The sequence below is a fragment of the Chlorocebus sabaeus genome, chromosome 20 (genome assembly GCF_047675955.1).
Source record: "Chlorocebus sabaeus isolate Y175 chromosome 20, mChlSab1.0.hap1, whole genome shotgun sequence".
Classification (NCBI taxonomy): domain Eukaryota; kingdom Metazoa; phylum Chordata; class Mammalia; order Primates; family Cercopithecidae; genus Chlorocebus; species Chlorocebus sabaeus.
In genome coordinates, this window is record NC_132923.1 from 109,422,855 (window position 1) to 109,483,802 (window position 60,948).

Below are 60,948 nucleotides of genomic sequence, written 5' to 3' on the forward strand. Positions count from 1 at the left end.
TCTGCTCTCCCGCAGGCAAGAAAGAGTGCTCGGAGAGCTCGGACAGCGGCTCCGGGTTCTGGAAGGCCCTGACCTTCATGGCCATCGGAGGAGGTGGGTCTGGAGGGGGAGAATCTCGGGCAGGTGGGGCGGGCCTCTGCCGAGGTCGCTCCCTCACCCGCTCCTGTCCCTCCAGGACTCGCGGTCGCCGGGCTGCCTGCGCTGGGCTTCACCGGCGCCGGCATCGCGGCCAACTCGGTGGCTGCCTCGCTGATGAGCTGGTCTGCGATCATGAATGGGGGTGGCGTCCCCGCCGGGGGCCTAGTGGCCACGCTGCAGAGCGCCGGTGAGTGCGGGGCCTGGGCCCCTGGTAGAACGTTCTTTAATATTATTTTCATCATACATATGGGGAAACTGGGGCACTCAGGAATTAAGTAATTTACTCAAGCAATTAAGTAGGTTACCAGGAATTAAGTGATTATTTATTTATTTTGAGACGGAGTCTGGCTGTGTCACCAAGGCAGGCTGAAGTGCAGTGGTGTGATCTCGTTCACTACAACCTCCGCCTCCCGAGTTCAAGCGATTTTCCTACCACAGCCTCCTAAGTAGCTGGAATAACAGGCACACGCCACCACGCCAGGCTAAGTTTTGTATTTTTAGTAGAGGTGGAGTTTCACCATGTTGGCCAGGCTGGCCTCAAACTCCTGACCTCAGCTGATCTGCCCATCTCGGAGTCCCCAAGTGCTGGGATTACAGGTGTGAGTCACTGTGCCCGGCTAGGAATGAAGTGATTTACTCAAGTCTGCCTGCTAGTTTAGAGCAGAGCCTAGATTCTGACCCAGTCAGTAGGATGCCAGAAAGCCCGTTCTCAGTCTCAGAAGCTGGGTGCCTCGCTGATGCTTTGGCCAAATCACAACAAGCCTCAGTTCTCTCAGCGGTGCGTTGGGGTGATCATCCTCAGTTTAACGTATTTTGAATCTGCTCAATCTCAGAGACCACAGTAGCAAAGAAATGTGGTAGAGTAACTCAAATCAATCTCACACCAAACGTGGTCTTGACTTGCACTTTTTGAACACCATGGAGGGAACAGATACAGAGCTCACAGTGACTCTTCTATCTATCGATTGATCAGTCTGTTGATCTACTTATCATAGATAAAGGTCAAAACAAGGTCTCACACTGCCAGGCTGGAATGCAGTGCATGATCACAGTTCACAGCAGCCTGGAACTCCTGGGTTCAAGCTATCCTCCTGCCTCAGCCTCCCAAGTAGCTGGGACTACAGGCGCATACCGCCACCACGCCAGATTTTTTTTTTTTTTTTTTTTTAGAGACAGGGTCTCATTGTGTTACCCAGGGTGGTCTTGAATTCCTGGGCTCAAGCAATCCTCCCACTTTAGCCTCCCAAAGTGGGAGATTGCAAGCATGAGCCACTGTGCCGGCCCAGAGTGACTCATAAAAAATGGCCTCACTTCCCTCTCTGTCCTCTCTCCCCACCCTACCCCCACCACTCTCTCTCGCTCTGAGGCCTCCAAAATCCTGGAGAAAACCAGGATTTTGCCTTTCTGAACCTTGTATTTTCTCTTCTCTCAATTCTGAATGGCAAAAGCCCAAAGAACCAGCCCAAAATAAGAGAGCCCTGCTCAGAGGGGGCCACACCCCTGCAATGGGAGGGGAAGAGTATGGGCAAGCCCAGGGACACCTCTGGGCTATAAAACAGTTGTCCTCTCACATGCCACGTAGCTGTGACAAGATGAAATGATCCCCGGCTTGTGAACCCCCCACACCCACACAGGGCTCCATGAAGGTGGCTGTTGGCATGATTAATAACATGGCATTTCCATGGCAGACATCCAGTGAAGGAGCCATTATTTTTGCCTTTTTCATTACAGAAACACATCTCTGATGTGGGATGTCAAGGCAAGGTAAAAATGGGACTCACTTTGTGGTAGTGCCATCCCCTCTCAGGGCCTCTGTTTCTCCATCTAGAAATGAGGAGCTGGACTCAACCAATGGTTTCCAGACATCTGGATTCCCGGGCCTGGCGCTTGGGCCCCACTGACTCATCTGTGTTTGCTTTACAGGGGCTGGCGGCAGCAGCATCGCCATGGGTAAAATAGGTGCCCTGCTGGGCTACGCCACCCACAAGTATCTCGATAGTGAGGAGGATGAAGAGTAGCCAGCAGCTCCCAGAACCTCTTCTTCCTTCTTAGCCTAACTCTTCCAGTTAGGATCTAGAACTTTGCCTTTTTTTTTTTGTTTTTTTTTGAGATGGGTTCTCACTATGTTGTCCAGGCTAGAGTGCAGTGGCTATTCACAGATGCGATCACAGTGCCCTACAGCCTCCAGCTCCTAGCCTCAAGTGATCCTCCTGTCTCAACCTCCCAAGCAGGATTACAAGCATGTGCCGACCCCGCCCAGTATCCAGAACTTTCTCTATCACTGTCCCCAACAACCTAGATAAGAAAACAGAATAAACTTCTTCCAGAAAACACTTTGTCCTGCTGTCAATCATGTTTGCAGTGAGAAACCCAAACAATCTGGCTCTGGCCTGTGCCATCCACACACCCCCATTCCCATTTTCCCTTCAAGTCAACCACAGCTCCTGGAACACAACCAGTCGATTTTGTTTCTGGGCCTTAGCAAATGTTGGTCTCTCTACCCGGAATGTCTTCAGAAGCTCATGTGCCTGAAAAACTCCTTTCTATCCTTCCAGACTCAGTTCAGACATCCCCTTCTCCGGACTCCTGCCTAGCAGGGCCTCCTGTTTAAATGGACAGACTCGATTCCACAGGGTGCTTGGGGAGGCAGAACTCAGTTTCTTATCACTGAGAGGAGCTTCCAGGTACTTCTCTGATTAGGCAGAGATGGAGAAGCCAGGTCTCTATTCTCTCAAGAAGTGCTAGTGATCACCCTCAGATGGAGAATAAACTCAGCCCTTTGCTCTGAGGAAAGGGTGTAACAGCAGCTTTTCCAGGGCTCGGCAAGGCCCCCGTTTCCTCATAGGACTCTGGGGATAGGGAGAACAGTTTGCATATGGAGTTCATAGCCCTTCTGAATAGGAAGGAAAGGACAACCCAAACGCATAGGAAGCATTCCGTAAATGTCAGTTATGATTGATTAAGGACTTGCCTAAAACAAAGAGGAAACAGCCAAGTGACAACCAGGAATTAGATCATATGACTTTAGAGTCAGGGTTTACTCTCTGGGGCTCACAGACCATATTCTTCGTTTCTTCCAAAGTTGGCACCAAATTAGGGTCTCTGCCCTTAGAAGAAGCCCCCTCCACTTATTCCCTTGGACAGCATCAAGGCCAGAGAGATGGACAGCTCTGCCCTGGAATTTTAGATCTGAGGCCTCAGCAGGCCTCAGGCTGAATGACACTGGAAATGACCAGTTCTTTATAGGGAGATTCCACCTTCCCCAGGATCCCTTGGGACCGGCCTGTGCGGGATAACTCCTTGCCTTCATTCTGCAAGGGATGGCGGGGTCTAAGGACACCACAGTGGATGGGACCCAGTTCCCACCTACTTGGGGCTTATGGTGCACTGAGGACCCCACCTTTTCCTTCCCTGTCACCACCTCCCACCCCTATCTCCTTTCACCCACCCTCACCCTTGCCAGCTTTCAGGGACGACAATCATCCCATCCACAAAGCCTGTGGCAGAAGGGTGAACACACACCAGAATTCACTATCACAAGTCGAGAGATGCTCAATGCACTTTTAAGTAATTAAAATTTTTCTTGAGGCAGAGTCTCACTCTGTTGCACAGGCTGGAGTGCAGTGGCGTAATCTTGGCTCACTGCAGCCTCTGCCTCCCAGGTTCAAGCGATTCTCCTGCCTCAGCCTCCCAAGTATCTGGGATTACAGGCACCTGCCACCACCTCCAGCTAATTTTTGTAGTTTTAGTGGAGAAGGGGTTTCGCCACGTTGGCCAGGTTGGTTTTGAACTCCTGACCTCAGGTGATCCACCTGAGGATCACTCCCAAAGTGCTGGGAATACAGGCATGAGCCACAGCGCCTGGCCTCAATACACTTTTAGATGCCTCCCTGGCAGCAACCTTCAGAGAGATACATGGCTGAGTCCCGGCCCAGCTCCAGGACTGAGTCACCTCAGACAAGTTAAGTACAGTTCCCTTGTTTTTGTTATTGTTTGAGACGAAGAATCTTGCTCTATTGCCCAGGCTGGAGTGCAGTGGTGCGATCTTGGCTCACTACAACCTCCACCTCCTGGGTTCAAGCAATTCTTGTGCCTCAGTCTCTCAAGTAGCTAGGATTATAGGTGTGCGCCACCATGCGCTGCTAATTTTTGTATTTTTAGTAGAGACAAGGTTTCACCATGTTGGCCAGGCTGGTCTCGAACTCCTGACCTCAAGTGATCTGCCCACCTCGACCTCCAAAGTGCAGGGATTACAGGCATGAGCCACCGTGCCTGGCCTGCTTCCTTGATTTCGAAACTAGGGTGAGGGTGTTAGATATCGTGGTCTCCAGAGCTTCCTCCTCTAAAACATCTGCTGAGCCTGAAGCACATGCTTCTGAGTCCCCTCAGCCCTGTCAGATCCTGGCTTTCTGAGGATGAATTTTATTTTTGGAAGCAGCCAAAAGCCACTCTGTAGTGCCAACTTCGGTGACTAAAGTGGGTGATGGTGTGGGGCGATGCCCATGTTTGGTCACAAATGAGGGTAACTAGAAACTAGCAGGGTTTGTCTCTACCCCGTCTCTACTAAAAATAGAAAAATTAGCCGGGCGTGGTGGTGCATGCCTGTAGTCCCAGTTACTTGGGAGGCTGAGGCAGGAGAATCGCTTGAACTCAGGAGGTGGAGGTTGCAGTGAGCCAAGATCACCCCATTGTACTCCAGCCTGGGCAACAGAGCGAGACTCTGTCTCAAAAAAAAAAAAGAATCCACAAATAGATCCCATCTCTGACTGCCAACGTAGAGGCCCTCTGATCGCATCACTTTCCTATGGACCTGTTTCCCACTTTGTAAAATGGAGAAGGGAAGGAGTTGGACTCTTGTCCAGACCTAGAATGTCTTGCTCAAGTGCTCAAGTTAGGAGTGTCTTGCTCTTAAATAAAAAAAATTTTTTTTTTTTTGAGACGGAGTCGTCGCTCTGTCGCCCAGGCTTGAGTGCTGTGGCCGGATCTCAGCTCACTGCAAGCTCCGCCTCCCGGGTTTACGACATTCTCCTGCCTCAGCCTCCCGAGTAGCTGGGACTACAGACGCCCGCCACCTCGCCCGGCTAGTTTTTTGTATTTTTTTTAGTAGAGACGGGGTTTCACCGTGTTAGCCAGGATGGTCTCAATCTCCTGACCTCGTGATCCGCCCGTCTCGGCCTCCCAAAGTGCTGGGATTACAGGCTTGAGCCACCGCGCCCGGCTAAATAAAATATTTTAATCTAGGGATTTCCTTGTTCTTTAAGAGCCTTTCAGGACCCCCATACCCTTGAATCACCATTCTCCCGGTAGGGGCACTCACAATTTCATGGTGCTATGTGCTTATCTGACCACCAGGTGGCAGTACAGTCCTATCTTGGAATCCATCAGCCCTCATCAGCCTTGAGCAGCTCCACAATCACCAACAGCCCTCCCTGGGGCAGGCCCCACCAAGGTTAGCTAGAGACGGAAATGAATAGACCTTGCCCCTGCTCAGCAGCAGGAGCTCCTGAAGCTCACGAGTGGTCCATCAGAGAATCCTTCCAGAGCCCACCTCCTCCTCTCTTCTCCAAGTCCTCAGTCCTATAATTTGGGCATCTCCAAACTCCTGAGCACAGCACTCAGGATTCTCTGCAGTCAGGTCTCACCTCCAGGTTCACTGCCTGCGCTCCCAGACCCAAGTCACAAGGATGAAAGTTAACGAGAGGAGCACGCCACACGCACTTCTTGGCTGGGCAGCAGAGGGGGTTGCTGGGAATGAGGCATCACTAGATTCTGCCTGGAAAGGGGGGTCTGGGCCAGCTGAGGGCCTGGGGCAACAGTAGCTGGAGGCTGCCGAGGCAGGGGAGGCCTGTGGCTTCCTGTGAAGAACAGAGGAGCCACTTCCTTTAAGCAGATGGCTAGGGGAGGGGTGGAAGATGAGGGAGCATGAGCTTCCTGGCTTAGCAGGAGGAAAAGGGGTCCCAGGAAGGCCCCTTGAAGAGGCCCACAACAGACTTCTCTTTCCCTCCTTCTGGGTCTCCATGGAACAGACAGCTGAGACAAGGTAAGGTCACAACTGTGAAGTTCTGTGCCATGAAGCCACAGAAAGGATAGTCAGGTTAGGGGATAGGCTCATTTGTAGAGGCTAGTAAAGAAATGGAGCCTTGGTTATTCCAAAAAGCAAGTCCAAGCACCTACCCCCCAGTATCCAAGTCCCAGTCTCCGGTCTCAGAACCCAGCCCCAGAAGTCCAGCCCCAAGTACTTGGCCTCAAATATCCAGCTCCCATTTCCCCGCTCCAAGCACCAGTTCCCAGAGAAACGTCCAGTGCCAAGTCAGAAGCTGGCAGGGGCCCAGTGGTTCATTATCTGTGTGAACAAATGGCGTGGCCCCACGGGAGAAATTTTTTTTCTTTTTTTTTTGAGACAGGGTGTTGCTCTGTCACCCAGGCTGGAGTGCAGTGGTGCAATCATGGCTCACTGCAGCCTTGACCTCCTGGGCTCAAGTGATCCTCCCACCTTAGCCTCCCAATTGGGACCACAGGCATGGACCACCACATCCAGCTAGTTTTTTTGTTGTTGTTTTTATTTTGTTTTTTTGTTTGTTTGTTTGTTTGTTTTTTAGATGGAGTCTCACTGTCACCCAGGCTGGAGTGCAATGGTGCAATGGGGTGATCTTGGCTCACTGCAACCTCCACCTCCCAGGTTGAAGTGAGTCTCCCGCCTCAGCCTCCTGAGTAGCTGGGTATGCGCCACCATGCCTGGATAATTTTTGTATGTTTAGTAGCGACGGGGTTTTGCTATGTTGGCCAGGCCTGTCTTGAACTCCTGACTTTAGGTGATCCGCCTGCCTCAGCCTGACCACAAATTCTTGAGGAACCAGTAGAGCTTGCCTCCCAGCACCCACAGCTACCAGGGCACAGCGTGGTTTAGCTGCTCCAGGTTCTGATCTGCAGAAGGGGTGGGGGTCTTCACTCAGCCATGATCACTCATCCTTGGAATCCACCAAACTAAGCCCATTTCTCCTTCAATCTTTCACACTTGGGTCAAAGGCACCTCCAGGCATGCAGATGCCTAGGCCAGACACCTTCCCAAAGGCTTTTCCCCCTAACTTTTCAATGATGGCTCCTTCTGCACTCTTTGGTTTTCACTCAAATGTCACCTCCTCAGAGAAGCCCTCCCTGACCACCTACTTTAAAATTGCCTCCTTATTTCTCTCTACCACAGTAATTGCCAACTTGTCTGCCCCTCGGAATCACCTGAGAGCTTAAAATTGTACTGATACCTGTGTCTCACTCACGGTGTGGGAACAGCTTGCTCTAGCATGTCACCCTTTTAATTTTCTGTATAAAGCCAGTAAAGACATAGAGACTTGGTGACCACAAGAAGTAGGCCCAAGTACCCAACCCCAAGTACCCAAGTCCAAGTCCTCAGCCTCAGAGCACAACTCCAAACACCCAGGTCCAAAGGTTTACATATATTAACTCTTTTCATCGTTGCAATAATTCTCTCAGGTGTTCTTAGGATCTGCATTTTACAGATGAAGAGATCAAGGTACAGAGAGGTTAAATAAGTTCCCTAAGGCAAGCAGCTAGCAAGTGACAGGACAAGGATTTGAACCCAGAGTCTGCCTCTGTAGAACAGTGCCTGGCATCCAGAGGGGCTCAATAAATAATTGTTCAATGAATAAATGACTTAATCTTAACACCCTCTGCCTCACCCACCCCCATTTTCAATCCATCAACCCACCTGCCTGAGGATTGTATCTTCTAATTATTTATTGAGTCTGTTCATGTCCCACCCACGGTAGCCTCCCTCTCATCCAGCTTACTACCTTCCATGCTGGAGGGCACCTCCTAGGTGTCCCTGTGTCCACTCTTACTCCCATGTCCACTCCTGTCTATTCTCCACACAGAGGTAGGGAGATTTTAAAACACTAAGTATCCAGTGACTGCCCATAGCACTTAGAAGAAAATTCTATTTCCTTACTATGGCCTCCAACGTCTTAAATAATTCACTCCCCTAAACCTCCAGAGCTTCATCTCACTCCGTTTCCTTTCCCTTATTTTCCAGCCTGCTAGCCTCATTGCCTTTGCACAAGCTCTTCCCTCTGCCTGGAACACTTGTTGCTTCAGGAGTCGGCTCATGTAACTTCTCCAGGGACCTGAGCCCCAATCCAAATTAGACACCTGGTTATTGTAGCAGCCTGTATCTCGCCGTCCCAGAATTAATCATGACTGCAATAAAAACAATGGCATGAACATTCGTTACCATCAGGCTTCCACCCTAGATTATGAGCTCCCTGAGGACAAGCAGAAGGTTCATCTTTCTTTATAGCCAGAGCCCAGTACAGCGCCTGGCACACAGGAGGCACCCAATTACTTTGGCTGAGTGGATAGACATACATACAGACAGATGGATAAATGGCTGGAAGAGGAGTGATTGAATAAATACATTTCAAAATGCCCTGGCTGCGTTTCTTAGAGCAGTTATAATGCGCGCAATTCACATGGGAGTTATTTTCACCCTTCGAGGGCCACTGGTACCCCCGTCGCATTTCCCAGGCAAGGCCACTGGGCGGGGCATCCGGGGCTGGCTGGGTGACGTCACAGAGGGGCGCGTCCAGAGCCGGCCCTGACTTCCTGATTGGCAAGCGCGGTGGCTACACCCACTGCCGCAGCCGTCGGAGTCGAGATGGTGGCTGTGGCTGGCGCAGCTGGAGGCCCGGCCTCCGCGCAGACGGCGGTGGCGCGGTGGGGCGGCCACGCGGGCTTCAGCGCGTCAGGGTTGTCCGGGTCACGTTCATGAAACTGGCGAGGTGGAGACCGGGCGCCGAGCGGTTGGCGAGGCTCGCGCGGTTCCGGGGAGCAGTGGGACGGCGAAGGGCTAGTGCGCTGCGGCTGGACCGCTCCCCGCGGCGGGCCGGGCACAGGGTGTGACCGGGCCTCCGGGCGCTCGCTGCAGCGCGTCTATTTCGGGGCCTCTGACCTCAGCGAGGAAAGTCCCAGAAACACAGCCCCACCCTCCCCCGCACCCTCCTTGACACGCTCGCCTCTTCCCCACCACCCCAAACTCAGACCCAGAGGAACTGCGGGAAACTAGGCGCCTGCAGACGTGGTTTCTTGGCCCTAACTCTGTGTAACCCAGAACAGGAGTCCATGCCTCCTGGACGTTAGTCCGCTTATCTGTAAAATGAAGCGACACCTGCGTTAGATGATGCGCGGTAGGAAGTACCCTGCACTAGGGGTGCTAGTGCTAGGTGCTCCAGGGTTACGAGTTTCTTCCTAATCCTGCCACTGATGTGCTCTGTGTCTTACAGCAATTTCACTTAACCCCAGGGGGCGAGGCTTCCCCCATCCTAGGGTGAATCCATTGTCTTTCCAGCTCCAGGGTCCTGGGGGCCGGGCCTTCTTGAATCATGGAGTCAGTGGCCAGCTAAGAGCAGGCACCGCCTCCTGGTGTCCAGGCTCTTGCCTTTCTGAGCCCTCACCCTCTTCTTTCCCCATGCTCCCCACCTCCCAGCTCAGGGCCCTCTAACCTGTCTCTTCACTTCTCTAAAGTTCCTCTGACAAGTGAGTTTGCTTATCCTCCCTGATGGCTCGAATGAGGTTGTGCCTAAGATGGCTGGGCTCCCCAGAGGCTCTGTGAGGTTTCAGTCTGCTGAGACCTTAAAGGGCATCCCAGGACAACCTTCCTGCATGTTCCTACCAAGGTTGAGTCACTCCCCTGCACAAAACCATCAGTGGCTCCGTATGGCCCTCAGGCCACTTGGCAAGGCCCACAGGCCACAATACCAAGGTCTCTCTTCTCAGCCAAGCCCCCAGCCAGGCTCTAGCCAGACTCAACTTTCAGCTGTCTTTCCTCTCTCCCAGTGACACAAACCTCTGCTGGGATCATTTCTTCCCTGAGTCATCCCCTCACAAATTTTACCTGGCTAACTCCTCATCCCTGACCATCATGGAAGAGGGTGGATCCTGACCCCTAAGGTGGGTCTCAGTTCACTTGAGGACTGGTGAGTGACTGCTGACCTCACTCAGCGCAACCACTCCCCTTCTTGCCTCCTTCCCTCTGACCATGTTGAACTTTCAGCTCCTTGAAAATACATGTCTCTCTTGCCTCTGAGCCTTTGCACCTGTTGTTCTCTCAGACCTAAACACTCATCCCTTCCCTACTTAACTGGTATTTGTCCTTCAAATCTCAGTTTAGGGCCAGGCGTGGTGGCTCACGCCTGTAATCCCAGCACTTTGGGAAGCCAAATCGGGCGGATTACCTGAGGTCAGGAGTTCAAGACCAACCTGGCCAACATGGCAAAACCCCATCTGTACTAAAAATACAAAAATTAGCCGGGCATGGTGGCATGCACCTGTAGTTCCAGCCACTCAGGAGGCTGAGGCAGGAGAGTCGCTGGAACCCAGGAGGCAGAGGTTGCAGTGAGCCGAGATTGCACTACTGCACTCTAGCCTGAGTGACAGAGCAAGACTCCATATCAAAAAAAAAAAAAAAAAAAAAAATCAGTTTAGAAGTCAGTTTCTCTAGGGGTTGGAGGTTGGAGTTTCATGAGCAGCCCTTGCAATATGGAGCACACACTTTCCTGGCAGTATTTAATGTCTCCCCGTTAGAATGTAAGTTATGGGTTGGCAGTGGTGGCTCACACCTGTAATCCCAGCACTTTGGGAGGCCAAGGTGAGATGATTGCTGGGGCCAGGAGTTCAAGACCACCATGGACAACATAGCAAGACCTCATCTCTACTAAAAAAAATTTTTTTTTTTTTTGAGATGGAATTTCACTCTTGTTGCCCAGCCTGGAGTGCAATGGCCTGGTCTCGTCTCACTGCAACCTCCGCCTCCCGGGTTCAGGCAATTCTTCTGCCTCAGCCTCCCAAGTAGCTGGGATTACAGGCATGCACCATCATGCCTGGCTAATTTTGTATTTTTTTTTAAGTAGAGACGGGGTTTCTCCATGTTAGTCAGGCTGGTCTTGAACTCCTGACCTCAGGTGATCCACCCACCTCAGCCTCCCAAAGTGCTGGGACTACAGGCATGAGCCACCATGCCTGGCCTCTACTAAAAATGTTTTAAAATTAGCTGGGCATACTGGCATGCAACTGTAGTCCCAGCTAATCGGGAGGCTAAGGCAGGAGAATCACTTGTGCATAAGAGGTTGAGGCTGCAGTTAAGCCAAGATCAAGCCATTTGCACTCCAGCCTGGGCAACAGAGCAAGACCCTGTCTTTAAAAAAAGAAAAGAAAAAGACTTGAGTGTGGTGGCTCATGCCTGTAATCCCAGCACTTTGGGAGGCCAAGGTGGGTGGATCACCTGAGGTCAGGTGTTCAAGACCAGCCTGGCCAACGTGGCGAAACCCCATCACTACTAAGAAAAATACAAAATTTAGCCAGGCATGGTGGTGGGTGCCTGTAATCCTAGCTACTCGGGAGGCTGAGGGAGGGAGAATCTCTTGAACGTGGGAGGCGGAGGTTGCAGTGAGCTGAGATTGCACCACTGCACCCCAGCCTAGGCGACAGAGTGATACTCCGTCTCAAAAAAAAAAAGGGCCGAGTGCTGTGGCTCACACCTGTAATCCCAGCACTTTGGGAAGCTGAGGTGGGCTGATCACCTGAGGTCAGGAGTTCAAGACCAGCCTGACCAACATGGAGAAACTCCATCTCTACTAAAAATACAAAATTAGCCGGGCGTGGTGGCGTATCCCTGTAATCCCAGCTACTTGGGAGGTGGAGGCAGGAGAATCGCTTGAACCCAGGAGGCAGAGGTTGCAGTGAGCCAAGATCGTGCCTTTGCACTTCAGCCTGGGCAACAAGAGGAAAACTCTGTCTGAAAAAAAAAAAAAAAAAAAAAATGTAAGTTACAGGAGGGTAAAGATGCCTTGTCACTATATCTCCTAATGACAATGATGGCCACAGGCCCTGGCCCAAAATAGAATCTCAATAGGAGTTTATTGAATTAATGAGCGAGTGAATCTCTACCCAGTGCTTGTCCAGTCCCTGCTTACATACCTCCAGAAGCAGGGAGCTCACTACTCTTGAAGCAGCCCACTCCATTTGCAATTAGAAGACCTCTAATTCCTGCCCACCCCCAACCATTGCCCAAGAGATTCCCGGGAGCTGAGGCCCAGAGAGAGTGATTACCTTGCCTGAGGTACTTGGTGCAGAGCCAGGACCTACTCAACTGTCCTGAGGGCATGTGCAGGCTCACCTGGCCCTGAAAGAGCCCCTAGGTGTCAACACTGGCCAGATCCCCCACAGCCTGGATCTATTTGTAGGCCTGGGACTTGAGACGCCATCACAGCCCATTTCCCTTTTGCCCAGGAGCAGCCAACCAGCATCTGCTGAATACAGGGATAGCAGGTCCCCAGTCTGGGAGTGGGGAGGCTAAGAACGAAGCACTTTCAGGTAGCCCTGGACTTCTGTTGCCCCATTGAACCCCCATGCCAGTCCTATAAAGCAGGAGTTGCTCTTCCCATTTTACAGATGCACAAACTGAGGTGCTAGTTACCTAAGATAACACAGCAAGATAGTGGCAAAGCCAGGTCTAACTTCAAAGCCTGACCTCTTTCCTCTGCCCCTCAGTTTGGTGCCTCTTGTCTACTTGCCCTACTTCCAGGCCAATTCTTTCTTAAGCCTCATGAGGTCCTGAAGTGTCCTATGGCTTTTGTTCCCCAGGCTGGGTCCCGCCCACAGTGAGGACTCACCAACTGTGCTTTGGCAGCAGCTAAGAGCTGGCTGAATAACAGGAGTCATCCCTTCCATCTGTACTTGGTCACTCCCTAAAATTGCAGGGAGACCCAGACCAAATTAGGCAGTGGCTAAGGAGGGGTTTTGGAGAGGCCAAGCCCCTGAAACTAGGCCGGGCCACCTATTTGCTGTATCACCTTACGTCTGTTTCTTTCATGAAGCCTCAACTTACCGTCTATAAAGGGGGCGAATTATCCTTTCTCAGGGCCTCTGTGTGCAAGGATTCAGGAAAACTGCTCTCCTCTCTGCCAGGCCACCTCACCTTTGCACCTTCACCTTGAGGAACAGATCTCCATCCCACCCTCCGGCCAGGGTCTCTTTGTTGGCAGAACTCCAGCATAAACTGCACATAACCTGATTATTGATGGGGGCCACAGATCCGGGGTTGGGCAGGCATTGGGTTGGGGGCCCAGCTCCCCAGATTCAGCCCTTCCTGGCCTTGGTTCCTGCTGGGGAACAGGCTGTCATCTTGTCTGCTTCCTCTTCTTTCTGTGGCCTTTGCAGAGCCATTTCCCAGGGGGTTCTGCCTCTCCTGCCTCCTTCTGTCTCCTCCTCTGTCCTCCCACCCTTCTTCCTCACACAGTGTTTATCCGCGCCTACTTTGGGCCTGGCACTTGGCTCGTGGAGCTGAATAAGCTCAGGGCCTGTCCTTGCAAAGCTCACAGTTTGGTGGGGGAAAACGGACAAGGAAACCAAGTTACAATTTATTCACCCATCCCAAATCCTATTGCCCTCCCTGCCACTGCCCTCACCCCAGCAGTCTGTGCTCCACGCAGTAGCCTGAGTGATCCTGTTAAAACGGAGGTCAGAACATGTCACTCTTTTGCTCAACCCCCGCCCCCCCATGGCTCCTGGTGTCAGAGGAAAAGCCAGTGTCCTTGCTGTGACCTACAAGGCCCTGCATGATCTACCTCACTGCCTCCCACTCTCCGCTCTGATCACTCCCTTCCAGCTGCACTGGCCGCCTTGCTGTTTTTCAGCATGCCAGGCGTGGGCCTGCCTCAGGCCTCTGCATTTGCCCTTGGTCCTGCCAGCCATGTCTTCCCCCAGGTAGCCACATGGTCTCCCTTCCTTCACTCGGGTATCTCCCCCTCATCTAGGGGCTTCCCTGGCAGCCCATCTAAATATTACCCCTTAGTTGCCTTCTGCTCTTTTACCTGCTTTATTTGTTTTCTTAGCCACTACCAAATGATGTATAATTATTGATTTTCTTTTCCCTACAAGAGCATAAATCCCATGAGGTCTACTGAGGTTCCCCACCCCCAAAAACAAACAAAAAAGGACAGAAAGAGAGAGAAAGAAAAAGAATGCCAGAAAAATTCTGGAAAAAAAAAGAAAAGGCAACACTCACTGACTACTGTTAGTTAACAATATTTAAAGCCTCAAAAATTAAAACAACTTGGGGCTGGACGGGGTGGCTCACACCTGTAATCCCAGCACTTTCGGAGGCCAAGGCAAGTGGATCACTTGAGGGCAGGAGTTGAAGACCAGACTGGCCAAAATGGTGAAACCCCCATCTCTAAAATACAAAACTTAAGAGCCGGGCATGGTGGCTCACGTCTGTAATCCCAGCACTATGGGAGGCCGAGGCAGGCGGATCACCTGAGGTCGGGAATTCGAGACCAGCCTGGCCAACGTGGTGAAATCCTGTCTCTACTAAAAATACAAAAATTACCTGGGTGTGGTGGTGTGCACCTATAGTCCCAGCTACTTGGTAGACGGAGGCGGAGAACTGCTTGAACCCGGGAGTTGGAGGTTGCAGTGACCCGAGATCGTGCCACTGCACTCCAGCCTGGGCAACAGAGTGAGACTCCGTCTTAAAAAATATATATACAAAAATTAGCTAGATTAGCCTGGCCTGGTGGCAGGCAGCTATAGTCCCAGCTACTCAGGAGGCTGAGGCAGGAGAATCGCTTGAACCCAGGAGGCAGAGACTGCAGTCAGCCGAGATCATGCCACTGCACTCCAGCCTCCTAGACAATGGAACGAGATTCCATCTCAAAAAAATAAAATAAAATAAAAATAAATAAATAAATAAATAAACAAACAAGGCTGGGCATGGTGTCTCACACCTGTAATCCCTGCACTTTGGGAGGCCGAGGTGAGTGGATCACTTGAGGTCAGGAGTTAGAGACAAGCCTGGCCAACAGGGTGAAACCCGGTCTGTCTAAAAATATAAAAATTAGCCAGACGTGATGGCGGGTGCCTATAATCCCAGCTACTTGGGAGGCTGAGGCAGGAGGATTCCTTGAACCCGGGAGGCAGAGGTTGCAGTGAGCCAAGATCAAACCACTGCACTCCAGCCTGGGCAACAGAGCAAGACTCAGTCTCAAAACCAAACAAAACAGAACAGAAAATAATAATTAAAACCACTTGGTTTGTTTCAGGAAGCAACAAACAGACCAATGGACTATAATAGAAAGTCCAGAAATAGACCTAATTGCACGTGAGAATTTAGTGTTTGATAAAGGTGTCCTCTCAAAGTGGAAAATGGACTCTTTAATAAATAGTGTTGGGACACCTAGGTAGCCAACTAAGAAAAAAAAAATTAGATCCGTGCCTCACACTGAGCACCAGGATGAGCTCCCAAGGGATAAAATATTTAAATTTTAGAAAGATCAAAATAAAGCCATAAAGGCATTAGAGGAAAACATGAGAGAATTTATAATCTCGTAGTGGAGAAAGTTTAACCATGACTCAAAAATCAAAAAGCTGTAAAAAAAGATTGATAAAGTCAACTATATAAAAATCAAAAACTTCTGCAAGGAAAAACACTGTAAATCAACATATAAGACAAATGACAAACTGGGGGAAATATTTGCAACTCTGATCACAGACAAGGGAACATCTCACTTATTTAGAAAGAAGTCCAGGAAATTGATTAAAAGGACCAACAATCATAGAAATAGAGGCCTAGGCTGGGTGCGGTGGCTCATGCCTGTCATCCCAGCACTTTGGGAGGCCAAAGTGGGAAGAGTTCAAGTGGGAGGCCACTTGAACTCCTGAGGTCAGGAGTTCAAGACCAGCCTGACCAACATGGAGAAACCCCGTCTCTACTAAAAATACAAAAAAAATTAGGTGGGCGTGGTGGCACATGCCTGTAATCCCAGCTACTTGGGAGGCTGAGGCAGGAGAATCGGTTGAATCTGGGAGGCGGAGGTTTCGGTGAGCCAAGATCATGCCATTGTACTCCAGCATGGGCAACAAGAGTGAAACTCCATCTCAAAAAAAAGAAAAAAAGAAATAGAGGCCTAACATATGAACTGACAGTTCCCAGAAAAGTAAATATAAATGATTCTTCAACACATGAAAAGAAGCTGAAACTCAAAAGAAATGCAAACCAGAAAAACTAGACTGGGGTATTGCTACCGTTTGAATGTTATGCCCCGAAAAGCAGTGCTGGAAACTTAACCCCAATACAACAGTGTTGGGAGGTTGGGCCTAAGGGGAGGTGTTAGGTCAAGAGGGTTTCACCCTCATGAATGGATTGGTGGTGGTGTCATAGCAGGAGTGGGTTTGTTATTTTGGAAACAAGTTCATTATAAAAGGGCAAGTTCAGTTCCCTTTTCCTGTCTCTCACCCTGTCTTTGCCCTTCCACCATGGGATGACACAGCAAGAGGGCCCACGCCAGATGTGGGCCCCATGATCTTGGAATTCCCAGCCTCCAAAACTGTGAGCCAATGCATTTCTGTTTATGATTATCCATTCTGTGGGATTTTATTATAGCAGCCCAAAATGGACTAAGATACCATGTCTTATCAGTTTGGCCAAAAAACCCCCAAAAGCTGAATAACATATTCTGTGAGTATTTCTATGAGGAAATAGTACTATTCTCACACATGTTCTCACACATGACTGTCACGTGTGTGAATATAAATTGGTAAAAGGGCATTTTGGCAAAATCTATCAAAATGCATTCAGATAACCTACTTTTGGGAATTTGTGCTTCGGATAGACTTGCATGAGTAATAAATGATGTATGTATAAAGTGATTCTCTGCAGTAGTGTTTCCAAGAGCCAAAGACTGGAAACAACCCAACTATCAATTAGTAAGGGGCTAGACTAGGTAGAGCACAGTCCATCCATAAAATGGAATATTATATGCCTACAAAAAAGAATAAGGGAGATCTGTGTGTTCTAGTAGGGAAAGTTTTATAAAGGATACTAAGGGCCAGGTGCAGTAGCTCACGCCTGTAATCCCAGCACTTTGGGAGGGCGAGGCAGGTGGATCACCTGAGGTCTGGAGTTTGAGACCAGCCTGGCCAACATGGAGAAACCCCATCTCTACTAAAAATACAATTTAGCCAGGCATAGTGGCGCATGCCTGTAATCCCAGCTACTCAGGAGGTTGAGGCAGAAGAATTGCTTGAACCTAGGAGGTGGAGGTTATGGTGAGCCGAGATTGCACCATTGTACTCCAGCCTGGGCAACAAGAGCGAAGCTCCATCTCAAAATGAAATAAAATAAAGGATACTAAGTTTGGCCAGGCACAGTTGCTCACACCTGAAATCCCAGCACTTTGGGAGGCTGAGGCGGGTGGATCACTTGAGGCCAGGAGTTCGAGACCAGCCTGTCCAAAATGGTGAAACCCTTCTCTACTAAAAATACAAAAATTAGCCGGGTGTGGTGGCACATGCCTGTAGTCCCAGCTACTTGGAAGAGAGAATTGCTTGAACCCAGGAGGCAGAGTTTGCAGTGAGCCAAGATCGTGCCACTGCACTCCAGCCTGGTGACAGAGCGAGACTCCGTCTCAAATAAATAAATAAATAAATAAACAAACAAACCATATACTCTCCTGCTCAGAAACCTTCCAGTGGTTTCCTATCACATTGATAATAAAACCACATATCCTTCCTGTAGTGGACAAGGCCCACCAGTGTGAGCACATCCCTCCAGGACAGCTCTCAGTTCATCTCCCCTCGCTCACTGTCTTCCAGCCACACCTGCCCCCAGGCAGACTCTCGCCTCGGGGCCTTTGCACTCATGGTTCCCTCACTTTATTCAGGTCACTGCTAAATGTCACCTCTGCAGAGAGGCCTTCTTTCACCTGAAAAAAAAAATTCCTTTACGCAGGCCTGACCCCTGATTGCCAAGACGTTCTAGCCCCTTCCTTGCTTTGCTTCTCTTCAAAGCAAGTCTCACCCCTGACGTCATACATCTGTTGATTGTCTCCTCCACTTCTAAGTTCCAAGAGGGGAGGGGACTGGAGCTGCCTTGTTCACAGCTCTCTCCCCAGGCCCTAGCACAGGGCCTGGCACATTCGGTAAATATTTGTCGAATGATTGGATGAAATGTGACACCAGATGTAAAGTGCTTAGCATGGTCCTGGCTCACAGCAGGGGTTTGATAAATGTGACTTCCTTCTTCTTCCCTGGGACACCTTCACACTCCTCTCACCCCTGGCTCTCCAGGAATACCTCCCATGTGACCACATGGGCTCCTTGTCTCAGGGTGCCCTCCCTCTCTCCTTTCCACGTGGCCTTTTCATTTGGCTGTTGATGGAGGGATATGACACGTCTCCTCCGTTAGACAATGGTTCCCCTGTACAGAAACAGTGGGAACTGTGGTTCCTCCTCACTCAGCCTCCCTCCATTTCCAAAGCTCACCCTATGAAGCTGCCTACAGGGCCCACACGTATCATTTTCTGACTCTGATAAGGAATTCCCCTCTGGTTTGTTCTCCTTCTCTGTCAGTTCCTTCTGCAGTCTAACCGAAATCATTCTTGCTGCAGTAAAGAATGAGTTTCTTTTATTTCCCTAGGGCTTCCGAGAAGGCAGCTGAGCTAATTTTCTCCTGTTATCTTTTGGTAGTTGTTAAGGGTTTGGGGGTGAACCCTCCCCATGGAGTCTGCAGTCTCATTTCTCAGGCAGAGCAACTCTTGTCAGCTGCTTGGCAGGAAAGGTTTCTCTTTATTCATCTTAGAGGATTTCAGCACACCCTGCAGGGCGGCCAGCTCCCCAGGACTGTGGCCCATCAGGTGGTTGGGAGCCAGAGACAAGATGGTGGGCATGGTTGTGGGCATGACTGAACCCGGATGAGAGGTGAGGTTGGCACCTTAACCTTGACCACCTGACTACCACCTCTCCCTTCTTAATTTCTCCATCCATTTAGTCAGTCAGTTCAGAATAAGAATCAGAAACACCAACTACATGCTAGGCACCCAGCTCTTATCTTCTCTAAGTCTTGCTTTCTCTGTCTATAAAATGGGGGTAATAGTACTTACATGGTCATTGTGAAGATTAAATGAGCTCATGTATATAAAACCCTTAGCATATCCTTGGCTCATAAATATTCAATAAACATGTTATTTTTCAATTCAATCAGCAAATACTGAGAGATGTCATCTCTGGGCCAGGCCCTCAAGGATCCAGTGGGAAAGGCAGATCTGGAAATATATATTTATATATAAAGTGCAGGTCAAGTTCACACCTGTAATCCTAATACATTGAGAGGTCAAGGTGGGAGGACTGCTTGAAGCCAGGAGTTCAAGGTCAGCCTGGGCAGCATAGCAAGACCCTGTCTGTACAAAAAAATTAAAAATTAGCTGCATGTGGTGGTGCATACCTGTAGTCCTAGCTACTCAGGAGACTGAGGCAGGAAGATCATTTGAACTCAGAGATTTGAGGCTGCAGTGAGCTAGGACCATGCCATTGCACTCCAGCTTGGGCAACAGAATAAGACCTTGTCTCTTAAAAAAAGTCCAAACAACAGAGTATTTGGGGACAAGGTGGGGCTGGGAGCCCACCTGCCTGCTGCTTGGCTGGGTGATCTTAGGGAAGGCACACCCTCTTTAGTCCTGCCAGGGAGAACGCAGGAGTTGAGATGGGGACTCATGCCTAAAAATAAGGCAGGGCAGGACTAAGGACTTGGAGTTGAGCCAGCTAGCCTGCTTTCCAGTCTTGCCTCTGCTGAATTCTCCCGGTATGACCTTGGGCAAGCCTCCCGCCACTCTGAAACTCAGTTTCCTCCTCTGAATAGTGGGGATGGGGATAATCTCATCAGGTGGCAGCGTGGCCGTGAGGATGCAGAAGAGGGCAGATGGCAAAGTCAAAGGTGCTATGCCCTGTGTGGGAGCCAGCCCTGGCCCACCTGAGGATGAGGAGGAAGTTCTCCTGTGCAGCTCCAGGTACTCCTTGCTGCTATAGCTCCTCCTATGCCAGTGGCAGGAGTGCTCCAAGAGGCTGAGGGTCCTGTCCTTGCCGTGTTCCATGAAGTCTGGCCTGGGGCTCCCTGGCACACAGTGGTGTACCTAGGCTGAAGAGTTTCAGTTTCATGCAGAGCACATCTTGGGGTGGGATCACAGCATATTACATCTGCTCCCACCCCGAACCAGAGGAGCTGAATGCCTGGTGCGGGGCCTTGGCCTGCTCATTGAGTCACTATATTCTTGGACCTCTCTGGACTTCAGTTTCCCCATTTGTAGAATAGGGACAATGGGCTGTAATCCCAGCACTTTGGGAGACTGAGGCAGGCAGATCACTTGAGGTCAGGAGCTTGAAACCAGCCTGGCCAACATGGTGAAATTCCATGTCTACTAAAAATACAAAAATGAACCGAGCGTGGTGGCCGGTGCCTGTAATCCCAGCTGCTCAGGAGGCTGAGGCAGGAGAATCACTTGAATCCCGGAGGTGGAGGTTGCAGTGAGCTGAGATCGCACCCGCCATTCTACTCCAGCCTGGGAGACAGAGTGAGACTCTGTCTAAAAAATATATATATATAGATATATAGATAGATAGATAGATATAGATATAGATACAGATATAGACATATATATATGGAGAGAGAGAGAGAGAGAGAGAGAGAGAGAATGAAATTGACCCTATGGGAGAGTCTTTCAAAATTAACCTGTCTCAGGGGCTAGAGACTACTTTTCTCTAGCTTGTGGTCCACTCCATCCTGCCCTCCTCCTTCTCCTGGCCCTGGTGACGTTAAGCAAAGTGGTCTCTCCTTCAGACCCGGGGTTCCTGAAAATAGAACTGTATATCTTTCCTCAAACAGGGGCAGGGCTATGTCTCTTCCCTGAGAGCTCCAAAGTTAGTACCAATTCTAATAGTGACGGTGCACTTACATGTCAGGCACTTCACATGGATCATCCCAATTCATCACATCACATGGATTTTTACTAATATACCCATATTACAGATGAGGAGACTGAGGCTTAAAGAGTTTATGCAACTTGTTCAAGGTCATCCAGACAGTAGATGGAGGAGTCAGGATTTGTCCAGAGGCCCATTTCAGGATTATGGAGAGGAGGCAATGTTAGTCAATTCAGACAGACTCTGGACCACACCCCAGCTGTTTCACTCATGCACTAGGTGTGTAACCTTGGGAAAGCCTCTGGAATTCTCTGGCCTCAGTTGCCCTATCCATATAACAGAGTGATTCTACCACAGGGAGATAATGTGTGTAAATGTCTAGATAGGATCTGGCACACAGTAAGTGCTCAATAAATGGTGTTTCTTCTCCCTTTCTTCTTTTGCTCCTCTGGTAGGAACTCCAGGCCTGAGCATATGCCAAGCCAAACTGGCCTCCTGTCTCAGAGGGACAATTTTGTGTTCCCTCCTCACATACTGATAAAGCTTAGGGGACCACTGAGAGCCCCCACTCCCAGAGTGTCTTGAGTCCCAGGGAACTTGGGTCAGGTGGCGGGTGAGGGGACAGTCTCCAGGCTGATGAGGACACAGCCCAGTCAGGGGGGAGGTCCTGGCCCCACACCCGACACTGGCTAAGGAACCACAGCATTGTGCCACCTCATTGCACAGCTGGGGCGTGGCTGGGGTGTGTGGACACAGGAGGCACAGAGTTGGTGCTCTGGAAGGGAGCGTGTCAGGGGTTCTAGCCTATGTCAGGTTAGCCTTTGGGGCCACTCACTCTAGGGAAGGTGGAATGTGTTGCGGCGTGAACAGCAGCTGGTAAAGTTGGCATTCCACTCGTGCTTGTCAAAGCCAGAGCCCAGTAAGTAGCGAAAGCAGTGCCTGGTGTAATGGACAGGAATTGTCCCCTGGGGGGTTGATGTCACCTAGAACCGGCACTAACTTCTTCCCTCCACCACCCACTGACCCCCTTTCTAGTATTAAGCACTCCTGGTCCCCAAGGTCCTCAGGTCTCACAAGTTATGGGAGGTCCAGGAGCCACTGAGGCAGAGCCCAACAGAGAGCCCATACTCAGGAAATAAGCAAGCCTCCCATCAAAGCAGGAGAGATGGAAGCAGACTGCAAAGACATCCCTGGAAGCAGAAGGTTCTGTGCCCAGGAATGCTCCCTACTTCATCTGGAGTCCCACTCTTGGGAGAGAGCTGCTGGGGGAGGGAAGGGAGTCCTGCCTGCAGGCAGAGGGATGGCCAGGTTGAACTAGTCCTTACCTGGAAGCCCCAGAGCTCAAGCAGGATGCTCTGCATTGGGTGTCCTGGGACTGACTGCTCCTTAGTGCCACTGACTTGGAAATAAACAGCAGACATTGGCCCCCAAGGCTATGATCCCAGATGTCAAGATGTCACTTTTTGGCACATGCAGAAGGACTGCTGTGGCGGAGCTGGAGGGCTGAGTCTGACCTGCCCTGGTAGACAGGAGAAAGCAGAAGACAGGACTTCCAGGGACCCCCAGGATCCTTGACCCGCAGACTCAGGGCTGAAGGGGGCTCCCTGGACAGCCTCCAAGGGTATACACTATTCTCACTCACCTCTGAAATATACCAGCCTACCCTGGAAGACTCCAACATCTCACTGAAATACTTTAGGTCCCCTCCCACTGCCCATAATATGCCAGTACCTTCTGAAATAACCCAGCCCTTTGTGAAACTCTTTAGCCCCCACTGCGCAATACTCCGATCATCTCGGAAGTTCTCCAGCCCCTATGGCAAACCTCCACTCCACTCTTAAAGTCCAATCTCAACTTGAAAATTTTGCTCCAACTTTAAATATTCCAATCCCCTTGAAATACACCAGCAGCCATTCGAATACTCTGCACTCCACTTTAATACCCCAGCCCTCACTCCCACCCTCAGTGAAAATCGCCACTTCCATCACCTCCAGCCCCTCTATAATGCTCTGTCCTGCCCTGAGGGAAGGACGGACTCCACGGCTTCCCCGGGGTACACTACGGTGGTCCTCATTCTGGTCCCTGCTTGTTCTCGTGTCCTCCTAGGCCTCGGATGGCTCCTGGACATTAGTGTAGGGAAGTGTAAGCACTCCTCGTGGGAAGAGGCTGTGTGATGACCCCACTGGCTTCCTCACTGCACTGCAGGCAGGTAGAGTCCACCCACTCTAGAAACCCACCTCCCACCCCCAGAATAAGAGTCTCACTGACCATAAATATGGCAGCAGTCACCAAAAGTTGGAGGCACCCAGGCCCTGGGGGATGGCACACTCCTGACCAGACAGGTTGACTTGTGAGCCCCCTGGGGTGGGTCAGCCCCGAGAGGTAGTCCCACAAGCTCAGCCACCAAACTTGGCCCAGGTTCTCCATCATGCTGCACGGAGACACCTGTCCTGTGGCTCCATGGGTCTGCTGGTAAAAGGGCAACTAGGCCAAGGCCAGGTTGCCTCCAGCCAAGGAGCACAGGCTCTGGGTCATCAGGGAGTAGAGTGGGACCCCTGGGACAGGCTAGTTGGCCTACCTGCCCTGCTTTGTGTTTAGCAAAGCACCACCATGTGGAATACTCCCTTATGTGACAGTGAGCATAGGCAGAGCCTAGCAATCTGTCTATAAGTGGCTACATGGATGGGGGACATTACTACGGGTTCTACAACTGAAGGGAACTGGGTTCCAAGCTCAACTCTGCTGTGGTACCTTAGGTAAGTCACTTTCCCTCTCTGAGCTGCAGTGGCTTCACCTTTGAAGCAGAGATAATAACTGTACCCTTGTCTTGCCCCTTACCAGTTTGCTTCAAGGCTCAAGTAAGATATTGGTTATAGGATTAATCTGTCATTCAACAAATATGTATTGAGCACTTACTATGTGCCAGGCCTACTTTAGATCTAGACATACGGTATTTAGTATTTCTCTCTGCATAAAGCAGCTTGTGATGATGAAGAGACTAGAATCTGGGATGGTGATGGGAGAGATTCCAAAACTCCTCATCAGACCTCCCTCCCTGGCTGCTGACAGCTTTTTGTATACCTGTTACATACAAGATACTTTCAAAGCCATCATTTCCTTTACTCCTCATCCTGATAATCAGATATTACCGTTCTAGTTTTATTGCTGTGGACACTAAAGCCCAGAGTTGTTAAGACATTTGCCTAAGATCACACAGCCAGTAACTTGTGAGTCCTAAATTTGAGCCATGCTGCCTTTAGCCAGAATGGAGGTGAGAGTATCACCACAGCATGTCCACACTGTGGGGTGATAGGCTGGGTCTGTTCCTGTGGGGTGCTGTCAGGGGCCTCAGCCAGTATCATCCCTGTCCCTTAGGAGTCCTCAGTGCCATAGAGGACTAGAGGACCAGACTCCAAGAAAGACATTTGAAGATTGAACAGGCCTCTTGGGGCACCTTGTCCCACCTTGTCCTTGTACAAAAAAGGAAACACAGGCCCAGAGAGAGGCAGACATTTGCTTAAGTTGGCACAGCCTGTCAGAGGCCTTGCTTCTTATTCAGGCAGAGTTGCCTGTCCGAAAAAGGTACATCGTGCCACAGGACCCCTGGTGGTGCAGACAAGAAGTGCTCAGGGCTTAGAGAAGGGAGAAAATACCGCTGTCTCGAAGGTTGAGCCTGGGCAAAAAAGGCAACAGAGAGGCCGCCAGCTGGCCTGGGCAAAGGCTTAGTGGTGAGACTTGTGGTGGGGGTCACCATGCAGGTGCATTCCCTGCCTGTGCACGAGGTCAGTCCGTGTGAGTCCCCTCTGCATGCTCACCTTGGTACCTCCCGAGACCGGCTATTCTGCTGCTGAGCTATTCCCACTGCTGTAGTTCTTCCTGCTCCTGAGCTGAAATCCTCCCTGCCCAAGCCTCCACCCGCTGGTCAGAGTTCTGCTGTTTGGGTTCCCCAAAAATGAGTGTCATGCCTGGCACGGGAGCCACTGAGTGGGGAGGCTAAATCAGAGATGTCACCTGTGGGCAATCTATTTGCCCTTCAGAATCCTCTGAGAAGAATCATCCCTCTCCCTTAGACAAAGTTTTATCTTTCCCTCAATCCTGGTTTTTCAATCAGTCTTTATTAAGCACCTAGTGGGTACCAGATGCTGCAAGATGCTGGTTGAACTGTGCTAAGTTAAAGAAACAAAACCTAGTGGAGCCCAAAGTCAAGGAGGGAGAGGGAAAAACACACCAACTAATATGCACAATGATAGTTGGGTCTGGTCACCAAAGAAATCAACCAAGGTTTATACATTACATTTGGTGGTGATGTCTTTTTGAAGTCCCTTATAATACAAAACAGCCACCCTCTAATCCTGACTTTTTTATGACAACATACATTTTATTTATTTATTTATTTATTTATTTATCTTTAAGACAGAGTCTTGCTCTGTCGCCCAGGCTGGTGTGAAGCGATCTCGGCTCACTGCAACATCAGCCTCCTGGGTTCAAGCGATTCTCCTGTCTCAGCCTCCCGAGTAACTGGGATTACTGGTACCCGCTACCATGCCTAGCTAATCTTTTGTATTTTTAGTAGAGACGGGTTTCACCATGTTGGCCAGGCTGGTCTCAAACTCCTGCCCTCATGTGATCCACCCGCCTCAGCCTCCCAAAGTGCTGGGATTACAGACATGAACCACCATGCCCGGCCAAAAAAAAGGATTATTTATAGCGATGGTATATACATACATAGGAAGCACGGTTATGGGATGTCCACCAGATCTCTTCATTGAAAAGGGGTGATCCTCTGCAAATACCAAATCGTCTGTGTGGGGCTCCTTTCACACTGTGTGAACATGCTGTTCTTTAAAACTTTTCACCTAGTGGTTTTAGCATCTGTGATGGATTGAATTTTGTCCATCCCAAATTCATATGTTGGATCCCTAACCCCTAATGTGACTGTACTTGGAGACGAAGACTTTCTGGAAGTAATTAAGGTTAAATGAAATCATAAGGGTAGGACACTGATCTGATAGGGTTAGTGTCCTTATAAAAAGGGACACCAGGCTGGGCATGGTGTCTCACCCCTGTTATCCCAGCACTTTGGGAGGCGGGAGGATCACTTGAGCCCAGGAGTTCCAGACCAGCCTGGGCAACATGCTGAGACCCTGTCTCTACAAAAAATAAACAATTAGCTAGGTGTAGTTGTACATTCCTGTGGTTCTAGCTACTCAGGAGGCTGAGGTGGGAGGATCGCTTGAGCCCAAGAAGTCAAGGCTGCAGTGAGCTGTGATCATATCACTGTACCCCAGCCTGGGTGACAGAGCAAGACACTGTCTTAAATTTTAAAAAAATTAGGAGACACCAAAGAGCTTGCTCTCTCTCTGTCATGCGAGGACACAATGAGAAGGTGGCCATTGCAAGTCAGGGAGACAGCCCTCACCAGGAACCGACGCTGCTGGACATCTTAATGATTCTTTATTTTTATTTTTATTTTTTATTTTTTGAGACAGAGTCTTGCTCTGTCACTCAGGCCGGAGTGCAGTGGCACGATCTCGGCTCACTGCAACCTTTGCCTCCCGGGTTCAAGCAATTCTCCAGCCCCAACCTCCTGAGTAGCTGGGACTACAGGTGCATGCCACCACGCCCCACTGATTTTTGTATTTTTAGTAGAGACAGGGTTTTGCCATGTTGGCCAGGCCGGTCTTGAACTCCTGACCTCAAGTGATCAGCCTGCCTTGGCCTCCCAAAGTGCTGGCATTACAGGTGGTGAGACACCACCATCAGTCAATCATTGATGATTCCTTAAATTGATGATGTAACTGGGATTACAAAATGGAGTTTTTCCTGGCTGGGCACCGTGGCTCATGCCTGCAATCCCAGCACTTTGGGAGGCTGAGGCAGGCAGATGATCACTGGAGGCCAGCAGTTCGAGACTAACCTGGCCAACATGGTGAAACCCATCTCTACTAAAAATACAAAAATTAGCCAGGCGTGGTGATGGGCACCTGTAGTCCCAGCTATTTAGGAGGCTGAAGCATGAGAATCAATTAAACCTGGCGGGGTTGGGGTGGGGAGGGTGGGGAGGTTGCAGTTAGCTAAGATCGCACCACTGCACTCCAGCCTGGGTGAAAGAGTGAGACTCCATCTCAAAAAATAAAAATAAAAATTTTAAAAATGGAGTTTTTCCAGTTCTCACATTCCTTCTGTATTTATTAGTGGGCACTTTTTTTTCTTTCTTTTTCTTATAGTTCTGGAGCCTGGGAAGTCCAACATCAAGGTGCTGGCGAGGTAGGTTTTATTTTGAGTCCTCTTCTCTTGCTCTGTAGGCAGCCACCATCTCACTGTGTGCTCACATCTAGCTGGCATTTTTCTTTTTATTTTTTTGAGACGGAGTTTTGCTCTTGTCACCCAGGCTAGAGTGCAGTGATGCGATCTCGACTCACGGCAGCCTCCGCCTTCCAGGTTCAAGTGATTCTGCTGCCTCAGCCTCCTGAGTAGCTGGGATTATGGGCGCCCGCCACCATGCCCGGCTAATTTTTGTACTTTTAGTAGAGATGGGGTTTCGCCATGTTGGCCAGGCTGGTCTCGAACTCCTAACCTCTGGTTGATCTGCCCACCTCAACCTCCCAAAGTGCAGGGATTACAGGCATAAGCCACCGCGCCCGGCTTGCTTTTTTTTTTTTTTTTTTTTTTTTTAGATGGAGTTTTGCTCTTGTTGCCCAGACGGGAGTGCAGTCCCTTAATCTCAGCTCACTGCAACCTCCACCTCCCAGATACAAGCAATTTTTCTGCCTCAGCCTCTGGAGTAGCTGGGATTACAGGCGCCTGCCACCATACCCCCCTAATTTTTTGTATTTTTAGTAGAGACGGGGTTTCACCATGTTGGCCAGGCTGGTCTTGAACTCCTGATCTCAGGTGATCCACCCGCCTCCGCCTCCCAAAGGGCTGGGATTACAGTCATGAGCCACCACACCCAGCTTTAGCTGGCATTTTTCTACAAAGAGGAGCTTCAACTAGAAATGAACCACAGTTTCTCCTTAAATGCTTAATTCTCTAAGGAAAGGGTTTTGTTTTTTTCTTTGTAAACAGGAGATTCTAGAATGTGTTTGTATGCTAAAAGGATAACTCTTGGAAGGAAAAGCTGGATGGTACAAGAGATGGAGTTACAGAGGTGTAACATCCCTGGAAGGTGAGAGGATTTAGAGTCCAAGCGGGGAAGAAGGAGATGGGGTAGGATGTTGGAGGACAAAAGAAAAAGTGTGAGCTGCCCATCTGGGCAGAGTGATAGGGCCCACTTCCTAAGAAATGCACCAGAAGATTGCTGGGCCTGGTTAGTGTCTTACTGAGGCTGGGAGCTGTGGCCCTGGCTGCATAGCAAGCAGTTTTCTCCTCCACATTCAGAAGGTAAGTGAGGTCGGGCACGGTGGCTCATGTCTATAATCCCAACACTTTGGGAGGCCGAGGAGGGTGGGTCATCTAAGGTTGGGAGTTCGAGACCAGCCTGACCAACACGGAGAAATCCTGTCTCTACTAAAAATACAAAATTAGCTGGGCATGGTGGCACATGCCTGTAATCCCAGTTACTTGGGAGGCTGAGGCAGGAGAATCACTTGAACCTGGGAGGAGGAAGTTGCAGTGAGCTGAGATCGCGCCATTGCAATATAGCCTGGGGTACAAGAGCAAAACTCTGTCTCAAAAAAAAAGGTAAATGGTTAGATTCCTGCAGGCCTGGGTTTTCCAGGCAGGTACACTGGAGGGAGAGGGAGGCAGGACAGTGCCAAGTCTTTGCAACAAATGACCATAAGGACTGACAGCAGAATCTAGGCTGGCTGAAAGCAGGAGTGAGAAGAGGAGGAGAGTGATGGTTAGCTGGGAAATGGATGACAGAGGTCTCATTGGGCTTGCTGGGCTTTGATTTTTGACTTTGGTATCAGTTTTTAGAATTGTTTTATTTATTTAGAGACAGGATCTTGCTCTGTCACCCAGCCTAGAGTGCAGTGGTACAACCATGGCTCACTGCAGCCTCGATCTCCTGGGCTGCCCAGGCTGGTCTGGAACTCCTGGCTTCAAGTGATCCTCCCGCCTCAGCCTCCCAAAGTTCTGGGATCACAGGTGTGAGCCACCACACCCGGCTTAGAATTGTTTTCAAAGAGCTTGTGAGTACATGGGCTGAAAGGATAGGAGACTGTGGTCAGAGAGTTGAGGTTTAATTGAATGAATGAATGAATGATAGTGAACACTTATGTGGTATTTACTTTATGCCAAACACTCCTCTAACAGCTCACTGATTTCTCCCAAGACTTTTGTGAGGTGAGGTCTACTAAATTTCCATTTTACATATGAGGAAACTGGGTACAGAAAGGTGAAATAACTTGGGCAGGGCCCAGTGGCCCACATCTATAATCCCAGCACTTTGGGAAGCCGAGGCAGGCGGATCACTTGAGGTCAAGAGTTTGAGACCAGCCTGGCCAACATAGTGAAACCCTGTCTGTACTAAAAATACAAAAATTAGCGGGGTGTGGTGGCTCATGCCTGTAATCCCAGACACTCAGGAGGCTGAGGCAGGAGAATCACCTGAACCTGGGAGTTACAGTGAGCCATGATCACATCACTACACTCCAGCTTGGGAGACAGAGCAAAACTCTGTCTCAAAAAAAAAAAAAAAAAAAAAAAAATGGTGAAATAACTTGTCCAAGGTCATGGAGTTAGGAAGAGGCAGAATTGGTCTGCAAACCAGGCAGTCTGGGCCCAGAGTCTGTGCTCCTAATCAAGGTTATTCTGAAAGGATGAATGAGGGCATAGAATCCACTTGTCTCATCCTAAGAAGTGCCAGGTGTCTCCTAACCTCAGATTGGGTCAGAGCCCTAATCTTGTCAAGAGAGGTCCAGAGACAAAAAACAACGAACACAGAAATATGTAATTCCAGATGGTGATAGCCATGGAGGAGACAAACTGGATGCTGAGACCAAGAATAAGGAGACCTTAGATGGAGCAGTGAGGGGAGGCTTCCCTGAGGAGATGGCACTTCAATTGAAGAATAAAAAGGAAGCAGTACTGTGAAGAGCAAGGAGAAGAGAATCCTAGGAAGAGGGAACACCATGTAAAAAGGCCGTGAGAAAAAAATTCAATGTATTCTAGAAACTGAAAAAGATCCGAATGTGGGTAAAGGGAAAGATGGCTCAAGGTGGGACTGCGGAGAAGGCAAGGGCCAAGCACACAGGGCCTCAGAGGACAGGACAAAGCTGCTGGATTTTATTATTCTTTATTATTATGGTATTGTATGTATTGTATTTTTATTTTTCCAAGCAAAATGAAAGGTAAGCCACTGGCAGATTTTAAGCAAGGGACTAATGTGGCCCAACATATATTTTTAAAAGTAGAAGCAATTTGTATTTATTTATGTATTTTTGAGACGGAGTCTTGCTTTGTCGCCCAGGCTGGAGCCCAGTGCCGCGATCTCAGCTCACTGTAACCTCCGCCTCCCGAGTTCAAGCAATTCTCCTGCCTCAGCCTCCTGAGTAGCTGGGATTACAGGCACCGGCGCCACGCCCAGCTAATTTTGGTATTTTTAGTAGAGACGGGGCTTCTCCATGTTGGCCAGGCTGGTCTCGATCTCCTGACCTCAAGTGATTCGCCCGCCTCGGCCTCCCAAAGCAATGGGATTACAGGCATCAGCCATGGTGCCCCACCTGAGAAGCAACGTTGTTATTTTGTTCTTCCATTCGTTTGCTTATTCAGTCATCAGTTCTTGAATTTCTTTATTCATTCTTTCTTACCTTCCATTATTTCGTTTTTCACTGGGCTTTCCTTTGTTCACCTGTTAATTCCTTTGTCCTTTGGTTGATTCATGTGTTCCTATACACAGAAAGCCTGCTACTGTGTGCCGGGCCTTGTGTGGGTACTGGAGGCATCTACAAGAGCCAGATTCCTGCCCTTGAGGAAAACATATCCACACACCCATCCCCCAGGAACCAGGGGTGCACCAGGCACAAGATGCTGAGGTTCTGCTGGGGGTGCGGAGTGGGTAGGAGGCAGCAATCAGGGAAGGCCTCTTGAGCAGATGCCTGTGAGCCAGACCTTGAAGGATGACAGAGCGAGCATGATAGATTGGGGGGATCCCCCAAGAGCAGGGACCAGTCTCTCATCTCTGTTTTCCCTAAGGCTGGCACCTAAGACACAATGATAAATGTTTGCTTGTTTGCTAATTGAACATGTGGGCCAATGGCCAGGCAGGGAGCATTTGATGGCGGAGGTGATGCTGCCCCGGCTAGGGTGAGGCCACTCTTCCAGAGACCCTGCACCGCCACTGGCTCCTCTGTCTTCCTCCTCATCCCTCCTCCTATTTCCTAAGAGAAAAGCTTTCTTAGCTCCATCCCACCACTCTGTTACCCCAGTCATAATGGGACATACTTGAGCATGTGAACACATGCACACACACATCCCCACACGCTCCTGCCGATACATACAAACACACCTGCCTGCATGCCGTGGCCTAGTTGTTGATTGCAAAAGCAAAGTCATCATGTCATTGCTTTCTCTCTTTCTCTCTGTCTCTCTCTCTATCTCTCTCTCTCTCTCTCACACACACACACACACACACACACTCTTCTGTGTTTATACACACTCTCCCTGCCTCTCACATCCCAACTGACACATACTTCTCCACCAAACAGCCCTCCCCACCACACCTCTTCCTCTCCTGGACAGGAGGGATATTCCGGGTTCTTGCTTTTAAGGCTGAAGTAACAGTGGTGGGAGTGGGGACTGAACCCCAGGTTGAGGAAGGGTCAGGGATCCCTACCAGACAGAGAGATTGGAACTGATAGAGGATGCTACTGTTTCTCTTTTTGTTTTTAAAAATCTTTTTCCACATGTTCTAAGATACTCAGTTTTTCTTTTTTCTTTAAAAAAAAAAAAAATCATTTTCTGCAACAAAACCCACATTCTTTTTTTTTTTTAAGGCAGGATCTTTCTCTGTCACCCAAGCTAGAGTGCAGTAGCTCAATCACAGCTCACTGCAGCCTCGACCTACCTGACTCAAGGGATCCTTCCACCTCAGCCTCCACAGTAGCTGGGACCACAGGTGTACAACAGCACACACAGCTAATTTAAAAAACAAAAGATGGTGTCTCCCTATGTTGCCCAGGCTGGTCTGGAATTCCTGGGCTCAAGCAATCCTCCCACCCAGCCTCCCAAAGTGTTGAGGTTACAGGCTGAGCCACTGCCTCCTGCCCAGTTTTTCTAAAACTTGGGTGTGTGAGGGAGGCTGACACCCTTCCCACTCCTCTGAAAGGCAGTTTCCTAACAGAAAGGTCCTCTGCTGCTCACCGCCCTGTGTCCCCAGTGCCCAGCCCCTGAGGAAGGGAAGGCATGCTGACAGGGTCCAAGTGATCCATGTCCAGTGGCTCTGGTGACAGCAGTCTGAAGTCAACTGGCTGTGAGAACTCGAGTAAGGCCAGTCCCGATCTGGTCCTCAGTGATGGAGAAAAGCCCCTCTTAACCTCCAATTCAATGATCCTGAAAGAACAAGTGCTTCAGGGGTGCGAAAACTGCACTTTTGGAGGGGGCCTTTGGGAAGGCCGTGCTGGGGACTCAGGTCTGGAGGGTGACAGAGCCGACCTCCCTTAATCTGGGGAGGAGGAAGGTGGGGGCGGGTGGGCCTGGGATCTGAGGGCGCCTCCTCGCTGCGGGCAGCTGGCTTGGGGCTGGGGCGTGACTGTCTCCCCGCCACCACCACCGCCCGCCCGCCGCGACTGCAATAAGAGAAGTCCAAGGCGGCTTCCTCCTCCCTGCCCAGCAGGGGCGGCGGTCAGAAGCGGGCAGCACCCCAGTTCTCCCCGCACGCCGGCACTCGCGGCTGCTGGAGCCCCGGCTGGCTCGCTCCGGGGCCAGGCAGAATTTGGCTCCAGGTAAGAGACCGCGTCGGGTGGGGCCTGGGCAGGTCAGGCAGTGCCCTCCCCCTCGGGGCTCTGGGGAGAGGACTGGGGGTGGAGGGGAAGAGAAGCCTGAACATGGGGGTGGGGGGACACCTGAGCAAGGTGACAGCCAAAGGGACCCCAGCCCGAAAAGGCCTAAGGAGTAAAACCAGCGACCTGGAGAGCAAGGCTGATAAACCTGGGGGAGAGGGCGGAGGGGAGCACGGGGAAAGCCGACCAAAGGGACCCCAAAAAGGTCTAGTGGGTAAAATGGAGGGGACTTACGAGAGTTTAGGAGGGGGGGCTAAGACAGGCGGGGGAGAAGGACTAAGGGGAACCCCAGGAGGGTCTGGGGGAGAAACTGGAGGGATCGTGAGAGTGGGACTTCGGGGAGAAGCCGACGGGTCTGATGGGTCCGGGAGAAGGGAAATGGGTGGGGGTGCTGGAGGGAACAGGTGAGGAAGCTGGCGGGAAGAGGGTCGAGGAGAACGATCTCTGGAGGACGGAGAACCTGAGGTGCATTTGCGGGTCCAGGAAGTTCCCCTTTTCCGAGCCGGCCGAAGTCGGGGTGAAGCCCACAGCCCGCAGGGTAACGTAGGCGGCCGCGACCCTCCCGGCCCGCCCTTGCGGTGGGTTCCGGGCTGCAGGGGACTCCTTACCGGGGCGCAAGGCGTGGGTCCCCGCTTCCTGGGGAAGTCCCCGCCCTCAGCAGGGACCGGCCTCTCCGGGCGCCCCCTCCGCGCCCGCGGCGGTCTCGGCCCGCGCTCCCCGCGGGATCCGGGAATTGCTGCCTCCCCGACGGAAATCCTGCCTTTGACCGCGAGTGCCCGCAGGGGCTGCCTCCATGGCAACGCGAGGGCGGGCCGCACTGGGCCGCCGCGGGGCTCCTGGCGGGGGCAGCCCCCTTTGCTCTCCACCTTCGCCCCCTTTTTGAATCGTCGGTCTGGTGGGTGGGGGCGTGGGCTTCCCTTAGGAGGGCGCGATGCCGCTGTGTTCAGGGATCCTGAGTTGGAGGATCTGCTGTTTAAGAGACCTGGGTTCTTAGCAAGACTGGGCCCTTAATTGCTGTGTGACTGTAGGCAAGTTACGGGGCTTCTCTGGGCCTCCTTTTCCTCATCTGAACTATGGGGAGAAATTATCCTTGTGTCCACCCTTCCCCTACGAGGATCAGATGTAGAAAGCAGTTTTTGCTGAGTGTCCTGAAGGGTGAAGGGCTATCCCTGACTCAGCGAGCCTCCCCTTCACCGTCTCAAAAGCATGCAGAGGAGACCAGCCTGGGCAGCACAGGGAGACCCCCGTCCTGTCTCTACAAAAAAATATAGTTAGCTGGAAGGCCAGAAGTGGTGGCACCTGCCTATAGTCCTAGCTACTCCAGAGGCTGAGGCTGGAGGATCGCTGGAACCCACGAGTTCAAGGCTGCAGTGAGAGCTCCTGGGTGAGAGAGTGAGATTTTGTCTGTAAAAAACAACAAAAAGCATGGATGGGGACCAGACAGCCCGGCTCTCGTTTACAGGGCCTCCAGGGACCAGCGCTCAGTTGGCATCTAAATAAACAGTCTATGGCTCTGATGAGGGCCCACACTGGGGAGGTCAGCAGAGTTGAAATCTGTCTCGCACCCTCTCTGGTGCCGCACCCAGTTGGCCACACCTCCGGTATGTACTCTCAAGGACCCTGATGTCCTCGGCATCCTTCCGACTGTGGTGGTGATGGGAGAGCAGGACCCTGTTCCCACTTCACAGATGGGAAGATGGAGGTTTGGGAGTTGGCAACCTGCAGGGCCAACAGTAGGGACCAGAAGTCCAGGACATCTCATCTCTGATGTAGCCTGAGCTGAGGCCTGAATCCTTACCTCATCCAGACCAAGTTTCATGTCCCCACCAGGGAGGAGGGTGTGGGATTCCGGGGCTTCATGACTACTTCCTGTTCCAGTGAGTAGGTGCTCTCATGCCCTCCTCCAGTGAGGGTGTGAGTGTTTGTCTGTTTTGGGCTCTGAGTGAATGAGCATGAACCCTTGAGCACACCGGTGGATGTTTGGGTGTTCTCTGCAGCCACCTGGGGCTGATGTGGCAAAGGAAGTGGCCAGACCTCAGGAGGCTGAGTAGGGAACCCCAGAGCTGGAGAAGTAGGGGCAGGGCTTTTCCCACGGGGAGCAGACTGGGCTGACCTAAGGTGGGAAAAGGCAGGATGTCCTCCTCACTGCCCCCCTCCCCTGAGGAACTGGGGAGGGCGCTTCCTGTCTGGCCACACTGAAATCTAGACTCCCATCCCTCGGCTGCCCCTGGACACCCCCATGGCTCCCATCTCCTGAAAATCCTGAGTCCCAGGACAGATGGCACCTAAAGAGCTGTGTTTTAGAGGCTGGTGGGTGGTTTTCAGCAACAGGTGGAAAACCGCTTTTACCCACAAGAAGTGGAAAAAACTGCTGATGGCTTCGGGACCACATGGAGGGTAAAGGCTACCCCCAAACACCCCCTGCACACACCTGGCCTCACCATGGTGGTGGTGGAGTCACACAGGGTTGGGTGGGCATGTCTTCTTCAGGAGGCAGTTTCGAGGCCTCAAAAAAGGATCGTGTGAGATGAAAGGTGGTTAATGAAGGCCGAGCACAGTGGCTCACACTTGTAATCCCAACACTTTAGGAGGCCAAGGTGGGTGGATCACCTGAGGTCAGAAGTTCAAGAACAGCCTGGCTATCATGACAAAACCCCGTCTCTACTAAAAATACAAAAATACAAAATTTTAGCTGTGCATGGTGGCGCATGCCTGTAATCCCAGCTACTCAGGAGGCTGAGGCAGGAGAATTGCTTGAACCCGGAAGGTGGAGGTTGCGGTGAACCGAGATCGAACCATTGCACTCCAACCTTGGCGACAGAAGGAGACACTGTTTCAAAAAAAAAAAAAAGAAGAGAAAGAGAGAGAGAAAGGAAAGAAAGAGAAAGAAAGGAAAGAAAGAGAGCAAAAGAAAGAGAGAGAGAGAGAGAGAAAGAAAAAGAAAGAAAGAGAAAGAAAAGAAAGAAAGAAAGAAAGAAAAAGAAACAAAGAAAGAAAGAAAGGAAAGAAAGAAAGAAACAAAGAAAGAAAGAAAGAAACAAAGAAAGAAAGAAAGAAACAAAGAAAGAAAGAAAGAAAAGAAAGAAAGAAAGAAAGAAAAGAAAGAAAGAAAGAAAGAAAGAAAGAAAGAAAGAAAGAAAGAAAGAAAGAAAGAAAAGAAAGAAAGAAAGAAAAGAAAAGAAAAAAAGAAAGAAGGAAAGAAAGAGTTAATGAGCAGTGGGGGCCTCAGCGAGAGAGATGGGGATTCAGCAAAGGCGCTGGGGTTCAGCGGGGTGAAGGGTCTCTGTGAGAGGACTGGGGATGAGGGATGGAAGCCCGGTCTGGGGGACAGGGCTTAGTGAGAGATGCGACACAGTGGGATGGGAGTCACCTGCTCCCTGCCCCTCCAACCCTGGCCTGCCCCCGGTCAGCCCAGAGCCTGGAGGAGAAGCCGGAACTCTTGCAGGATGGTGGTTTCCTGCCCCTGCCCAAAGTCCCAGTTCCCTTTTGGTGAAATCCCCCAGGCAGCTGGGCCAGCTCAGCCCTCTCACCTCACCCTGGGAACTTCTGTTTCTTCTCAGCCCTGCCCAGTCCTGTACCCTCTGGTCCCATACCATCATTGCCATGGAGGACCTTTCTCAAGGGAAAGGAGGGAAGTGAAAGTTCACTGGGCACTTACTGTATGTCTGATGCTTTCAAGGATGAGACCCCATTTGATACTGAGAAGCAACCCCAGGAGGTGGACATTTGTATTCTCATTTTATAGGCAAAGATGCTGCCGCTCAGGGAGATAAACTGACTTGCCCAATGCCTTAAGTCAGTTGTCAGGCAGGCTAGAATGTGAGCCTAAATCTGCCTCTAGATCCCACAGATACTTGGTGAGGGTTGCGGGGGCAGGACATCCTGTGTCTACATCAAAGAACTGGCATAGCTTTGGGAAGTATGGGCCTCGAAAAAGAATGGGTGAACCTGGGGTTCCTATGTCCAGCAGTAGGGATGGGTGGGAGGCAGGGTCTTTCCCTGCTGGGTGACCAGCTGCCATATGATGGGGTGGTGTGTTCGACCGGAAGTATGACATTCACTAGTTAGGAACAGGATGATCTCCTTCTCAGGCTTTGGAGAACACAACCATGGGGGAGGGAGCAGAACTCTGGACTTGAATTAATAGTCCTGACTTTGAATCCCCTGTCTGACTGTGTGATCTTGGGAAAGTAACTTCTCCCTATGCAAAAGGAAGGGTAGAGTTGTAAATGGTCCCTGGGGGCCATTCTGGTTTTGGTTATTGGTCACACTTGGCCACTGCACATCGGGCAAGAGCCGCATGTCATGAAGCCCTCACAACAACTGCTCAGAAGCTGCAGATGCAGCAACTAAGGCTCAGAGGCTTATGTCAAAGATCCAAGGTCATAGAGCTACTGAAGAATGGAGCTGGGGAGGGCCACAGGGCAGATGTTGAAGTGGGGAGCACTATGGTCCAGGGTTGGACCTCATTTTGACACTTGTAACCTGATTTTGACCCTGATGGGGATCTCGGAGTCAACTCCTGTAAACCAGATGTTCAAGAGACATATTTATAAACAGAACTAAGTGCCCAGAATGATGCTGTGGCTACTTTCTGAGCTGCCCCCTTTCTGGTGTTAGCAGGCAGCCAAGTTCAGTGCTGAGAAAAGAGAGACCTGGCTTTTCAGATTCAGTGACTTCCTGAGAAAATCTGGGCAGATATGGCTCGCTCTCTCTCTCTCCCACACCCCTCCCTCCCCTGGATCAAGCGCCCTGCCTGCTGGATCAAGGATTCAGAGCATGAAGCACAGGGCTCAGAACACTAGGTGCTCCTTAAGAGACACACGTTATTGCAGGGATGTCCAATCTTTTGGCTTCCCTGGGCCACACTGGAAGAAGAAAAATTGTTTTTAACCACGCATAAAATACACTAACACTAATGATAGCTGATGGACTTTAAAAAATTGCAAAAAAGGCCAGGTGCAGTGGCTCATGCCTGTAATCCCAGCACTTCGGGAGGCCGAGGCAGGCAGATCATGAGGTCAGGAGATCGATACCATCCTGGCTAATGTGGTAAAACCCCGTCTCTACTAAAATTAGCCAGGCATGTTGGTAGCACACCTGTAGTCCCAGCTACTTAGGAGGCTGAGGCAGGAGAATCACTTGAACCCAGGAGGCGGAGGTTGCAGTGAGCCAAGATCATGCCATTGCACTTCAGCCTGGGCAACATAGTGAGACCCTGTCTCAAAAAAAAAAAAATCTCATAATGTTTTAAGAAAGTTTATTGGCCGGGCGCAGTGGCTCAAGCCTGTAATCCCAGCACTTTGGGAGGCCGAGAAGGGCGGATCACGAGGTCAGGAGATCGAGACCATCCTGGCTAACACAGTGAAACCCCGTCTCTACTAAAAAATACAAAAAACTAGCCGGGCGAGGTGGCGGGCGCCTGTAGTCCCAGCTACTCGGGAGGCTGAGGCAGGAGAATGGCGTAAATCTGGGAGGCGGAGCTTGCAGTGAGCTGAGATCTGGCCACTGCACTCCAGCCTGGGCCACAGAGCGAGACTCTGCCTCAAAAAAAAAAAAAAAAAAAAAAGAAAGTTTATTAATATGTGTTGGGCCACATTCAAAGCTGTCCTGGGCCGCATCTGGCCCATGTACTGTGGGTTGAACAAGCTTGCATTATTGCTTCTACTAGGATTGCAGAATGGACCAGTGGTTACAGTGGTTTTTGGCAACAAATTGATCAGCATTGCATTTTATCATCCTTTAGTCACAGTGTAATCTTGGGCAAGTTACTTAACATCTCTGTGCCTCAGTTTCTTCATCTGTAAAATAAAGGTTCACTAGACAAGACCATGACTGGGAATTGCTTGGCAAGATGCTAGTCACTGTTTAATAAATTAGCACATTTTTACTGCCACCCAGATTTATAGGAAGTCAAATTACTCTCCAAAGGATTGGTGGCACATAGAGATCAGAGTAAGGGGAGGATGACGAGTCCTAGGGCTATTTTTACGTAGATGCCTGAGCAGAGTGAACCCAATCTGCTCTCCCTCCGAGGTCTTTTCCCTGCCTTGTCTCTCTGCCTCTCTCTGTTTCTGTCTCTTTCTGTCTCTCGGTTACTCTTTCTCCTTAATTCTCGTTTCTGCCTCTGTCTCTTTGTCTCTGTTTCTTTTTGGCAGTGTGTGCTGCAGCCACAGCTAGTTACTGGCTCAGGGGAGTTCATTCTGTGCATCTCTTCCACCCCAGCTTTCAGGAACTCACTCTGGTAGCTTTAAATCAGCCATGGTGGGAATATTTACACCATGGAAATCAGAAAATGCGACAGATCAGGGCTTTTTTTATTTTTTTGAGAGTCAGTTTGCCAGCCTACCACGCTGTATTTCTCTGTCTCTGGCTCTTCCTTCTGTCTCTCTTTCTGTCTCTCTAGCTGTCTCTGGCTCTTTCTCTTTATCTCCCTGTATCTCTCAAACTCTGCCTCTCTTTCTCTCTCTCTCTCTCTCTCTGCCTCTCCTTTTTCTATCTTTCCCCATCTCTTTCTTTCCTCTGACAAAACAGCATGAACATGGCTACAGGCCGTGTGGCCCCTCACTGCCTTGGGCCATGCAGATGCCATACCCTGTGCCCTACATCCCCTGACCCCTCAGCATACTGGTCCCCAGAGAGCCAGGCCTGGCCAGGGCTTTGGTCTGTATCAAGTCTGGAAGTGGTAAGACTCAAGAACTGCCTACCTCTGCCTGCTGACAACACTGTCAGCCGTGCCAGGGCTCTTCCTGAGCCCACAGATCTTCCTTCTCAGATGCTGATAGTCTCTCCCTTCCAGCCATACTGGGCATGCAGAATTCAGGGATCCCCTTGGTCTGATGTAGATATGCTGTGGCAATATATATGTGGGTATTATTGGAAGTGGCAACATTGTATCTGTGTGTGAACATGAGAGATTGTATAAGTCTATGTTCTATAGAGGAGAGCTCTATGTGGGTCTGTGTCACCGGAGAGAGCTGTGTATATCTGTGTGTGTGTGTCTGTGTGTGTGTGAGTGTGTTTGTCCCTATGTGGGGGGTAGGGGGACAGTGTGGGGGCATCTGCATTTGTGCATGCCAGCAGGAATGGCTGCATCTGTCTGTATGTGATGGGCAATGGAGAGAAGTACTTGAAAGCTCAGATTCTGGAGCCAAACACCAGGATGCATCATATCTGTGGCCGCCTTTTTTGAGACAGAGTTTCACTACGTTGCCCAGGCTGGAGTGCAGTGGCATGATCATAGCTCACTGCAGCCTCTACCTCCTGATCTTAAGCGGTCCTCCTGCCTCAGCCTCTCGAGGCACGTGCCAACATGCCAAGCTAATTTTTGGAGTTTTTTTTTTTTTTTTTCCTTATCGAGACGGAGCTTCACTGTCACTCAGGCTGGAGTGCAGTGACAGGCGTAAGCCACCGTGCATGGCCAATTTTTGCATTTTTTATAGAGCTGGAATTTGCCATATTGCCCAGGCTGGTCTCGAATTCTTGTGCCCAAGCAAACCTCTTGCCTTGGCCTCCCAAAGTTCTGGGATTATAGACATGAGCCACTGTGACTAGCCAACCCTGGGCAGGTTTCCAAACCTCTCTGTGCCTCAGTTGCCTCATCAATTATAATAATACTTAGGCCAGGTGCAGTGGCTCACACGTGTAATCCCAACACTTTGGGGGGCCAAGGTGGGTGGATCACTTGAGGTCAGGAGTTCAAGACCAGCCCGGCCAACATGGTGAAAACACTGTCTCTACTAAAAATACAGAAATTAGCCTGTTTCTACTACAAATACAGAAATTAGCCTGTCTCTACTACAAATACAGAAATTAGCCTGGCATGGTGGTGGGCGCCTGTAATCCCAGTTACTCGAGAGGCTGAGGCAGGAGAATGACTTGAACCCAGGAGGCGGAGGTTGCAGTGAGCCAAAATCATGCCATTACACTCCAGCCTGGGTGACAAGAGCGAAATTCCCTCTCAAAATAAATAAATTATTAATAATAATAAAACTTAAATCATAGGGTTGTGTGGATAAAATGAGATAATATAGGTAAAGTGCTTAATGCAGTGGCCAGCACATAGTAAGTGCTATAAATTCTATATTTGCTATTCTTGTATAGAGGATATGTGTGTGTGTGTGCACATGTGTGTGAATGCGCATCTATGTGCAGATGGATGAGGGTTGGACGTGTGTGTATATGGGGTGTGTGTACACTTAAAGATGTTTGTGCTAAGGATCTGCAGAGTAGCCTGGAGACTGCATGAGGCGGCTGAGGTAGCGCGCCATCTGAGAAGGGGTCTGAAGGGCTGTGTGGATCTGGGCATCGGCACGGTGCACCATTTGAGGTGTGTGTGTGTCTTCCTGTGAGAAGGGCTTTATTCTCACCCTTGGTTTTTCTGTTTTCTTTTTAAAATAGAGACAGGGTCTTACTCTCTCTCCCAGGCTAGAGTGCAGCGTTACGATCACAGCTCCTGCAGCCTCAAACTCCTAGGCTTAAGCAATCCTCCCACCTCAGCCTCCCGAGTAGCTGGGACTGTAGGTGGGTGCCATCAGGACTGGCTAATTAAAAAATTTTTTGTTTTGTAGAGACAGGGTGTCCCTGTGTTGCTTAGGCTGGTCTCAAGCTCCTGGGCTGAAGCAATCATCCTGCCTTGGCCTCCCAAAGTCCTGGGATAGCAGGTGTGAGGCACTGTGCCCGGCCTCACCCTCGTTTTTGTATCAGCCTCATTTCTCTTGTCACCAGTCCCTGAAATCCTTCCCCCTGGGCCCTGGATGGCTTCCAATCCTCCACCTCTATTTTCTGCCCTGGCTCTAACTAGCCCTGTAGCATCCTGGGGCCTTTTAGACACAGTGGTTTCATCCCAAGGAGGGGTCCCAGGGCACAGGTCTCAGGCAGGGCCCAGTGAACAGGGGCTATTTTAGGGCAGGCTTCTCACCACAGCCCGCCCCACAGTTCACCACATGGGTGTGAGGCCCCCACCCCCACCCAACACACACATGAGAGAACACTTACAGCAAAGGGTGAGAGGGGCAGGTGGGGCTAGGGTGGAGACCAAAGCACTGATGTGATGGAACCATCGGCCAGGCAACTGGACCTGGTGGATCCAGGAAGACTTCCTGGAAGAGGTGAGTGGTGCTAGGAAGGAAGGACAGGACCCAGAGAGAAGAGGAAGAGAATATCTGTAAGGGTAACTGGACTGGGGATCAAGAGGAGAAGCTGGCAGGTCCTTGCTTCTAGGACCTTGGGGCCCCTCTGGGGCAAATCAGGGTTCACTGGATTGGCCCCACCCTCAACTCTCCATTCTTCTCACATCTTAGGAAACCAAGCCCTCTCACCAGTCAGTTCCTCTCTGAGTGTTGCAATGGCAGAGTTTCTCGCAGGGTGTGGGGGACCCTTGCTCAATGACCTCCTGCCCTGTTGCTCAGAGGATACAGCTGCCAGAAAAGAGTTGGCTCATTGTGGGCCTTCCCAAGGGACTCTGGTGGCCCCAACTTCTGACGTGGTCCTTTCCCTGCTATGGGGATAGGGGGAGAGCTCCGGAGGCAGGTATCCACTGTCACTCAGCCACCACATGAAACCCTAGGGTGGCTGGGAGCACAGCAGGGTTCAGAAGAAGGACTGTTTTTTGTTTGTTTGTTTGTGTTTTTTGAGATAGAGTCTTGCTCTGTCACCCAGGCTGGAGTGTAGTGGTGCGATCTCGGCTCATTGCAACCTCTGCCTCCCGGGTTCAAGTGATTCTGCTGCCTCAGCCTCCCGAGTACCTGGGACTACAGGCGCCCACCATCACGTCTGGCTAATTTTTGCATTTTCAGTAGAGATGGGATTTCACCATATTGACCAGGCTGGTCTCGAACTCCTGACCTTGTGATCTACCCACCTCGGTCTCCCAAAGTGCTGGGATTACTGGCATGAGCCACCACGCCCGGCCAGAAGAACTGGTTTTTAGGAGAAGGTGACTGGGGACTATGAGGGAGCCGAGCATGGCTTGATAGAAATCCTGTTAGAGAGATGATTATAATGTACAAAATCATGCGTGTCTGAGTGTGTTTGTCTGTTAACCTGGCAGGCACCACATGTATATGTGCGTGTGTATGTGTGTGTGTTATTGTGAGCTTGGGCTTGTTAGAGCCTCTGTGGGCGTGTGATGGTGTTGGCACGCACGCTCATGCAAATGCATGCTGTGAGTGTTGTTTCGTGACTGTGCTGGTGTGTCCCGTGAGTATGAGTGTGAAAGAGAGCTGGTGTGGGTGGTGTGCCCTGTGTGACAGTGGTTGTGTAAGTGTGCCAGGGGTGGTAGGAAGGAAAGTGAAGGCAGAAGTCATGCTGGGGCAGAGCCCAGGCCTTCTGGCTTCCTGAAGAGGGCAGGAGCTGGGCAGCTGCTGACAGAAACATTGGCAGAGCCTTCATCTTCCTTGTCCTTCTGTCTCACCCTCAGGTCTCTGACCCCTCCCAAGGATCATGCCGCAGCCCCACTGACCCAGGAGTAGGGGCCTAAGGGGTGAGTGGGGTGGACTGAGGGCTTTCAGGGTCACGAAACAGGGTGGGGATGGCCTTCCTGAACCCCACAACTCCTCACAGCCCCTTCCTCCTATAAGGACCCTGTTGCTAGGTAACAGATGGGGGAGCCAGAATGAGGCAGCTTGAGAGGCTGGAGACTGGACCCATGACAGGAAATGGCCTTGATCCCCCTCTGCAGTGACTCTCCAGGTGCAGACACACAGCCTCACACACACTCACACACAAACATGCGCAGATATATAGACATACACGCAGAGATACACACATCCAGAGACAGGCACACTGCTCCCACACAGAGCTACGTGCACATTCATAGACACACAGACACAGAGACACCCACTCACACAGACAGGCACACATATACTCACACAGAAGCACATACACACAAACACGGTCTTACAGACATATACACATGCAGCCAAACACATACATAGAGACTTTTACACACTGTCATATACACACAAACCTGCACACACAGACACACAGACATCCATAAAGAGCTGCACACACACGCATACCCACACAGGCAAACTCACCCATACTTAGAGACACATAAAGACACACATGTACAAGCACACTGAAAGAGTCACAGAAACACAACATATCAAAGCATTAGGACCCAACCTGAGCAATATAGCAAGACTTTGTCTCTACTAAAAATCGAACAAATTAGCCAGGGGTGGTGGCACGCCCCTGGAGTCCCAGTTCTTGGGAGGCTGAGACCAGAGGATCACTTGAGCCCAGGAGATCAAGGCTGCCACAAGCTATGATTGTGCCACTGCACTCCAGCCTGGACAACAGAGTGAGATCTTGTCTCAAAACAAAACAAAACAAAAAACAAAGCAATAGGAGGCAAAAATATACAAATAAGCATAGCAATATCCCAATGTAGAAAGCCAGCCCCAGAGACACAGACATGAGCCAATGGAAAGAGAAGCACTGAGCGGGGACATACCGTGAGGCAGACTGAACAGTACAGTAGGTGGCCCGGCTCCGCTTTTTTCCCTTACAGGGAGGACCCCAATCTAGGCCCAAGAGAGAAAGCCATGTGCCTGTATGAGCGTATGAGCATGTGCGTACACATGTGTGCACAGAGTGGTGCACCTGGCAGGGGCCCTTGAGTGAGGCATGCCCCATTCTGTAGCAGGGAACCTGGAATGGGCTGTGTGTTCTGCAAGAAATTGGAGCCGGCGGCCACGGCCAAAGAGGATGCTGGCCTGGAAGGGGACTTCAGGAGCTACGGGGCAGCAGACCACTATGGGCCTGACCCCACTAAGGCCCAGCCTGCATCATCATTTGTCCACATCCCCAACTACAGCAACTTCTCCCCTCAGGCCATCAACCCTGGCTTCCTTGATAGTGGCACCATCAGGGGTGTGTCAGGTGAGTCCAGGGGGCCGGAGTCAGGTGCTGCCTGGATCCTGGGAGAAACTGAGGGAAGAAGAGGAGATGCGGACTTGCCCTTAGGAGCCTCCAGTAGGATGTGGCAGACACAACCCTGCTTTCAAGATCACACAGGCTGAGGGAGTCTGTACAGCCCTACCGTCAGAAACCACAGTCTGCAGGGGAGGGTCAGGAAGTTCTACTCCCAGGCTGAGAGGGGCATGACCCTGTGACAGATGCAAGTGACAAAGAGAAACTTCTTGCCCTTTTAGGAGCCACTTCCCAGATGGGAAGTCTTCTTGGTGGGGAAGAGGAGGAGTGGGCAACAAGGGGATCCCCCGTGGTGGGAGGAATGGGCTTGAAGTTGTGTGTCCTAAGCTGTGGAGACCAAATCTGAAATTCCTTGGACTCCAAAGGCCTTTGGGAACCAGGGCACTAGAGGAGTGGGGAGGTGCAGCGCCTGGCTGGGGAACAGGAACTTGGGGGTGCAGCCCCCTTGATGCTTCTGCCCCATGCCCTACCCTGCTGAGTAGCCCTGACTCTGCAGGGATTGGAGTGACCCTGTTCATTGCCCTGTATGACTATGAGGCTCGAACTGAGGATGACCTTACCTTCACCAAGGGCGAGAAGTTCCACATCCTGAACAATACGTAAGTGACCAGGCCACCTAGTCAGAACATTGCCTGGGCTGGGAGCAGGACCCAGACAGGAATCCCACCTGGTCCCTAGCCTCAGAATGCTCCAGCCTAGTTGCAAACACATATACATAAAAATAAAAACCCTGGGTGACTGCAACTGTGTGCTGGGGTGAGGTGGGGGGTGGGTGGGCAGGTATTGGGCCACTGCACCCGGCCTGGAGGAGGTGATTTTTTTTTTTTCTTTTGAGACGGAGTCTCGCTCTGTCGCCCAGGCTGGAGTGCAGTGGCCGGATCTCAGCTCACTGCAAGCTCCGCCTCCCGGGTTTACGCCATTCTCCTGCCTCAGCCTCCCGAGTAGCTGGGACTACAGGCGCCCGCCACCTCGCCCGGCTAGTTTCTTTTTGTATTTTTTAGTAGAGACGGGGTTTCACCGTGTTAGCCAGGATGGTCTTGATCTCCTGACCTCGTGATCCGCCCGTCTCGGCCTCCCAAAGTGCTGGGATTACAGGCTTGAGCCACCGCGCCCGGCCCTGGAGGAGGTGATTTTTAAGCTGAGGCTATAAAAATGAAATAGACGGCCAGGTGCGGTGGCTCACGCCTATAATCCCAGCAGCTTGGGAGGCCAAGGCGGGTGGAACACCTGAGGTCAGGAGTTCAAGACCAGCCTGGCCAGCATGGTGAAACTCTGTCTCTACTAAAAACACAAAAATTAGCTAGGCATGGTGGTGTGCACCTGTAATTCCAGCTATGTGGGAGGCAGAGGCAGGAGAATCGCTTGAACCCGGGAGGTGGAGGTTGCAGTGAACCGAGATCGCACCACTGCACTCCAGCCTGGGCAACAGAGCAAGACTCCATCTCAAAAAAATAAATAAATAGTTAAAAAACAAAAAATAAAAATGAATCGACAGTGAAGGAAGAGGGAGGAAAAGAGGAAGAGAGTGACAGAGAATGAGAATAAATGATAACTTCTGAAAACCACAAAGTGGTTCACCTTAGGTGGTTCATAAAATATGGGATGCAGAATGGGAGAGAACAGAGGCTAGAGAGGTAGGCAGAGGCAGATTCTTTCAGGCTTTTTTTTTTTTTGAGTTGGAGTCTCACTCTCTCTCCCAGGCTGGAGTGCAGTGGTGCAATCTCAACTCACGTAACCCCCGCCTCCTGGGTTCAAGTGATCCTGGGACTACAGGCAGGAGCCATCACGCCTGGCTAATTTTAGTAAAGATGGGGTTTCACCATGTTGGCCAGGCTGGTCTCGAACTTCTGACCTCAGGAGATCCGCCTGCCTCGGCCTCCCAAAGTGCTGGAATTACAGGCATGAGCCACCACACCTGGCCTCTGCCAGGCTTTTTAAGCCACGCTGAGAAGTCTAGATTTTATCCAGAAGGAAATCTGTAGCCATTTTCTGTGGGAAAGTGACCTAGTCAGCTGTCCACTGTATTCCCAATCCCCAGCCCAGCCCAGGTGAGGAGCCCATGGAAGAAGCTAAGAGCCCCAAGTGCCCCCGAGCTTATTCCTTCTGCAGGGACAAGCCCTCCCAGGGAAGCTGCAGTGGCTGGGGCAGAGTAGACAAAAGCCCTGGTGGTGGGGGGTGTCCAAGATGAGGGGTTGGCAGGATTCATCTCTGCAGTCTTGTGTGGCTCCGCCTGGCCCCAGGGTGCCTTGGGGGCTGGGGGTGCTGCTGACCATGCCCTGTTCTGTGCCTACAGTGAAGGTGACTGGTGGGAGGCTCGGTCTCTCAGCTCCGGACAAACTGGCTACATTCCCAGCAACTATGTGGCCCCTGTTGACTCCATCCAGGCTGAAGAGTAAGTGAGGATTGCGGCAAGGCCAGCCCTATGGACAGGACCCTGGAGTCCAGACTCCAAGGCCACCTCTTGGACAAGTCATTGCTCCAATCTGAGCCTGTCTCCTTATCTAATAATTTTGTAAGGTCATTGTGAGAATAAAAGAAGATTATACTGATAATAATAGTAGTAGATAATACTTACAGAGCATGTACTATGTTCTGGGCACTATTGAAAGTACTGTCTGTGTATTAATAGGGTTAGAAACTACTATTACCCTATTTTACAAATGAGGAAGTTGAGGCACAGAGAAAGTAAATATCCTGTGCGAGTTCACACGGCTAGTGAGTGGTGGAGCTGATGTATGAACCCAGATAGTTGAGCTGCATTTGCTCAGCATTATACATATTGCCTCCCAGTAAAAACAACAGTGTATGAGCTTTAAAAAATTGTAAAGTGCTGAACAAGTGCAAGGGAGCATTACTAGGAATTAATTCTATTAAGGAGACAAGAATTTTTCTTTTCTTTTCTTTTCTTTTTTTTTTTTTTTTTTTTTTTTTTGAGACAGGGTCTTACTCTGTCGCCCAGGCTAGAGTATAGTGTAGTGACACAATCACAGCTCACTGCAGCTTTGACCTCCCTGGCTCAGATGATTCTTTCACCACGCCCAGGTAATTTTTGTATTTTTAGTAGAGATAGTGTTTCGCAATGTTGCCCAGGCTGGTCTTGAACTCCCGAGCTCAAGCGATCTGCCCATCTTGGCCTCCCAAAGTTCAGGGATTATGGGCATGAGCCACCGAGGCCTGGTCCAAGAGGCAGGAATTTACCATTCATTGAATGCCTTTATATACTTGAGCAAGTATACTACAGCAAGTATTTACCACCTTGGTTCATTTAACTCTCACAATAACACTGTTGATATTATTAGTTTTTTAAGAGACAAGGGCGTCCTCTATTGCCGAGGCTGGGGTACAGTGACATGATTTTAGGTCAGTTCAGCCTCAAACTCCTGAGCTCAAGTGATCCTCCCACCTCAGCCTCCTGAGTAGTTGATACTACGGGTGTGTGCCACCATGCCTGGCTAATTTATATATATATATATATATATTTTTTTTTATAGAAGCAGCATCTTGCTATGTTGCTCAGGCTGATCTCAAACTTCTGAGCTCAAGCAATCCTCTCACCTTGGCCTCCCAAAGTGCTGGGATTTCAGGCATAAGTCACCATGCCTGGCCTTGATATTATTATTTTAGACAGAGTCTTGCTCCGTTGCCCAGGCTGGAGGGCAGTGGCTCAATCTTGGCTCACTGCAACTTTCACCTCCTGAGTTCAAGCAATTCTCCTGCCTCAGCCTTCCAAGTACCTGGGACTACAGGTGCACGCCACCACACCTGGCTAATTTTTGTTAATTTTAGTAGAGATGGGGTTTCACCATGTTGGCCAGGCTGGTCTCAAACTCCTGACCTCAAGTGATCTTCCTGCCTCAGACTCCCGAAGTGCTGCGATTACAGGTGTGAGCCACCATGTCCAGCCCCTTGTTATTATTATTGTCCCCATTTTACAGATGAGGAAACTGAGGCTCATAAAGCTTTTAAAAAGCTATCCTCACAAATGTCATACATATATGAGAAAAGAAGGGATTGAAGAGACTGCAAAGTGAGAATCCAGGACTCTGTGATTGATTTGGGTTATGGGGAGTGGGAGGAATCAAGGGTGACTCAAAGTCTCCTTAAGGAGCTGGGTGGATGATGGCACCATTTGCTAAGGCAGGGAACACAGGAGTACGTATAGGTTCATGAGTTCTAGGGGGTACTTGTTGGATTGTGGTTTGTGGAGAGGAACATCCATGTGGAGGAGGCTGCCAGCAATTCGATTAGGTTGTGCTTTGTATGGCAGGCAACCAGCCCATGCTAATCCATGCCCCTGAATCAGCCCAGAGGAAGGGGCACCTTTTCGTAATTGGCACTAAGACTCCTCAGTTTGTTTGCTATGGTCCTTGCAGAGGGCACAGTGGGCTAGGGCAGAAATGTGGAACTCGTGAGAGTAAAGATGATCATTAAAGCTATATAGGAGGGGGCCGGGGGCAGTGATGCATGCATGCAATTCCATCACTTTGGGAGGCTGAGGTAGGTGGATCACCTGAGGTTAGGAGTTCAAGACCAGCCTGGCCAACGTGGTGAAACCTTATTTCTACTAAAAATACAAAAATTATCTGGGGGTAGTGGCAGGCAACTGTAGTCCCAGCTACTCAGAAGGCTGAGGCAAGAGAATCACTTGAACCTGGGAGGTGGAGGTTGCAGTGAGCCAAGATGGAGCCATTGCACTCCATCCTGGGTAACACAGCGAGATTCAGTCTCAAAAAAAATTAATTAATTAAAAAAAATTTTTAAAGCTATATAGAGGGTTAAGGAAGAGAGCAGAGAGTGAAAAAGATTGGCTCTAGGACCCCACTTTGGGGAAAGCTGCCCTCGAAGGAGAAGGAGCCACTGGAGAAGTGAGGAAATCCAGAACAGGCCAAGTCACAACAACCAAGAGAGCGCAGAAGCTTCAGGAAACTAGAGAGGGCGTGTCAGAGGCTGCCACTGGATTTGGCAGTGGGGGTGACCTTGGTGAGAGATTTCTCTGTGCGAGGGTGGGAGGCGGAGGCCAGACAGCAGAACCTGGGAGGCAGTGGGAGGTGAGGAAGTGGAGACCCAAGTGCGAAGCACTTTTTCAAGTGAAGGGAAGGCGAGAAGATACAGCAGAATGTTGATGGCAAGATGGAACTTAGAATAGTTTCCTTTGGGGAAGGGAGAAATGTGGGCATGTTTGGAGGTTGTTGGAATGGAGAAGCTGCCTGCAGGTGGAGGCTGCTGGCAGGAAGTGGGTATGACTGAGCAGGAGCGGGTGGGCATCACTGAGCAGGAGTGGGTGGGGGAGGTTCAGAGGTCAAGTGCAGTGAGGCCCAAGTCTGGGGAGGTGGTAGGAGGCATGAAGGAGAGGAGGGACAATGATGCAGAGGACAGGAGGTTTGTGGGGAGCTTCATGCTTGTGTCCACATCTTGGAGCCAGTGTCACCAAGCGCTGAGAGGTGCTCAGTGCAGTATTGTGGTTACGGGTAGTGTGGTTAGGAGCACAAGCCCTAAAGCAGACAGCCTGGGTTCCTGTTCTAGCAACTGCAGCCCTGACTGTCTAATGGGGGTTAACAATGGTAGCCATCTCACAACATGGTTAGGAGAATTAAGTAAATACATACATGTATTAAGGCAGACCCTAGCACGAAATACGTGCTGTTATTATTATACTGATTATTAAGGAAGTAGCTAATATCATGCGTGTGGGAGGGGGGAGGGCTTTGAAAAAACTTGACAATGTGTCCTGTCTATACAGTCCTTCAACACTTCCTCCGTTCCCCTCCCGCCTGCCCTCTTGGACACAACACTTGCTAGTGCTTTCTCCTGTTTCCTGAACTGTGCCTAGTACCCAGGGGCGAACTGACTTCCCCAGGGTCCACTAAGACTTCCACCACCCTTGGTTTGAAAACACGAGGCTCCTTTAATTCAACCCAAGATGGCCACAGGCCAGTTTCATGATCATCTGAGTCTTCGATGGCACCTGTGGTCACGTCAGCTCCCCCATTGTACCTGCACAGTTGGTTTAGGGCTACAGTTCAATCCCGGAAAGAATCCCCAAGGGAGAGGAGTGATTGAGGCCTGAGGTTGAAGTTTAGACTTAGGACAACATCCAAGTCTAAGAGAGTGCAAGAAGAGCAGGAGCTGGGGTGGGAGCAGCCAGAGAGAAGAGAAGCAGGAGACCGTGTTGCTCTGGAGGCCAAAGGAGGAAAGGATTTGGAGGTGGGGGTGGGAGAAGGATCTGAGTGATCTGATTACTGGAGTGGTGAAAAAAGAACTAGGGTGAGCGGCAGAGGATTTTAGGTAGATCTCATTAACCAGCCTGTGGACAGGTCACTTTCCCTCTCTGAGCCTCAACTTCCTCATCTGTAAAATGAGTGCACAGAGGGGCTAGAGTGAGATGAACTGAGGGTCCATGGCACCCTGATGACTGGGACTGAAGCAATTTTAATTCAAGACAAACCTAACGAGAAGAGATGCTAACCTTTGCTGGGCACCTACTGTGTGCCAAGCACTTTACATTCCCCTTCTCTGTGATCCTCCCAGCCAGGCTGTGAAGCAGGTGTACCAGCCCCATTGTACACATGGGGAAAATGGAGTATTGACTTGTGAAGTGACTGCACAGGAGGCTGAGGTGAGGTTTGAGCAGAGCACACCTGAGTCTTGCCTGCCTTTCCCAACAGGTGGTACTTTGGAAAGATTGGGAGAAAGGATGCAGAGAGGCAGCTGCTCTCGCCAGGCAACCCCCAGGGGGCCTTTCTCATTCGGGAAAGCGAGACCACCAAAGGTAGGGGTGGTGCAATGCGCCAAGGTGACTGGGAGGCCCAACCATTGGGGTAGGGCTAGGAGCGGTAGGGTGCTTGGGTCAAGGCCAAGACTGGGACCAGGTCCTAGGGATGCTGCTGTCGGGCCTCTCCCAGCTCCCAGACTAGGGGAGAGGAGAACAGCAGATCCAAAGTGATCCTTCTCCACAGGTGCCTACTCCCTGTCCATCCGGGACTGGGATCAGACCAGAGGCGATCATGTGAAGCATTACAAGATTCGCAAGCTGGACACAGGCGGCTACTACATCACCACGCGGGTTCAGTTCAACTCGGTGCAGGAGCTGGTGCAGCACTACATGGGTGAGGGCAGGGGCCTCAGATCCCTGAACCAACCCACTGAAGCATTGTCCAGATGGGGAGACTGAGGCCCAGAGAAGGGAAGGGTCTACCAAGCAGTATTGGCCAGACCAAAACCAGAACCCAAGGAGTGGTGTCCTAGGCCAAGAGCTTTTGTGAGCTGAAGGAAAGCAGTCCATCACCAAGCAGCACCTCCTAATAACTGAGCAAGGCATCATGACAGGGCCATCATCACAGGGCCCTGAGCAGGGGGTGACAGAGGCTGGTCTCACTTTTGTGAGAAACTCTGGCTGCTGGTGGAGCTTGGATGCCAGGGGACAAGGCAGAATGAGGGGTCCATCAGAAGGCAGGGGCCGTTGTCCAGGTGAGAGGTGGTGGAGACTAAATTGGTGGCAGTGGAGTAAAGACGAAGCAGATGATTCTGAAGCTGGGTAGGAGGCAGAATAGGCCTGACTTGGTGGAGAATTGGCTGTGGGGGTGAAGGCAAGGCAGGAGTCAATGCCCACGTTTCTGCCTTGATTGGTTATGCCAAGGATGAAGTCCATGGAAGACCATGGGCCTCATGTCCACACCTTTGCCTGGAATCCCCAACCCCATTTCCACCTGTGAGAATCCCACCTTATCCTTCAAGGCCCAGCTGGAGGCTACCTCCTACGGGAAGGCCCCCAGGCCTTACAAAAGGCTTACAGGGATCATCTCTCCCTCTGGGTGCCACTCCCTTTCTTGGGCACCAACATGTTCCCCTATTCCGTGGGTCCAGTTGCCTTTCTTCCTGGCCTGTGACCTCATTTGGGGCCTAGTTCCTTATAATTGATCTTAGGGTCTGGCACCAGGCTGGGATAGGATAAGGAGTGGAGGGGGGTGTCCTGGCCCTCCTGTGACTACCCCATGACCCCTCCCCTAGAGGTGAATGACGGGCTGTGCAACCTGCTCACCGCGCCCTGCACCATCATGAAGCCGCAGACGCTGGGCCTGGCCAAGGACGCCTGGGAGATCAGCCGCAGCTCCATCACGCTGGAGCGCCGGCTGGGCACCGGCTGCTTTGGGGATGTGTGGCTGGGTACGGAGCTCCCGGGGGCCGGGGCGAGGGCCTGGGATCGGGGGAGAGGGTCCTGACAAGACAGCCTCCGAGCAGGCACGTGGAATGGCAGCACTAAGGTGGCGGTGAAGACGCTGAAGCCAGGCACCATGTCCCCGGAGGCCTTCCTGGCGGAGGCGCAGGTCATGAAGCTGCTGCGGCACGACAAGCTGGTGCAGCTGTACGCCGTCGTGTCGGAGGAGCCCATCTACATCGTGACCGAGTTCATGAGTCACGGTCAGGAGGCGGAGCCTGGTCGGGCGGGATTCGGGATGAAGTTAAGAGGGGAGTTTTCAGGCGTGGGACCTGGGACGCGATCTGTGAGGGACGAGGGACAATGGGTAGAGTCCCACTAAGGGACCAGGTGTGTAAAACGACTGGAGCGCTGGGATGGGAGCCAGGCCGAGTGAGACCACTACGGATCTGGGGCTGGGGGCGGCGCCTCTGGTGTTGGGGGTGTGGGGTTTGGGCTAACGAAGGCAGAATCGGGAATGAGGGAGGGTCTGGGGCGGAGTCTGAGTGGGTCGTGTCCGGGGCACTAAGGAACAGAAGAAATGAGATGTGGGCAGAGTCCGTGTCTGGCAGCAGGGCCAGAGCGAGACAAGTGAGGGGTTGAGGTACCCGCGGGGTCCTAAGTGAGGGGCGGGTCCAGGTGGGCGGGGATGGAGGGGCGGGGCCAAGCGAGAGGAGGAGGGGCTGGGGCCAGGGCTAGGGCTGACGTTCTGGCTTCCTCTTCCCAGGCAGCTTGCTGGATTTCCTCAAGAACCCGGAGGGCCAGGATTTGAAGCTGCCCCAGTTGGTGGACATGGCAGCCCAGGTAACTGAGCCAGCAGCCTTTACCTCCCGGACCTCCTACCTATTAACTGTTCACAAATTCTCTGTCCCTTCAAACGCCTGGGAGGGCGGCCCCGTCCACTGCATCAGCTGTGCCTCCAGCTGTGCCTGAGAGGTACTGCCTCTCTGGGCCTCAGTCTCCCCCTCTGGAAAGTGGGTTTTTCAAATGGTCCCTCACCCCTCACACAGGCCACGGTGCTGGGAGTCCACATGGGCTCCCATCTCTCCACACTTTGGCCCCCCAGGTAGCTGAGGGCATGGCCTACATGGAACGCATGAACTACATTCACCGCGACCTGAGGGCAGCCAACATCCTGGTCGGGGAGCGGCTGGTGTGCAAGATCGCAGACTTTGGCTTGGCCCGTCTCATCAAGGACGATGAGTACAACCCCTGCCAAGGTGCCCTGCTTCACCCTACCTTCCAAGAGCTCCCCATGCAACAAGGGACTTTCATGGGGCCCCACACACTCAGGAACCCTTCTTCACCCCAGGTCACCCGAGTCACTCCCATCCTGATGTAGTATGAGAGGCAATTCTGGGCTCAAATCCCAGGTCGGCCACTTACCAGCCATGTGGCCTTGGGCAAGTCACCTGACCTCCGGAAGCTGCCTTTTCTCTTCTGTAAAGTGAAAATATTCAGATAACAGCAAATCAGCAGATGTTTACCAGGCACCTGCTATGTGACAGGCACAGCTATAATTCTTAAATGAAAGACAATGACGTGCAACAGTGGGAATTCTGTAGCCAGAATGCCTGAGTATGGATCCTAGCCAGGTATCAACTCTGTGATCTGGGCAAGTTACCTAACTAATCAGTGCCTCCTTTCCTTCATCTGTAAAATGAGTCTCTATCTCATGGAGGTTTTGTGAGGGTTAAATGAGTTAATGCATGCATATCACTTAAAACAGTGTCTGGCACACAGGAAAGGCTAGCCAAGTATTGGCTGTTATTAGGATGAGAATTATTGCAATGTTTGGAACGTGCCCATCACTATACTAGACACATAGTAGGTGTTGACTAGATACCAAGTCCTTTCTACTATGCCCAGAGACCCTTGTGCTCAGGATCCCCAAGATCCTCATCCCTAAAGTCCCCATTCTCTCTCTCTCTCTCTCTCTCTTTTTTTTTTTTTTTGAGACGGAGTCTCACTGTCACCCAGGCTGGAGTGCAGCGGTGCGATCTCAGGTTATTGCAACCTCCACCTCCTGGGTTGAGGCGGTTCTCCTGCTGCAGCCTCCCTAGTAGCTGGGATTACAGGCACCTGCCACCATGCCCGGCTAATTTTAACCCAAGAGACGGGGTTTCGCCATCTTGGCCAGGCTGGTCTCAAACTCCTGACCTCAAGTGATCCGCCTGCCTTGGCCTCCCAAAGTGCTAGGATTACAGATGTTAGCCACCGTGCTCAGACCCCATTCTCTTAATCCAGCTGTTTCCAGGGACCCCTTCACTAACTTTCCCTGCTCCCCCATCCTCTCCAGGGTCCAAGTTCCCCATCAGGTGGACAGCCCCAGAAGCTGCCCTCTTTGGCAGATTCACCATCAAGTCAGATGTGTGGTCCTTTGGGATCCTGCTCACTGAACTCATCACCAAGGGCCGAATCCCCTACCCAGGTTTGCCCCACCAGGGGTAGGACTGGGGTGGGGGATGGTCACGGGGAAGGGCTTCTTCCTGGCTGTCCCTTTGACTGACAGAGCCCCATCCTTCAGGCATGAGTAAACGGGAAGTGTTGGAACAGGTGGAGCAGGGCTACCACATGCCATGCCCTCCAGGCTGCCCAGCGTCCCTGTATGAGGCCATGGAACAGACCTGGCGTCTGGACCCGGAGGAGAGGCCCACCTTCGAGTACCTGCAGTCTTTCCTGGAGGACTACTTCACCTCCACCGAACCACAGTACCAGCCCGGGGATCAGACATAGCCTGTCCGGGCATCAACCACCTCTCTAGCGGTGACCACCAGTCCTTGCCAATCCCCAGAGCTCTTTTTCCAAAGTCCCCAGGCTGGTTTAGAAGCCTATAGAGTCCGAGCATCTCCGAGGAGGCGGGCTGCTCTGACACCACCTAGGGCAACTCACTCACTTTACAGATGGGGCAAAAGGAGGCCCAGAGCTGATCCCTTATCCCTCTGGCCCCAAGCACTATTTCTTCCTTTCCCACTTAGGCCCCTACATGCCTCTAGCCTTTCTCACTCCACCCCCACCCAAAGTGCTCAGACCTTGTCTAGTTATTTATAAAACTGTATGTACCTCCCTCACTTCTCTCCTATCACTGCTTTCCTACTCTCCTATTATCCCACTCCAGTCCAGGTGCCAAGAATTTCCCTTCTACCCTCAATTCTCTTGTGTCTGTAAGTTACAAAGTCAGGAAAAGTCTTGGTTGGACCCCTTTCCTACTGGGTGGATGCAGTGCTCCAGGACTGGGGTCTGGGCCCAGGTTTGAGGGAGAAGGTTGTGGAGCGCTTCCCACCTCTCTGCATAGTGTGTATGCATTGGTTTATTGATTCTGTAAATAAGTAAAATGACAATATGAATCCTCAAGCCATGAAATACTCTTGAACTTTCCTTTGGGAGGGAGGGTGGTCAGTGGGAGGTGAACGGACAGATTTGGCCACAGGCAGCAGCAGGGGAAGCTGAGAGAGGGCCCTAATGCCTACCAACCATGGTGCATCCAAGGTGTGGAGTTTTAGAACACCCAGAGCCCCACTGCTCATCTGCTTGTGAGTTTAGAAGACAAGCAACTGGCCAGGCGCGGTGGCTCAAGCCTGTAATCCCAGCACTTTGGGAGGCCGAGGCAGGAGGATCACGAGGTCAGGCGATCGAGACCATCCTGGCTAACGCGGTGAAACCCTGTCTCTACTAAAAATACAAAAAAAAATAGCCGGGCGTGGTGGTGGGCACCTGTAGTCCCAGCTGCTCGGGAGACTGAGGCAGGAGAATGGCATGAACCTGGGAGGTAGAGCTTGCAGTGAGCCGAGATTGCGCCACTGCACTCCAGCCTGGGCGACAGAGCAAGACTCTGTCTCAAAAGAAAAAAAAAGGCAAGCAACTGAAGATACATTAAAATTAAAATGTCCCCTTCCTTACTGATGTGGCCTTCAATCTGTCTCCTGCTCTGTCGCCCAGGCTGGAGTGCAGTGGCCGGATCTCAGCTCACTGCAAGCTCCGCCTCCCGGGTTCATGCCATTCTCCTGCCTCAGTCTCCCGAGCAGCTGGGACTACAGGCGCCCACCACCACGCCCGGCTAGATTTTTTGTATTTTTTAGTAGAGACGGGGTTTCACCACGTTAGCCAGGATGGTCTTGATCTCCTGACCTCGTGATCCGCCCGTCTCGGCCTCCCAAAGTGCTGAGATTACAAGCTTGAGCCACCGTGCCCGGCCTGCTAATTCTTTAGAGTTCGTCGGATTTGCCATTCATCACAGGCGCAGTGGGACAACCTTAGGCCTCCTTTGCCATGGCAAGGAGGAAGACCATAGCGGAATCTCTGGAGCTGTCAGGTTCTCCAAAAGAGGACAGAAGAGAGGGGAGGAGAGAGGAGAGGCCTGAGGGTTAGTCTAACTCACTGTATCTCACTAGGGGAGTTTTGCCCCCAAGGGAGCTTTTGGAGAGGTTTGGAGGCAGTTTGGTTTGTTTGGCTCCTACAGGTAGGGATCAGGGATGCTGAACAACCTGCAGTGCACCTGTGCCACGATGAATCTTCACACTCCCTCGTTCCCCTTAGAGAAACTCTGGAAGCTGACATGCCTCCGTGTGGAAACAAGGGGAGCAGGGAATAAAGATTCCCACCTCTCCCGTCAGTAAATTTTTGTTGACCATCTGACTGACTAAGGGAAAGGACAGGGAAGGAGTCTGGAAGCTGGGAATCACTGCTGCAATTGGCAAATCATTACTGAGCATTGACTCTGCAAAGCATTGACTCTTTGCTAAGGAGGACCCTGGGAACACAAACATGAATAAGACCTGTCCCTGCCCTGGAGGAGGAGTTCATAGTCAAGCAGAGGAGGAAAATTGTAATAATAATAACTCATTTATTAAGTGTCCTCTGAATGTCAGATGTATTTACAGCCATCTTTTCATTTTAATCCAGTCCTGAGCCTGGTTCTGTGATTAGTCCCATTTGTAGGTGAGAAAACTGAGGCTCAGGGGTTACATGATGTACCAAGGGCATGCAGCTGTATGTGACAGAGCTAGGATTTGAACCTAGATCTTACACCAAAGCTCATGGTCTTTTCACTAGACTTCATTGCCTCTAGGCTTTGGGAAGAGAGCATCTGTGGGGTGTGTTGTGTGTATGTGTGTGTGTGTGTGTGTGTGTGTGTGTGTATGATCCTTCCTCCTCTAGTTATTGGTGGAAAGATTCCCTGGAAATCCTCCTATGCTGGGTGACCTAAAGGAAAGAAAGATAAGGCGATCAATGCAGATTGAGAATTCCCTGTGTCCTGCCCTGTGCTGGGGGTTGCTGAATGAGAGCAATAAGATGGAGAGAAGCCAAATGGCTGCTCAGAGGGGTTGTCATAGGGGTGGGAGCCTTAGCTCTACAGAAAAAGTCTCAGGGGCCAAGGCTTCCCAAGGGCTACAGTTTCTGGTTGACCAAACTCACAAGAGCCTGATGTGTAAGCCAGAGGCCAGTGATTCTACCTGCCAAGAAATAAGCAGAGAAGAGCATGGCTCTGGAGCTGTAGTGCCTGGTGTGAATCCTGCCTCCACCACTCACTAGCTGTGTGATTTAGTGTAAATTTTTCACCTCTCCAAGCCTCGATTTCCTCATCTCTGAAATAGTAATCAAATGATCAATACATGTTAATTCTCTTTGTCACTACCATTTGCAAATTGTTGACTCTGTGCCAGGCATCCTGCTAAGTGCATGCATGCTGCCATTTTATCCTCGCAGATCCCTATGAGGAGGAGTTTGTTGTATCTTCATGTTGCTAATGAGGAAACTGAGGCACAGTGAAGTGAATCAGCAGGACAGAAGTGGCACAGCAGGATTTACACCAAGTCTTTTGACTCCAAAATCAGTGCTCTCAGTCTCCATAGCCTTTTTCAGGGACCAGAATATTCTTGTCCGCCCTACAGGGCTCTGTCTGGTACCGGGATGCCTGTTTGGTTTCAACGAAAGCCCAGCAGGGCAGTGAACCACCCGGAGTTCACCAGGCCCCTCACTGCTCCTCAGTAGAGACCAGGGCCTCCTGAGCCTGGAATCCCTGTGTCTACTGGTGCCTTCCTTGTCTCTCCCTCTGAAACAGCTAGATGAATTCTCCCTTGCACCCCATTTTCTGTGCTGCCTTCTGTTCCCTTCAGATAGAGCACAATGCAATTGATTAGGCTTCTGCTTTCTCAATTTCAATCACATCCTCGCCCTGCCTCCCTGAGATTACAGGCGGGTCACCTTGATTGCGGTTTGCACCGTTCACAAAACTCTTCAGTCGTTTACAAAACCATCTCTCGCCTCATTCACTCCCCCACCTGGCTCTTCTCCTCCGTGATGCGTGGATTTTACTGGTTTAAGACTCAGAGGGCAATTTTATTTCCAAGTTCATGGTGGGGGAGGAGGACACCTAATTGACTAATGCTGGGTATTTCGCATGCATCGTCTAATTTGATCTTCACCACAAGGTAGCACAGATGTGTGATTATCCCCATTTTACAAAAGAGGAAACAAGACTCTGAGAGGCTACAACACTGGCTCAAGGTCATACGGGCGGATGGTAGAGCCAGGATTTGAACTCAAAGTCTCATGTGTTCCCTGGGTCATATTTCTTTATTTGAAGGAGCAGCCTGGGAAAGTGTCATATTGACCCAGAGTCAGGACCAGGAAGGGCCTGGTGCACATAGGGCTCAGGGGTAGCTCCATACATGCTGAGGATTGTACTCGTAAAAGAACTAAGTCATTTATTAATTTCACACACATCTACTGATGTCTCCTGTAGGCCGGTCCTGTCTAGGAGGCAGAACAGTAAACAATGACAACACTTAGGGGCAAGGTCAGTCTGGGAGCCAAGTCTGGGGGATTTCTTGGAGTCTGTGAAATAAAAATCTGCTTGATGAAGCAGCCAGAGGGTGAGGTCATCTCCAGCAGAGGGAACAGCATGTGCAAAGGCCCAGATGTATGGTGGAGTAAGGCCCATTCAGGCTAGGCAAGTGCCAATAATTAGGCATGGGAGGGCTGAGGGTGAAGATGAGGCATGGAAGAAGAGGGATGGAGAGTCAAAGGCAAGAAGTAGGAGGGGGAAAACCAAGGGGTATGGGCCCTGAGTTGTGGGGAAAATAAAGAAGAAATCTGGGGGACCCAGGACTCATTGTGGGGAATGGAGTCTAATCTGGATCCCACTGCTCCAGTACTGAGCTGAGTGGATCCTCTCTCCACTCCAGTAGTTGTCTCCCAGATACAGTATCTAAGACACACACACACACACACACACACACACACACACACACACACACATATATCCTGGATGGTCCTGCAGTGATGTTCACACTCTCTCTAGTGGTGACTCTGAGTACTACATCCAAAACTGCAAGAAACTTTCCCCTGGGATGGGAGAACCAGGTCTTTTCAGAAACTTCCCACCACAGGACAGGAGGTATGGCACAGTTCCTGCTCTCAAAGAGGTCACAGTTTAATGGTGATGGGTGCTAATGGGACAGATGCAGGCACAAAATGACAATAAAGCTATGTGGGAGAACAGGGGAGAGTCCTAACTCAACTGGGCTGGGGGAAGTCTGGGAGGCTTCTCAGAGGAGGTGTTGATTCACGAGAAACAAGAGTAAGAGTAAGAGTAAGAGTTTGCTTGGTAAAGAAAGAAGCAACAGAAGGGCATTCCAGACTGGGCAGAATTAAGTGAGCTCAAAGGCAAGAAATGAGACTGCTCAGGGAGTTACAATTAGGTAGGTGTGCTAGGAGTGTGAAATTTCAGAGGGGTTAATGGCTAAAGATGAAGATGGCAAAGGCAGGCATGGGTCTTGTCTGCCATGCACTCGAGCTGGGATCCTAAGCCTTGGGCAATGGGGAGCCACTGAAGGGTTTTGAGCAGGGTAGTAGCAAGGTCAGATTTACCTTTTTTTTTTTTTTTTTAGACGGAGTCTCACTCTGTTGCTCAGGCTGGAGTGCAGTGGTGCCATCTCAGCTCACTGCAACCTCTGCCTCCCGGGTTCAAGT

General features: G+C 50.9%; 2 protein-coding genes across 5 annotated transcripts in view; both read left to right on the top strand.

Moving 5' to 3' along the window:
• The window catches only part of IFI6 (interferon alpha inducible protein 6), an 8,937-nt gene extending 3,557 nt beyond the window's left edge, over positions 1-5,380 (top strand). Inside the window, exons 3-5 of one of the 2 annotated variants that reach the window (XM_073007634.1) lie at positions 16-93; positions 176-325; positions 5,077-5,380. In XM_073007634.1, coding sequence (XP_072863735.1) covers positions 16-93; positions 176-325; positions 5,077-5,267 — 419 coding nt within the window. In that variant the 3' untranslated portion in view covers positions 5,268-5,380. Of the gene's footprint in view, positions 1-15; positions 94-175; positions 326-2,061; positions 2,472-5,076 lie in introns of those variants that run through there. The other variant, XM_007979812.3, reaches the window with a different exon arrangement.
• Positions 5,381-32,678: 27,298 nt separating this feature from the next.
• Positions 32,679-56,337, top strand: FGR (FGR proto-oncogene, Src family tyrosine kinase). 3 transcript variants are annotated; one of them, XM_007979814.3, is made up of 14 exons: positions 32,708-32,786; positions 34,306-34,444; positions 43,264-43,326; positions 44,491-44,729; positions 45,277-45,379; positions 47,074-47,172; positions 51,446-51,549; positions 51,737-51,886; positions 52,788-52,943; positions 53,019-53,198; positions 53,702-53,778; positions 54,041-54,194; positions 55,274-55,405; positions 55,502-56,337. In XM_007979814.3, exons 4-14 carry the CDS (start codon positions 44,504-44,506, stop codon positions 55,708-55,710), a joined length of 1,590 nt encoding a protein of 529 aa, XP_007978005.1. In that variant the 5' UTR covers positions 32,708-32,786; positions 34,306-34,444; positions 43,264-43,326; positions 44,491-44,503; the 3' UTR covers positions 55,711-56,337. The 3 variants fall into 3 exon arrangements, with proteins under 3 accessions (XP_007978004.1, XP_007978005.1, XP_007978006.1); XM_007979813.3 differs by lacking the exon at positions 34,306-34,444 and having other exon boundaries at positions 32,679-32,786; XM_007979815.3 differs by lacking the exons at positions 32,708-32,786; positions 34,306-34,444 and adding an exon at positions 41,424-41,953.
• Positions 56,338-60,948: the final 4,611 nt, after the last annotated feature.

Bases quoted from the DNA above. Each gene is read 5' to 3' on its own strand.
- FGR (XM_007979813.3), top strand. From the start codon at position 44,504: ATGGGCTGTGTGTTCTGCAAGAAATTGGAGCCGGCGGCCACGGCCAAA. The intron at 52,944-53,018 runs GTACGGAGCTCC...GCCTCCGAGCAG, and splicing joins CTTTGGGGATGTGTGGCTGG to GCACGTGGAATGGCAGCACT. The intron at 55,406-55,501 runs GTTTGCCCCACC...CCCATCCTTCAG, and splicing joins GGGCCGAATCCCCTACCCAG to GCATGAGTAAACGGGAAGTG.